Raw genomic sequence first — 72089 nt, forward strand, 5'->3', positions numbered from 1 at the left:
GGTGGCTATAGATCTAAACTATAAATAAAACACTGAATATATTGGGGGCCATCTGTTTAAACTTTCACATTTTGTCCCTGACTCCCAATAGATTTAAAACCATCACACATTGTATTTAATTGTAAAGGTTTTGACAGTCTTTACCAACTTAAGATTGTTTCAAAGTCTTCTTTGAGATTTAAGATTGTCTTTTAGCTATGAAGTCTGTAAAATCAAACAAGTTAAATACTTTTAACATGCAAAGGCACAGAGTAAACATTGTAAATTGGCATAAGGCATCACAAGGGGAGACTAGAAAAATGTAAACTCAACAACCATTAAACAAGCATCAAACTTTTATAGTTTAAATCAGTGACTGTGAGTCTCTGAATTTTTTTTTTAAATTTTACCCCTCCAGCTGGGCAGAGTATCCAGAAAACATTTTTATTTTAGAGCAATAGTGTGCTCTATGGAGGCTTTGTACAGTCTTTGTATGTCTAAAGCATCTTTGGGTCTCCACGTAAACTACTTTCTATCTTTTAAGGGTTCTTTCAGTCTATTTATGAGGGTCATCATGCCCTCTTTATATGTTGTATCTCAGAAGCAGCTCCTGAAACCATGTGTGTTTTATTACCCTTCTACAACATTATTATGTTTTTGAAACCAATATCCAGTGTGTAGGACACAGCCATATTTTTAATCTAGAGATGAAATAAATATTAACCTTGAAAAGCAGGGTTTTTTTTCCCAGTCAAATCTTTCCAAAAGAGTTTGTACTTTTATTATATCATATTCTTTTTTTAGGCATCCCTTTTATTGTTTTAATGTAAAGAAGGTGAGTCATATTCCTTAAGATCATCAATGTGTTTGACAATAACAGCTTAAGTAACCTAAAACCAGTCTCAGTGCCAGTAATTTTAAACTCGTTTGAGGTTCTCTAAAACTTAAAATCATAAATCTCTAATCCAGTGTCCATAGCCAAGCACATCAGCCTATTACAACTTTAACATTGATCAATCTCTGGGTCAGGGCAGCAGAATGCAGTCAGCCCTTATGCCAGTAGTCCAGCTCCAACAAGGCTTTGTGTAGTCTTACCTTCCCTTGGAAAGTTCATAAGCAAAGCCTCCAAGTTCATAAGTTGAGCCCCTCAATTCAATTTTTGTTGTACTCAGCATTCTCAAACTCTTGTCATAACCATCTATGAAATTTGGCTTACCTCTCTAGAAGGCGTCTTCATTTGTAAGTACCAAGTCCATGTCTGTTTCTCTAAAATAAAAGCTCCAAAAGACCAAAACTTACATGGTCAGATTAATCTTACCCCACATTGTGGTACCAATTTCTGTAGTATACAGCTTTAGGCTTGTTGAAATGAGCAACCAGACTAGGCACAGTAATGGAAGAAGGGATATTTATTGAAGTTTATAGATCTAGGGAAAGTTTTATAATGGCAGAAGAAGCTGGCTTGTTTTACAGGACCAAACACAGAGAGAAAAGCCACAGAGCACACTTTAGAACTTCAGAAGGAGCTGAGGCACTTTTCATATCTTTAAGTTGGAATCTCAAATACACCACCACACCTTAGGGCTGGACCCATAGATCCATCTTCTCCATCCAGGTGGCTATAGATCCAAACTACAAATAAAACACTGAATATATTATATCCCTGTCAGGTACTGCCAGGCACAGGCTGGAGCTTTCAGGAAAGGGTCCTGAACTGCCGGACACTACCAAGGACCCCCCAGGCTACAGGAGGTCACTCCCTTTCCAAGCCCCACACACCTTTGCCCAGTTCCCTAGGGAACTCTTTATCAGCCAGGACCTTCACACAGCCCATCACCCTGAGACCCTAGATCACTTGACCCCCCTGCCATTGCCTATGTGCTAGAAAGAATGTCCCTAGGCACAGGCTAGCAACATTTAAACCCACCAGTCCCCTTAGGCCCCCCCCCACCATCCTCAGATGTTTATAAACCCATTTCCCTGACAATAAACCAAGAGAGCTGAGTAATTCTTTGTTTTGCTCACCCACCCCAGCTGCCTCGGCACCTTTGGGGAAACTACAGCTTGCCCTGGAGCAAGAACCCAGGAACCCACAGGGGCCATCTATTTAAACTACCACAGCTACTTAATATAGTTCTGGACAATCTTGTGATACTGTGATTTACCAGCCTTCACTTCACATATGATTTTATAGCATGAACTTTTGAGGAGCACGTTTCTGAAAAATTTCTCTTTCTTCATATATTTTATCCTCTTTTGAATCATTTGATAGTCAAACAAATCTCTCTGAAAATGCCTATCATGTAATTATTCTTGCTATTTTTGTCTAATTCAATCTGTAGAATCTTATATTGTATAATTTAATGTGGTTGCACTTGTAAATTATTAGTTGAAATTACATTAAGAAACCTGGTAGACATGAGTATATGAAGAATTTCAATGCTATGTGACATCATTTTCATTCATAAGTTTAAGATAAAATGCTGATGAAAATATTCTTACAACAATAAAGAGGTTCTTTTATATTACCTATTTTTTTTCTTCCTTCTTTTTCTTGGTAGTAGCCTGTAATTCCCTGTACCAGCATGCAGTTAACATCCACAATGAGCTGTTGAGCAGAGAGACCTACAAGGTTTCCCAAAAGAAGGCAGATTTCTATGAGAGTACTTGATGACCCGCCAAAGGTTAGTGGTAACATCCTACTGAAAAAGACACCATACATGGTCAGTATGGAACAGGGAGTGACCTGGCTGGAATGTGTAAAAGAGTCAATCCCCAGACAGTATGTGTAGTGCCAGAAGGTACTACATAACAGACTGGGGAAAAATGACCAACATCTGTCCAAGCAACTCATGGACTAAACTACTCAGCAGTAAACAACCTGATGTCACTCTCACACAAATGCAATAGTGGGACACAGTCATGAAGGCTAATCAAGCACTCTTGATTTGGCTAACTGATCCACTCATTGGAATGGAACTCATAGCTGGAGCTGGGAAACAAGTCAGAACCATATCCAAAAAATAAGCCCACTCTCCATTATCAAGCTCCCTCCATGGGCTACAAGAGGGCCTACATATATTAAATTATCTCTAAAATAATGATTGTTATCCCATTTATCTGGTGATGACTTCACTCTCCATTTGAGATCTTGCTTCTTTTTTTCAGATGGATACAGATCCTAAGGAGAATTGGCACATCGCACCTCACCAGGGCCGAAACTGAAACCAAGAGTAACTGGGGAAATAAGCCAGAGTGCTCTTTCTTGCTGAACCTGGTTCCAGCTCAAGGGTGAAGGAGATAGACACAGAGAACACTCAACTCCTACCAAACCAGAGATCCATAGACACAGAGGCTTCCATGACCTCATCACAGAAGTAGACCCAAAATGAACCCATCATGACTCAGGGAAACTTGTGGAAGAGGGGGTGGAAAGATTGCTAGAGCCACATGTTGAAACATTTTGCACAGAGACATTGCCTCCTACCCATAACTGATGGCTATCTCCACAATGCCAGATCTACATTTCCCAATGAGGAGTGCCCCAAAGAGTGGGTTGGACAGGAAGGAGGCTAATGATCGTGCCACTGTGGCTGTAAACGCACTGTGTACATAGCTAATAAAAATAAAAATGAAAATGAAAAATGAAGAGACTGGAAGTCTAAGATATTTTTGAACTTTAGCCAGTAGAGTCCAAAGTCTCAGTAAGAGTTTCAGATAGGTATGCTACTGTCCTGGCAGTTGTCAAGTTTATATAGCTGCACTTTGTTTTTGCATAGAGTAAAGGACAAGAATTGAGAATGTCAATGTGTGCTTACAAAGTCTTGGGCATGTCTTTTTAACCATAAACCCTGGAAAGATTAATTACATGGATGATAAAACACATATTTATAGTAAACGTTGTTTTGAATTGTGAGCAGCAGATACTAATTCTTATAAAGTCTGTAATCTACCAATATTATTTAATATTTTCCAAGAGAATTTTACCTGTCTTTTTCCTCAACGCATATAAATAAATAGTAATTCCAAAAGACAGATTCAAACAGAATGTGACATTTAAATTCTTTGACAAAATATTCCTTTCTCATCCGTATTTATTCATGGTTTAAATGATTCAAATAAATCTAAAACATCATTGTACTTCATTACATTCATCATCCTTAACAAGATTTTCAGTTTCACTTTGCATTTATGAGTTATGACTATATCTATGTTAGTGTAAATTCTATTTGAAAGGACTCAGTAATATGAAATTATATTAAGGGCAAGGTTAATGTAATTTTCACGTTAAGAGAAATGCTTAGCAATGATCATTGGTGATGGGTTTCAATTCCCTAAGCAGAAGGTTATGTTAGGGCCTTTCATAATGAAAATCAATAATACAGTTGATTCTAGATGTATTTTTGCTCTATAATCTTATTCATTGATTTGTATATCAGCCAATATACTATATACAGCATTCTGTGTCCTGTTTTTTGTTGACTCGTAATATAGTTTTAATCTAGAATTGAAAGCCTCACTTTATTTTAAAACCTGTTCCCCTACTATCTCCAAGGCATCATTAACTGAAGTTCTCAAGTCAGTTCTGATGAAATTTTCCTTTGAAATTTCACTGAATTTCTAGTCCAACTTGAGAAGAACTGGCATAGCTACAAATTTGAGTCTTCATGTCAAGAGCAGCCCATTGTCAAGAGAACATGGAAAGACAATTAGAAATAGATTATTTGTTTATAGATTTCAACTTGTTACCCTGAAAACAAATGAGTCAATGTAATGTAGCGGGAACTGATAGCATGTAATTTTTACAAGTGTTGCAAACACAAGCTGGACTAAAATCAAAGTCTGGCTTATTAAAATATAACTGTGATTTTGGACAAATTACTTAATGTCAGTCAGCCTCAGTTTTTCCTTCTACAAAATAGGGTTAATAATAGCATACACTTTATATGGTATCCATGATAGTCCATGTCATGATTGAAATAACTAGTATGTAATATACTTGGGATGGAAGTGCTGCATAAGTATCTTTTAAATATAAGTTGGTATTATTGTTTTCCTTCTTAAAGTGAACCAATTGTTAGGACTGTATTTTGTTATTTTGTGTTCAGTGTTTAGGAGTCTGTGTGTGTGTGTGCACATATGTATGTATATGTATTTGCCTACATACATATATGTGTGTGGAAGCCAAAAGAACCCCTGGGGCTTCATGCCTCAGCATCTCCATTCATATTTCTTGGGACAGAGTCTCTCATTGGCCTGGAGCTCGCCAAGACTTGCTCCCACTCAAGACCTAGGTTTCTGCCATCTATGCCTCTCCAGTGCTAGGATTATAAGCATCTCTTCTGCTGAAATAAAAATAAAATTAAATCATGGCTTCTAAGAGTGTAACTTAGACTGTCATGCAATACAATAAACACTTCCCCTACTGAGCTACCTCCTTAACCCTCTATTTTGGTTTATGGGGTTTGGGAAGCATTTTTCAATCATTATGTATCACAAGGCTAAATGTGAGCTTTATTGCTTGATCAACACACCAAAAAGCTAAAAGCAGTGTGACAAAGATCCAAATAAACTTTCTAGAAATTGTGAAGTCAGTTCTGCAAACTCATTCACATTTTTCATAAGTGAAGAAAAATAACTGGGTTGAGGAAGTCAAAAAGGAGAATTCCTTTGGGACACAGTTGAGGAATTTGTTTTTCCCACTCCAACACACACAAAAAAGTAACCATCCAGGGGGAATATGAGGTAGAACTTCCAATGATATAATCAAAATAATCAAGAGTTTGGTCACAAATAATGCTGTCTAGGGAGTTATACCTGTCTGTGAATATCAACCATGTCTGGTGCTGTGAGAATAAGCACAAATTCACTAAGAGAGCCAAGTTCAGATATTTTCAAAAGTAGAGCATCAAAGATAACCACTTGGAAAGGCTTACCAGGCTTCTGGTAGAGGGTAGACAGCAAGTCTTAGAATTGGATATTATAGTTGAGATCAGCAGTGGTTGGGTCTGGAGAGATGGCTTAGTGGTAAAGGCAGTTGACTGAATTAGTAGCAGTACAAAGAAACCATGGCCTCACCTAGAGAGCAGTACTCAATGTTTCCCAATGGCAAGAGCTCCAAAGAAAGGCATGGAAGTATACATACTCTAGAGAAACCCATAAATGCATACATACTCCAGAGATACCCACACAAACATACTGAAAGCAAGCACAGACTCAAATTGTATCACTGAGGTAAGACTTTCATGCTCCTTATTCCTCTTGCATTTCTTTATTAAACTCTCAGAACAGGACTGGAGACATAGCTTAATGGATAAGGCACTTGCCTACAAAGCCCAAGGACTCATGGTCAATCTCTCTCCAGAACTCACATAATCGAGATGCACAAAAGTAATTTAAGCACAGTGTTGCACATGCCCACTAGGTGGCACAGGCATCTGGAGTTCGATTTCAGGACCTGGTGCACAAATTCTCTCTCTCTCTGTCTCTCACTTGCTCTCACTCTCTCTGAAAAAGAAAAAAAAAAAAAGAAAAAAAAAACAGAACTATCAGGTGAAATTTAGAGTGAAAAACAGGAGAAAAAGGTAAGTGGATAATATTTGAATCTAGAACATATCCTAGCTATCAGGTGGGTTAAACTTCTGGTCTAGGTGGATGGGGGCGGGGTCTGGATTAGGTAAGCGGCCTACAGAAGCTGAACAATAAACTGTTAGCTCAGCATGGGGTCCACCCGTGGCTTGGTCTTATAAGATATATGACTCAAGACAGGGCACAGTGAAACTGGGCACATCTGTGTCAAAGCCTGATAAGAATATGGCTTTGCATTTTTAGTTTACACTATGAGGGTTTGTAAGAGCTGCTCAGCACAGAATGGCAAAAAGGGCTTGAATTTGATTCAAATCTCCATCACAGCAAAGTTAGAACATCTTTATGGGGTACAGTCTTCATGAGCAACATATCCATTTATCAGCAAAACTCCTCTTTCATATGCATAAAACTGACATACACACATTAACTCTTGTAGATTAATTTTCATTGCAATATGATTTGAATACAAAATAAGAGGAATCATCACAAATTCCAAATGTAAAACACTAATAAAAATATTTAATGAACTATTATATAAATAAATACTGGAGAAACTCTATACATATGAGTAAGCAAATAAGAATTTAATATAAAATAATGAATAATATAAGGAAAAATACAGAGTTACATGTATATATACATGAATATTCAGTATTGTTTGAAGTTGCAGAATATAACAGTTGTCTCTGCTGGGATTTGAGTGGCTCAGAACAAGGGAAAGAATCCATTCTTCTGTATATATATTTTAAAATGTTGCATGTGTTGCACTTATCACCTATTCATATCACAATAATACGAAAAGCCAGGAAAACATATTGGCCTAATGGGAAAAAAAGCAAACCTGAGAAATTTCTATTATATAAAGTAAAAAAAAAAAAACATCAGTTATAATATAATTAAGATTTATGTGACCCAGTCACATTAATAAGTATAAGTGACTCAAAACTATAAACCATCCTATTGTGGAGGAAAATATGGGTGCCAAAAATGGCAAAACAAATGTAGACATAAAATTGTATCCAATCAACTCAAAGCCATGGCATATTTGGAGGCAGCATCTGGAGTTTCCAACTGGTTACCTTTGGTATCTCTGGACCTAGGTATATATAACTATGGTTATGGTCTGGTTTTATGTTTATTATTAATATTATTATTATTATTATTATTATTATTATTATTATTATTAAACAAGATGATTTTTATGGGTACATCATGTGTTGGTACTCCTGCCACCATTCTGTTGGGGACACTCCTCAGTAGTGTTGCATGTATTCCCCATGGGGTTGTGGTTTATGCATTGTGGGAGCAGCAGTCAGTTACATTTGTGGGGAGTGAGTACCTTTGGGCATGATATCTTGACCTGTGGCTCTTACAATCTTTCTGCTCCCTCTTCCACAATATTCTCTGAGCCATGGTAGTTGAGTTTTAAATCTACTTGGGTGATGGGTTTTTAGGAGCCTTTAGATTTCTACTTTGTTAGGAGTTGTGTATCCTCAGGGTCTATCTCCTACACCCTGGTGCTGATTATCAGGAACAGCATGGAAGCAGCACTCTTGCTCATTTCCCAGTTCCTCTATGTTTGAGCCCTGAGTTGCCTATCAGGTATGACAGTAACTTGAGCAGGACCAGGTTAGGAACTGCAGATAAGTGACACCATGTGGAGCTTGTCTTTCTGTGATTGTGTGAGTTCACTGAATATGATCTATTCCAAGTCTATACATTTTTCTACAAATTTCATTGCATCATTTTTTACTACCGAGTAGAATTACATTGTATAAATGTACTACAACTTCATTATCCATTTAATAGGGATCTAGGTTAGTTCCAGTTCTTAGCTATAATGAATTGAGCAACTATAAACATGGTTAAGCAAATGTCTCTGAATTGATGCATGGAATAGTTAAGATAAATGCTCAGTAAGAGAACAACTGGGTCTGTTGGTAGCTCTATGTTCACCCTTTTCAGGAATCTCCAAATTGATTTCCACAGTGGTTGTACAAGTTTATATTCCCACCAACAGTGGATGAGGGTTCTGCTTTTCCCACATCCTCACCAACATTTGTCATTGTTAGACTTTTTAATGATTGCCATCCTTACTGGCGTAAGGTGAAATCTCATGGTTGTTTTAATTTGCATTTCCCTAATTGTTAGGGATGTTGAATATTTTCCTAAGTGTGGGTTAGCCATTTGTAATTCTTCCTCTGAGAATTCCCTATTCATTTCTCTGCCCCACTTTTAGAGTAGGCTGTTTGATTTTTTTGTTTAATTTTTTTTTAGTTCCTTGTAGATTCCACATGCTAGGTTTCTGTGAGTGGTATAGTTGGCATAGATTTTCTCCCATTCAGTGGGTAACCAATTTGCTCTGCTTATGGTGTGTTTGTCTATGCAAAATCTTTTTAGTTTCATGAGATCCCATTGGTTGAGTGATTGTTTAATTTCCTGGACTATTGGGGTTTTTTTACAGGAAATATTTCCCCACTCCTATATCATGGAGTGTGCCTCCTATTTTTTTCTTCCATTAGGAGAAGAGTTTCAGATATTATATTGAGGTCTTTCATCCATTTGGCCATGATTTTTGTGTGTAGAGAAATGAGTGGGTCTAGTTTCATTTTTCTGCTTATTGTCATCCAATTCGTCTAACACCATATATTGAAGATGCTTTCTTTTCTTCAGTCTACAGTATTGGCACCTTTGTCAAAGATCAAGTAGCTGTACTCACTTTACTTAAAGTCTGAGTCTTCAATTCTTTTCCATTGCTCTATGTTTCTGTTCTTATGCCAGCACCATGCTGTTCTTGGTACTATGGGTTTATAATATATCTTTAGATGGGGTATGGTGATACCTCCAGAGGTGTGTTTTTCTTTTCCCTGAGGATATATTTGGATATCCAAGGCCTGATGCCATTCCATATGAATTTTAAGGTCTTTTTTTTTCTATCTTTGTGAAGAATGATGCTGGTATTTTTTATGGTATTGCATTAAGCATGTATGTTGCTTTTTGTAGAATTGACATTTTCACAATATTCTACCTATCCAGGAGTAGGAGAAGTCTTTCCATCTTCTCAAGTCCTCCTCTCTCTTGAGGTTGTTTTTTTTTCATTATATAGGCCTTTGATATCCTTGATTAGTGTTATTATAAGCTATTCAATTTTTTTGTTGTTGCTATTGAAAATGGGAAATTTTTCAATACTCCATTGAAAAGCTAATAGGATAGCTCATTTCTGAAACCCCAGAGCAGGTAAGAAAATAAATAAATAAGCACGCACACTTCTTTAAGAAAGAAACACCTAATTGCAGGGAGGGAACCATGGTCTTCACATTCCAGAGCAGGCTGGAGACTATCTAACTGGAGTCCATCACAGACATTCAGGAGTCAACAGGCCAAGAATTTTAAATGAAGCAACAAACCAGACATTCTTTAATGAGGAAAAAGGACAAAGGTGAAGAAATAAAGATGAGGGGGAAAATAAATTTTAAAAAAAGATAAACACACTGAAAATATTCACAGAACTAAAGATAATGATTAATAATTGATGAAAATGTCAACATTTTAAAATAATTTAAATAGTCTAGATTTTATAGAATTTATGTAATCCCTGGCTGCTAAATGTTTCATTTGTCTATAGCAAAACAGTAATCAAATACAGAATTTCTTCCCCTATTTCTTGCTATGCAGTAATCTCTTGAACATTCACTTTTTGTCACATTTCACAAAGTTCCACTTCTGTCAAGATTGGAAAAAATATTTGCTAGTCTAATTTACATTGCCTTCTATAATGAAGCCCTATGTTAAGATTCAAGATCCTTTGAAATGTTTCTTATGCTATTAGAAGATTTAAAAAGTGTTAATTACAGAAAATTGAAAGCACTTATCTAAAGGCGCCATGATAGTAGGCAAGATGAAAATCTTTTACTCTTGAGAATAACAAAAGTAAAATTATAAACAACAATCAGTTATTAAGCATGTTAGCTTGAGAATGACCTGTAAGGAGCCACACCCCCGATGACCTCCAAGTGGGTCCAGCAGCCCACTGCCTCACTAGCACCCTCCCACTGACATTCTACCCTCTAACATTCTCCAAGTGTAGGTTCAAGTACCTTCTAAAGATCAATAAGCTCATTTTCACTGAAACTCTTCTCTTTTCATCCATAGATTATTGATGTGCTTTATATTTTACTACTTTTTTATGTCAAGGAAGTTTGGCAAATTCAGTACCATTTTCAAATAACTATCAAACATAAAAGTTACTCTTCTCTCTGACATTTTTAAAGGGCTCTGTTTCAGTTCCAATATATGGAGTATTTCATGTTGATATTTAAAATAATTTGTGACACAAAATAGAGTTTTCAACCTGGCTAGTTTGAACACGGAAGAAGTTAGATGAATTATGAAAACTGATAATGAAATATATAATAAGCAAACATAGATGGTCCAAGATTAAAATTTACACATAAGCTCAAAGGGAAAAAAAAATTGGAAGGTGTATCTTATTACATAGATGTCAAGACTGTACAAAGTTGCCACAAATGAAAACAGGACAAGTAAACAACTGAAAGAGAATTAGAGTCTAGATTCTACAAGGGGCCACAGAGACATGCTTACCTGATTCATCATATATGTGCCAGGTCATGACAGTAAGAAGGAGGATTGACTAATAAATTCTGTTTAGAGTATCAGGTATCCATATTGGGAGAATGAATTTTTGTGCCCTTTTGCTTTTGATAATGAAAGAAAAAGAAAAACTCTTGGCAAATAATAGTGAAGGAAATTTCTTGACTAATTTCTTAACTAATAAACGAGATAGACAAAACAGATTCGAAAAGACACTAACTATCAAGACAAATAGGAATAAACTGATATAATTTAAGTTAAGGATTGTTTGTCTACAAACATCAACCATATATTAAAAGCCAAAACTACATGGGTACTTTCACTTCATATGTAGAATGAGGATTCATCTCCATAGTATATTTTTCTACAAATCCATAAATAAAGAGACAGTACAGTTGAACAAAAAATCAGAGAAGTACATCAAAAAAGAATGCATGTATGCACCTGTCATTCATTAACTTTTGACAAAATATCCTAGATCCTGGAATAGAGATAGGACATTGTTTTCAATAAGAGGAGCTCTAATTTCAACTTCTACGCTGCATGAGATAAAGAAATTAACTCCCAAATGAATATCAGACTTAATCAAAATTTAAAGTGATTAAAAAGAGATTTTTGATGTGGGGCTGAAGAGATGGCTTAGCAGCTAAAGTGCTAGCTTGGAAGCCTAAGGACCCAGGTTCAATTCCCCAGGACTCACTTCAACCAGATGCATATGGTAGCATGTATGTCTGAAGTTTGTTTGCAGTGGCTAGAGATCCTGACATGCTTATTTTCTCTCTCTCTCTCTCTCTCTCTCTCTCTCTCTCTCTCTCTCATAAATAAAAATAAAACAGTTTTTTAAAAATTTTGGAAAAAAGTGAAAAAAAACACTCAATCTGCAATAAGGCAAAAATACTTTAAATCAGTCCCCAAACTCATGAATCTTTAAACTAATAAATCGGACTTCAAACATTTTTTAAATTTCCTGAAAAACAACTAATTATACAAGGGTATTGTACTGGTTGAAGCTAAGAAGGTTGGCTACTGAGATTCAGTACTGTTAAAAATGTGGGGCTGGAAGCCGGGCGTGGTGGCGCAGGTCTTTAATCCCAGCACTCGGGAGGCAGAGGTAGGAAGATCGCTGTGAGTTCGAGGCCACCCTGAGACTACATAGTGAATTCCAGGTCAGCTTGAGCCAGAGTGAGACCCTACCTCAAAAAACCAAAAAAAAAAAAAAAAAAATGTGGGGCTGGAGCTGGAGGAATGGCTTGGTGGTTAAGGCATTTGCCTGCAAAACCAAAGGACCCAGGTTCATTTCCCCAGGACCCACATTAAAAAGATGCATAAGAAGGCGCACACATTTGGAGTTCATTTCCAGTGGCTGGAGGCCCTGGTGCGTGCATTCTCTCTCACTGAATCTTTCTCTGTCAAATAAATAAAAAAATAAAAATAAAGAAAATGAGGGGTTGCAGAGATGGCTTAGAGATAAAAGCACTTGCCTGCAAAGCCAAAAGATCCAGGTTCCATTCCTCAGGTCCCATGTAAGCCAGATGTACAAGGTGGCACATGCATCTGAGTTCTCTTGCAGTGGCTGGAGACACTGAATGGCCATTCTCTCTCTCTCTCTCTCAATCTTTCCGTCTCTCTGTCTCTCAAATTAATAAATAAAAATAAAATATCAAAAAATATTTAAAATAACATGTGAAAATATAAGCCACAAAATGTATAAAATGGTAGTAAGTGCTCATAAAATATCTAATTATACATCCAGGCTAAGTAATGTGTACATGTGCATATTGGATAAATGTGACCTAGGTTATAAAAAATATCTAATAGGCCACTGATAGGAATACAAAAAAAAATTAGAAAAGTGGTCAGATTATTTTTTTTAATTTTGGTTTCGAGGTAGGGTCTCACTCTAGCCCAGGCTGACCTGAAATTCACTATGGAGTCTCAGGGTGGCCTCGAACTCACAGCAATCCTCCTACCTCTGCCTCCCAAGTGCTGGAATTAAAGGCATGGGCCACCACGCCCAGCAGAATTTTTGATAAAAGAATATTTATGAACAAAAATAGACACATGCAAAGTTATTTAACATCATGGCAACTGAGAAAATGCAATTTAAAGTCTCCAGATCCATTAGAGTGACTAAAATTTACTATTGCTGGAAGAATTATGCACTGTTAAGTCCACTTAGAAAACATTTACCAGTGTGCATGAAAATGGGATTTACATACACTGCATAATTTATCAAATGCACTTATGTATGCATATCTAATGTGTCATAGCACTTACAGGCTTCCTTGTAGTAAAAAACAGCCTGCTCTTTAAAAAACACTGTAATTGCTTGCTGGTCATGTGTCTTACAATTTAAAGACATAAAAATGGATGAACACTTTTACTATAAGCTGTTATTTACTGAGCTGTCCTAAGCTGAGACAGAAATCCATGATTAGGAGCCTCCCCGTGCACATGGCACTGTGTTGCTCACAGTGGTGGTCCACAGAGAGGCGGACGAGGGAAGAGGGAAGGAGGAACTATTCAATACAATAACTGGTAACTTAAAGTATGGATTGTATGTCAGAAATAACTACATTCCTGTGTGATGATGAAAAATTTAAGTTTGGAAAAAGTATTTGTTTCTACTTTCTTGAGACACCTTATTTCTTGGCAATTCATCCCTTTTCCACTAAAAATATTTAAAATATCTACCTCATGCCATGAAATAAGGTACAAGTACAATGGGAAATTTAATGAATTCAAAAATATATAGCAATAGCCTTCTGTTCACCGTGACAAAACACCCAGCCAGAAGCAACTTCTGGGAGGAAAGTGTTTATTTGATGGGAATTTTCATTAAGGCAGAGAAAATATGGCAACCGACTCACATTTTTGTCACACCAGCAATAGTACTAAAGTCATCTGAGGTGAGCCAGTGGCTGGACTAATCAACCCTAATGTCCAACCTCAGTGACACTTCTTCTCCAGCAGCCTTCACCTCTCTACAGATCACACGTGAAGCTATGAGGAACATCTTACATCCAAACCAACAGAAGTATTAAGTAAAGAAAACCTCAACAATGTTTACTTTTGTGAATTAACAAGGTGAATTACTCAAAAATATAAGTCATTTGAGATATGAACTAATAATCTCATTAAATTATTTTGAGCAAATTAAATGACTTGAAAGAGGTAGAGAGATGGCTCAGCAGTTAAAGGTACTTGCTTGCAAAACCTGACGGCAGGGGTTTGATTGCCCAGTATCCCATAAAGCCAGATGTACAAAGTGGCACATGCATTTGGAATTCGTTTGTAGTGGCAAGAGGCCCTGGGCTGCACCTTCATTCTCATTCTCATTCTCTCTCTCCCTCTTTATTTCTCTTCTTAGAATACATAAATAAAAAATATATTTTATAAAGAAGAGACTGGAGAGTTATAAAGCTCCTGTTCTTCAAAGGAATAAGCACTATAGCAAATTTTCTACAAGATGATATTTTGTTCAAAAGCACTATTATGCCTCTGCCCAGAGGTCATTAAATAAAGACTGATATTGACACCATAATATATGGACCCAGCATCATTTTATAATTGAATGAGCATGTTATTCACTTACAGGAGATATTTTTTGCCTCATTTAAAAGAGAAAAGTAAAACTTGTTTCAAATAAAGAACTGTAATATCAGGTAAAACTAAGACATCTTTAAAAGCCAGTGAAAATTATTCATAAAATAACTACATCTGCTTTTATCGTGTGTGTGTGTGTGTGTGTGTGTGTGTGTGTGTGTGTGTGTAGCATTCAGTGGACAAATTTCCTGTTGGTTCGCATCTGTCTACCTTATTTGAGTCAGGATTGTTTGCTGCACTCATCCCCGTTTCTTTACTTGGGATCTAGGAGTTGAACTCAGGTACCCCAGTTTAAGCAGCAAACTCTAATTGTACTGAGCCATTTCCTCGGGCCTGACTTTTCTATTCTTAAAGGATAGGTCATCTTTGAGCTGTGTCCAATATCTTATTTTACAGCATAGGAAATATGGTTTGCTTATAATTATTCAGCCTTGAATATAAACCTGGAATCTAGATTCTCTGATTTCTGACCCACTCTACCAGTGTTCCTTTCAATCCCAAAATACACTGACTTGGGTGTTTTGAATGCACCATTTCCTTCATGGCCTCATGCATTTGTGATTAAGCCTTATATTTAATCCCCAACTGTTGGAGACTTGAATGGATGATGCCTGGCTGGAAGAAGAATATCACTGGCAGTGGATCTTGCAGTTTGGTAGTCCAGCCCAACTGTGTATCCATAGCAGTTCATTCTCCCTTTCCTCCCTGCTGCTTAAGAGACAGTGCCTGACTATCTGTTCCTACTATGCTTTCCCTGCCATGATGAGAATTCCCCTGGAAACCGGAAGCCAAAATAGACCCTGCTTCTGATCAGCTCGTTAGTTCCAGAAACAAGAAGATAACTGCTACACCAACTAAGCTAAACTGAAAACAAAACATGTGCTTTTGCATAAATGATGTCAATGTGGGAATGCTAAATAAAATAGTCTATCAGTTTCTATAGACCATGTGAGCATACTGGCAACACAAAGCCACTTTTTTTTAATCAAAAAGAAAAAATTTACCTCTACATTCACTGTTACTCTTTCAAAGGTATTAGAGAGTATTCCTAATACTATACAGCCCATACATGGAATAACAGCTGGGGGATGGCCTGACTGCTGATGTATTGTTGGCAATGTAGAATAAAAATTACCTAAGATTCACTACTTTAAAAATATTAAGGAGGGTGCTGGAGAGATGGCTCAGTGGTTAAAAATTGCGTGCAAGGCCTAATGACCCAGGTTTAATTCTCCAGTACTTATGTTAAACCAGTAGCACTAAGTGGCACATACATGTGCAGTTTGCTTGTAGCGGCAAGAAGCCCTGACACATCCATCCCCCAGCTCATTCTCTCCTCCCTCTCTCTCTCTCTCTCTCTCTCTCTCTCTCTCTCTCTCTCTCTCCTTGTAAATAAATTTAAAAAAAAATTAAGTATATATATTAAAGAAATTTTCAAAAATATTTTATTTAATAAAATACTAAAATAAAATAGCAGTAAACAAATTCATTGTACTTCAACAGGTTTTAGAACATAAATTTATACAAGAATATTATTTTACAAGTAAGGCACATTCAGCTATTGAATGCACTGTCATATATACCTTCAACCCTTGCAATTATTTTATTTTACTTTGAGAATGACTGAACTCATTATGTAAGTGCATCTTATTGTTTACAGAGACACATAAGAAAATTTGAACATAGCAGCTGTTTTTGGCAAGAGCTGGATCTGAGTCCCACACACATCATTAAATAACTAGTGAAGCAGTAAACAAATTGTTGTATTTCATCATGAAAAGTCTGGTTTCTTCATTCCTGTTGCTGAAAAAAAAATAGGTTAGAGCTTTATGGGATTTTTTTTAACTTTAAAATTTGTGGAAAAATGTAATCATCCCAATTAAATATCTACTATCTTAGTAAAATGATTAATTTATGTTTTTATATTGTCTATGAAGAGAAGAGTTTTAGTCAATGTGGTTCTTGACAGTATTTTAGCAAAAGAGTCAAGTTTAGCACCAATACAGGGAAGAGTCACAAATTGCCATACTACCACATTGTTGAAAACCCTCTGCCATGTCTTTAAGACAAGAACAATGAATAAGTAAAACACACAAAGAAACAAAGGGCATCATTGAAACACTGTGGAATACCTAGAGTATATTTAATATAACACTGAACTCAAAGAACTTGACTAGTGCTTCATTTTCTACATCTTGTATTTGTCCAGACACCACATTTATATGATAGTTTTAAGCCTGTGGCTGAGCTCTTGAATGGCTCTATGAAATAAACAGAATAAAGGCTATTGAAGTCAGTTTCGCATTGCTGGCAGATATCACCAGACCAAGAGCAGCTTGTGGGAAAAAAAGGTTTATTTTGGCTTACAGAGTCAAGGGGAAGCTCTGTCATGGCAGGGGAAAATGAGCAGAAGGTGGACATCAACCCCTGGCCAACATCAGGTGGACGATAGCAACAGGAAAGTGTGCCAAACATTGGCAAGGGGACACTGGCTATAACACCCATAACCCGCCCCCAACAATACTCTCCCTCCAGAGGCATTAATTCCCAAAGCTCCATTATCTGGGAGCCTAGCATTCAGGACACCTAAGTTTATGGGGGACACTTGCATTAAAATACCACATCCCGCCCCTGGCCCCCATAACTGACAACCATCCATGTTGTAAAATTTCATACATTCCGTCCAACTTTAAAAGTCCCCATATTTGGGCTAGAGAGATAGCTTAGTGGTTAAAGTATTTGCCTGCAAAGCGAAAGGATACTGGTTCAACTCTCCAGGACCCATGTAAGCCAGATGCACAAGGGGTTACATGTATCTGGAGTTCGTTTGTGGTGGCTAGAGGCCCTGGCACACCCATTCTCTCGCTCTCTCTCTCTCTCTCTCTGTACCTCTTTATCTCAAATAAATAAATAAATTTTTTAAAGTACCCATTTTTTTTTTAATCAATCCTAATGATGTCAAGACATCCCCATACTCCAAGGTCTTTTAAGTGAGCCATAGTACCAAAAAAATCCCCCCTCCCCAGTCCATAATGGCACAGAATAAACATTCACACTGCAAAAGATGACACTGGGCATAGCAAAGAAATATTCAACCAATACAAGATTTAAACAGGGCAGATATCAAACTCTGTAGCTCCAAGTTCAAATTCTAGTCAGTGACAAATCTCTAAGTCCGATAATTCTGACCAGCAACAAGTCTCTAGAGTTCCAATTCCACCCTCCAGCTAGGCTACTCACGGTCCTGGAAAACTTCATCAGGGCCAGCAGCTCTCCTTGGCAGCTACCTCATGGTTCTGGCACCTTCACAGGGACTCCACTGCAACCTCATGGCTCCATTAGGTCTCCATGCAGGCACCCAGCAAGCCTGCTTCACACTGCCCATGGCCATTTCCAAAACACAAGACTGTGTTGAACTCAATGACCCTCTCTCCTGCCAATTTGTTAATGAGGGAGGAGGGGCGTGTGGGGGGGGGCGGATAAAGCAGACTTTGAGCACTGAGGCCCCTTCAAAACAGTCCAAATCCTTCCTGTTGCTTGTTGCTTTCTTCAATCCTCCTCCCTTCACCATTGGGGCATTGACAATATCCCATTTTAGCTGGAACCAAAGTGTAATTTCCATCGCAGTCACAACCCAATTGAGTCCACGTGACCTAACCCAACCATAAAGAACACCAAGTCCTTTCAAGACTGTACTCCAAGCCACACAAAACAAATACACGTGAACTCAAAGAAACATGACACACTATTCCAACTACTCACCTACCACAGGGGTGCCAGAAAGACTGGACCAACGCACTGTCATCAGATGGGTAACACAAAGAAGGTAAAACAATGTGTTTTCCCCAAGAAATACCAACCCAATAGCAGAGAGCCCCCATAAAAGCTATGTAAGGGAAAACTCTAGATCATGCGCTCAAACGAATGACTGTAAATATGTACAAAGAACTCAGGACACTAATAAACACCTGAATGAAATCGTGGATAAATTCAAAGGTGCAAATAAATGTCTAAATGAATTCCACAAGAATTTAAATAGGTAGATGAAGGAGTAAATAATGTGTTCCATTATATGTCAATAATATATATCAATATATATGTATGTATGAATCTCACAGATACTTGAATAGTATTTTGAACAATGAAGGCAGTCACAAAATACCCAGCGTGTGTGATTCCAGTTATGGAGATTTTTGTTTTTTGTTTTTTCCAGGTAGGGTTTCACTGTCGCTCAGGTTGACCTGGAATTCACTATGTAGTCTCAAAGTGACCTTGAACTCATGGCAATCCTCTTACCTCTGCCTCCTTAGTGTTGGGATTAAAGGCTTGCACCACCAAGCCTAGCTCAGTTATGGGGATTTTTCAAAAGCCAGCAAACTTTTCTTTGGTAAATGAAGCTGAAAATTTTACTGCAAGCAGAATACTGGTGCATACTAACACTAAAGGATGGGTCCTTGACACTGTACCAGGTAGCAGAGAATTCAAGAGATAGTTGGTTAGGAAAGGATGATGAAAAGCTTCCAAAAAATTGAGGGAAAGACTATATGATATGTATAAAGGCAGGGTGGCTCTTAACAATACTCTGGACTGATATAATATGGGGTGCAGAAAGCAGTTGCTGTTAAGTGTGGAGCTAGGCACACATTTAATCTGAGTTTAGCAAAGGCTTGTTATGCCAGCTTGGGTCAAACTGTGAGGCCCCCTCCCAAGCAGGGTTGTTGCATGTAGTGGTGGAGAGGGATTCACTGAAAAAGCATGTCGAAGGAAACACTGTGTACCTTTATAGAATTGACTCTACTGGTTACACACTTGTTGAACTTGTATACTTATTGTCAGTACCTTTTGTTCTAGATAAATTGTACATTGGTTTTAAAAACTGAAAAGGATGACAAAATTTTATTAAGAAATACATCTCAAAAACTGTTAAAATTATTTCCTGATGCATAGTTCGGGTATGTGTTATATCTAAAAACTTGTGAAAAATATAGAGTGTGTTTGGTTCTTACCATATGTTTCAGCTTTCAAATAGCAGAAAGAATTCTACACCTCTAATTTATAAAGACTAAAGTGGGAGTTGGTTTCCATTGATCTGAGAACTTTGACACTGACATCTTTGGTTACATATGTTTTTCTACCTTTTTTTGAATATTGCAATATTAGGAAAGCTTATGTGTATGTAATAATCATAAGTGAGTCATGTTAATCAAACTGTCACAAATAATTTCTCTGTCAAAATGTCTTTCTTTTCTTATTTCAACAGAGATTTTGCATAGAATTGTAGTTTTTATAGCACCAAGGAAGCCAAGACAGCTAGAAATATCACAAAAGGCACCGGAGAGTTGGCTTAGTGATTAAGCACTGGCCTGTGAAGCCTAAGGACCCTGGTTTGAGGCTCGATTCCCCAGGACCCACGTTAGCCAGATGCACAAGGTGGTGCACACATTTGGAGTTCGTTTGCGATGGCTGGAGGCCCTGGCATGCCCATTTTCTCTCTCTGTCTGTATCTGCGTCTTTCTCTCTCTGTCTGTTGTTCTCAAATAAATAAATAAAAATAAACAAAAAATTTAAAAAAGAAATATCAGAGAAGTGTTCATGTGTTAGAGTATGGTGGATTGATAGGCAATAGTCTAGATTAGGTAGGGAAGTTAAGGCAATTAGAAACACCACATTAGATTCTGAAATACTTTGATGTAGATTTCAGTGAGCACACATGGTTTTCAAACTTGCCTGCATGTAAGAATAATCTGTCAGTTTTAAAAGTAGTAATAACTAACATAATAATCTCCAGTATAAAATTGCCACATTGTATCCACTTATATATATAAATAGGGTACATAAAAATAAAAGGAAATATAGAATATGTTTTCTACAGATTCTAACTTAATTAGCTTAATTCACTGGAAATGCAACCTTGGCTTGGGGATTTTCAGAAATCTTCCTCCCCTTAAGTATCATGCCCATAGTTCTGGACAGGATTGTTGAAATGGTAGTCTCAGAAGAGCCTGGGTACTGATTTTTTTTTTAAATTAATCTGGTGAATCCATTCCAAATGAATATTCCAGTTAATCCAATAAGCATTAATTCCCATTCACAACACATCAAGGTAATATAAAGCTGTAACATTTATACTCTGACTTTTTGTGATATACTAGGCACCTATAATGCACCCAAATCCACACCTATGCATATATACATGTAAATATATGTGTGTGTGTGTGTGTGTGTGTGTGTGTGTGTAGACTTACTTATAGGTTCATTAAGTAATTAGGGCACATGAACTTTTAGTTCTATGATTTCACATCTTTGAGTGTTTCCAAGTATGCTCAAGTCAGCAGAGGCTGTATGTGAAACTGGGTTATGTCCTCAATCCCAGCTGTGTGACAGACACAATTATTCCAGGAAGGAACACATGCACCATCGTGAAGGCACAAAGCATAATTGCTTCTATGATGGTAATTTAGTTTCCAAGAGTAAAGACTCCAACCAGCATCCCCCCTAAGTCTAACAACAATTACATAGTTTTCCTTTTCATCCATTTATTTTCAGCTTTTTTTCCTCCCTGAAGCTTTCTAAAGGGTATTTGAGTGATCTAACATTAACCACCCACACACTGTATTTACCACTATTATTAGCACAGCAGATGATCTTTACAACTTAGTAAAGCTCCAAGAAGCATTATTGCTGATTTTATTTCAGAGTGCCTCTAAATCACTTGCCATTTCTCCTGACTTATATCCCAAGAGGAATTATTATCAAGTGGCCTTCAGTTACTTCTCTTACCTTAAGCTTAAAATGGCTACAATTAGTGATATGATGTAAGTGCATCACAAACTTTGAAGTTTTACCACTTCATTCTACACAAATTCAGAATGATCAGAAGACAAAAAATAAGAAGGTAAAATCTAACAGAGGAGCAAGGTCCTAATTTTAGGTCATCTAAGCATCTACAGAATTATCTGAAAGGAATTACATGGAGAAAACAGAGACTGCAATATAATCATTAATAAGGAATTGTGTTACTTTTTAGTTGCATGAAAGATATGTAATTGAACATATATAACCACTATGAATGTGAATTCAATTTTAGTCTCTATTAATAGACTGTTCAGAATTGAGCAATCATGCTTAATATTCATCCACTAGTTATAAAATCAAATTTATAGTATCCTGTTGAGTACTGAAAATGTTTCATTGTGTTAGTAAACACTCCACTGTATTATACAATAGTTACCAAACAAAATGTAGCCAGCAGGAAGTATCCAAGGTACCACATATGGAAAAGTTGGAAGAAAACTTGAAAGAAAATATGTTTGTGATCAAATGCTACAAAAGAGACCTGCATGTGATTATCAGAAGGCATACTGTGAGTGCAGGGAACTGTCTGGGATTCTGCATTTGAGAATTTGCTGGCAGCCTGAGTGCTGAAGCTTACTTATATTAAACCTGAAAAGTATTTCATAAAAGATCTGTAGAGGAGAAATATGACATATATGGTTGTATTAAATGCTGAAATAGTAAGTACAAAATGAAATTAATGAGTTATATGAAACATCATATATTATCCTACTATTGAGTTTTTAGAGTCAAACCATCCAATCCTAAAAATATAAAATCTTAACTTTATAATATTAATACATTTACTCTCAGCTATTTTGGGTAATGTTTTTAAAATTATTATTGACTAAATGATTTTTGTTTTGGTAAAAGCATAATTTTAGTTCCATATTTTCCATGATCATTAAATGCAAATTGTTGTTTGAGTAATGCACTCTTAGCTGCAAATAAATAAACCTCATTTTAAAAGCAGTACATTTTTCTTCCTAAACTTCAAACAATCCATATTGGTATGTATAAAACCATGCTGATAATGGAGAACTATTAAATTTTCCAGATTTCAGCCATTTTAATGCCTAATATTATACTTAAATTGCCTAAGATTAGATTCTGTTCCTATTTTCTCCAGACTTCTAAATGTGGAAAGAAAACTAAAACTATATATATTAGTAAAAGAAGATTCAGTCCCAAGTTGTGTTCCTATTGTTCACGCTGGAAACTCATGACATTAACAATGGTCTCTGGTTCCCCATGTACAATTACAGTTGCTGTTTGTGATTTTTTCTTCCTGAGCAGATATTTGACAGAAGCCATTCCTTGGATAAAATCTCACCATGTTAGTCTCTGTGTCTGGAGGAAAGACCAGAAAAAAAAAAAAAATTGAAACAGCCTGTTCTCATCGTGCCTTCCTCAAAAACCAATTTTTTCACTGGGGTTTCTTGACATTTTAGACATATTGGATAAAAAAAAAAGTTATTGGGAAAAGTTTCCTGTTACGAGCTAAGCCTAGGTAGATTAGGGGAAAATGTAGAGACACAAAAGAGAAAAAAATAATCCTCACTCTAAGTCACTCCAGTATTTAAAAGATTTAAATGGTATTTTACAAACTATAGTTAAGTGTACATTCATGTGCATATATATGTTGCTAAATGGAGTACATTGTCCATACAAATTTTCAAATACGTAAATCAATAATTAATGCTAGGAAGGTACATTCATTCAATTTAAAGGAAAGGCTGGAGAGATGGTTTGATGGTTAAGGCATTTATCTGCAAAGCCTAGCAACCCCGGTTTGATTCCCAGTACCCTTGTAAAGCCAGATGCACAAAGAGGCCCATGCATCTGAAGTTTGTTTTCAGTGGCTAGAGGCCCTAGCATGCCCATTCTCTCTGCTCTCTTCTCTCTATCTCTCTTCATTTGTAAATAAATAAAAATCTTTCTAAAAATTTGAAGATGATATAATATAGGATCTCAAAGAGAAATACCATAATACTATATCAGAAAAGAACCCTTATATACAATATAACTTAGAAATAGATAAGCTACTGTCCCAATATACACTCACTGTATATATAGGTGATGTTTCAAGGGAAGCCTCATCTGAGTGTTTACTACTTGAAAGTTAGGATATCCATGACAACCTTAGAATGGAACAGACCTTCTATAAGCTATTTCTAAGAGCAATCAATTTCTTGCAATTTACAAGTATGTGACCATTTGCTTCAAAGTGCCCAACTGCCTGTATCCCTATGGTATCCTTGTCATTCCCTCCAAGTCAATGTTATACCTCATACCTTCCTTTTCCTACTTAGAGAATCAGGCTGCCATGAGTCTAAATTTAACTTGGAGAGAAGGAGAAGAGGGGCAGAGAGGCAGTTGCACAAAAGGAATCATATGCCTTTGTCACTGTCACCGTCCTCCATTTCCATCAGGCATCACTACTCTCTTCAACTTGCAGCCTTGCCAAAGAACACAGAACATTCAAGCTGATCGCTCTCTGAAGTGCTGGTCACAATATCTTTTGCTAGGAAATCTTTTCTTCCAAGGCCTAAGATGGCTTAAAGATCTCCACTTTTCCTCATTTCTAGCTCTGAATGTTATATACCAAAACAGTTAACCTCCTACTGTGTATTTAAAAGCACTTTTTATAGCTCCAGTAACTTACATTATATCACAGCACTGTCTTAATTTCAACTGGTGTTCCAATTTTCTATTCTCTCCCTACACCTCCCTCACTCTCAAACCCTTCCCTCAACATTATCTCTTAGGGCTTTTTGATGCCTATGGGTTAGTTCAATGCCTGTTACATATTAGTTATTTGCTGAGTGTAAGAGTAAATTTACAATTGATTTTGATGCCAATAAAACCACAATGACTCAGTAGAATTTCTACATTCCATTAAAACTAGTATTCATAAAATGTTAGCATCAGAAAGTCATAGAGATTATTTTAGTTAATTCTCGTGTCTGACTTAAAGATTGGCAAATTTCAATTGATTAATTCCAGAAGTATGCATCTTATGCCCCATTGTAGATGACAAAGAGATGTGATTTAGGGTAAAATTTTTTAAATTAGTTTTATTTATGTAGCTTACATTCTGGAAGAGAAGATGACTATAAACAAACACACAAATAAGAAGTATGTGAGTTTATAGTGATGAAGAGTGAAACAAGATTACTAATTGGCTCAAGCTCACCAGCAGACAATGCTGAGCTAGAATGGTGGCCATCTATGCCCTAGCCCTATTCCCATGAGCCTTAGTAGACTGTTGGGTAGTTGAAAAGCATGCTCTCTTTCCCTACCAAGTACAATCAGTGCAAAACTAAATTGGAGTTTTCATTCAAGATAACAACTGGATAAAAACTGTACAGGAAAAGGTTTCCAAACAAAGATGCTGCCAAAGAGTAAAGATTTCATTGAGAGAGAAATTATTGACTTATTGATTGATGTTTAACAAATTATCTTAAAATCAAAGCTGTGAGTGAAGTTCTGTTATTCAGAAACACAGGTTCCTGCATATTATCACTCCTGCCGGAGTAGTCAGTCTTCTATGATGTTGACTGGGTCATGCACCTTCCCTTAAGCCCACAGAGAGCCGCAAGAAAAGTTGAAGCTCAATATTTTGAGGCCAAGAACTGGAAACACTACCATCCTTCTATTCACTTTCCATCTATTCAAAGATAAGGGCAGCCCAAGAGAGGCCGAGCATACAATGTGACATTGAACGGTTAACTGTGAAGACTGCATGCCTAACAGCACATGGATATTTCTAATAGTTCAGAATGATGACAATTCTGATACAAGAGAAAAAATTAGTCACCTCTGCATAAATGATTTACCATTACTTTTCTTTGGTTGGTCATAGTAAAGAAATCAGAAACATAAATAAATAGTAACGTCAGCCTTATAATTGGAAGGATAGTTACAGAAAGCAATGAGGCATTTGATGTGAAAAATCTGATGACATTATTTTGGTTAGCAGTGACCTAGTTTCTATTGCTTGGGAAACTCAGTACTAAGTTTCAAGTATAACTTTTGCTTAATTCTCACCTAAAGAAAAATTTTAAAAAGAAGAGTGATAATAAAAACATACATCATACCTGACCTTTGTTTGTGCTGTCAGACCGAGGTAGATGAGTAGTAAATCCCACTTTAATGAAGTATAACTGAAATTTAAACTGGCCACTGTGAGCAGCATTCTAATGTCCTTGACAGACACAGAATATTGTTTGCAGTAATTGTGATTACACATTACTGGGAAGTCAGTAGGAGTAAGCAGCAGCATAAGTCTGGTAATTTAGCCCTCCTTTAGCAAGTCACACCACACTGCTCAATCATAGAGGCAGTTGCCTGGGGTTCTGGGGGCAGCTTCAATGTTCATTGTCAGAAGACCTTGTGTTTAGTACTTAAAACAAATTCTTTACATTATAAAGAATACCCTGAGCAGCATTTGGCCTTTTTATCACATCTTCACATTGAAGAAGGCATTTTTACTACAGTCATGTTGTTTCACTTATGTAAGGATGGATGGATGGATGGATGGATGGATGGATGGATGGATGGATGGATAGAAGAGAAGGAAGGGAGGGAGGAAGGAAGGGAAGAAATTTTTAGCATTTCAGGGTTAAGGAACACATTTTAAGAGTGCAAGGAAAACAAATGAAATGGCATGTTCAAATAGCTACTTTACGTAGAAGCTATTCAAAAAGTGAAGAAGGGTAATAACCAATAAACAACATTTACAGTTATATATGTAGAGTCAGGGAGTACAACTGAAAAAGTCTAATATAAGGAACAATCTAATTTGAGGAAAGGTTCTTAAATCTTATAGATAACGATGAATTTTGGAGTCAAAGAGGCATACCATTATTTGTTTACATTGCATTTATCAGGTACTTACTATATGCCTATATATATAAGTACTATATAGTAAGTACATTGTCATGCTCTTACTATAACGTCTTACCAAACCAAGTATGAGACAGTGTTTGTATACCCCACCTTACCAGATGTTTTATTTCTATTAGACATTTCTCCTACAATGCAATGCACTTAATATCTTTGTTTATTGGCTTCTTTGAGTTATATTGAAATTCAGCTCCTTTGAGTGTGAAATTTAAGGGACCCTAAGTATGAAAATAGAAGCAATAAAAATATCTCAGATTTAATCCCAGCACTCGGGAGGCAGAGGTATGAGGATCGCTGTGACTTCAAGGCCATGAGACTACATAGTGAATGCCAGGCCAGCTTGGGTTAGAGGGAGACCCTACCTGGAAGAAAAAAAAAAAAAAAGAATGCCTAAGATGTAGTGCACTAATAATAGAAGTAAAGAGATAAGAAAGGCAGGTCACTGATCTGAGATCATTGCAAGCTATTCTAATCCAGGTAGACTTTAAGCATATTCATTGATACCTTTACACTGATATTTAAAATGATGTCTGCCACATAGACATGTCTTCAGAAGAAAAAGCAAAATAAATAAACAATGCAAAACACAAATGCTTCTCAAGTGCATAATTCTAACTCCTGATCTTCTAATACCTTAACCCTCACACAAACTTTCTGTGGTATATTCTGTGACTGTTTCTACTCACAGGCAAGGAACATATATAAGGAGTAACAGAAGTAGGTATAAAGCCTCGTTGTTATACCAAGAGGTTTTTATGGTGACAGTTAACAGAGAGTTCACATGCAAGCAGCAAACTCGAGTTCAAGCAGAGAATTTATTTTGTGAATATACTATGTATGTATGCTCCTCTACTTGCACAAATGGAATTGGTAGCACCATCCTCCAGGAGAGACACTGGAATAAAACCGTGCATTACAATGATCTGCACTTTCAGGTGATGAAGGCTAGTAAGAGTTGCTTTTAGAATTGAAGATATGCTAATTTTATTAAATTAAAATACTTTTAACACTTGCTGGCAGCACATTTCTCAATAAAATATCTATTTTTTGGGAGGGGTGAGGGGTGTTAGGGACCAAACCCAGGGCCTTGCACTTGCTAGGCAAACACTCATCCACTGTGCTAAATTCCTAACCCCAAAATACCTACTTTAACTTGCAAAAAAAGTGTCCCCGAGATGCTATACTAAGTAATGTATATGAATATTCCATGAATGTCTTTTATACACTTAAGAGAGAATTATATGCACTTCCATGGAAAATAAGAACTCCACAATGTTTCTGTGGTTTACTAATAATGACAGTTGTTTCGTCACAACAATATTCAGCTTTATTTAATTACATAATATTGCTAGAGGAGATAATTAAACCCTGTAAGTGAAAACTTGTTCAGGAGTAAAACCAAATTTACCTTGAAGCAAAGCAGCATCTCCTCTGAAAAACAGTCTTTAAAAAAAAATTCATGTCAAACTTCTTTCTTTAAGACCGAAAAGGAGGCAAAAGATCTCAGTCAATAATGCGCATCACAGATCATAACTCATTTGAACAAATATTTAGACAAAGATTTATTTTCCCTTTCATTATTGATTACTTAATCTGTGCACTAGTGGTATTAATTTCCTCTTACTGTGATCACAACTTGACGCATATTCAGCAGCTTAAAATAATACCTATTAATAATCAGAAATCCAGGCCCAGTGTCATTCTTCTTTGTCCTTTATAGAGTACCACAATACCAGGATGAAGGACAGGCAAGGATGCATTCCTTCCTGGAGGATGTGGGGTCACATTCATTTCCACACTCTTTCAGGCTGCAACCTAGGTTCCGTTCTTTATGAGTATTGATGGATACCTGGTTCTCTTGGATAATAGTGTGAATTTTGGGAGGCATCCCTTATTCCTAGAGTTGTCCCACATTTCATGTGCTGTCCAGGTAGTTATGGCTCAGAAATGCTACCTGGAGTCCGGCAAGTCTTCAGTTCACTGAATTCTCCTACCATGGTTTGGCAGCAGAGAAAGAAGCTCTGCTGAACAGGCCCATGTGATTAGATTGAGGCCATCCGAATAAGCCAGAATAGTCTTACAGTTGTATAGTCTAAAGTTCAATTGCATCTGCAAAGTCCTTTCTGCCATAGAAAGTAAGATCCTCATATGTACCAGAGATAGGGTGGGAACCCCTCATGGAGTACATGACAGACTGCATACATGTCAGGAATACATTTGCACTGGCTACCCAGGGAAATACAACAGCTTCAGTGTCTCCTCTTTTATTCATTTATTTTTATGTATAAGAAACTTTTCCTAGTACTCTTTTCTTCAAGCAGGAAGGGACCTCCTTTTTATATTATAAGAATGCTCATAATTGGGGTGATAAAACATTTCCATGTCTTAGCCTAACAGATTTTATAATAATCATCTGAAGTTCAAAATTATGATGAATGTTTATTTTACTTTATATTCAGTACTTTTGATGGTTTTAAATTACATTTGACTTATGTTGTAAAAATAACTAAGATAAACAATAAAAATTCTCATCCTCCTCATTTTTTAAGAAATAACAAGGATGCTCTCTGTTTAATAAGTGGAGTTCATTTTCTTGAAGAAGCCATTTTCATCAAGAAAAAAGAAATAAAAATCAAACATTTTTCTTGGTTCCCAAAATGCAGAATTTTTGTGTTACAAGATTAATATCATAATAAGCTGTTTGCTACCTTCTTGTTTTGTTTTGGAAGTGTTTTTTTTTTTCTTTGACTTTATTTTATTTGTTTTCTCGAGATAGGATCTGGCTCTAGATCTAGCCCAGGCTGACCTGGAATGCACTATGTAGGCTCAGGGTAGCCTCAAACTCACAGTGATCCTCCTGCCTCTGCCTCCCAAGTGCTGGAATTAAAGGCATGCATCACCACATCTGGTTTGGAAGAGGTTTTTAATGATTGGTTTTTCTGCCTGTTTATTATACAACCTTAATTTACTGCATGTAGTGCATTCAATTTATTCAGGAAAAAACTACAGTCCATCATTTGGTTTGCTTACACAGCCACAGAGAAGACTTGAGAGATCATTGTCATTTCTCTCTTTCATCTATACCTCCTATGAAGTTTATTCAATTGCTTTAGCTGACAATTTTTTTTCCAAATCCAATGTTTCTAATATTCTCATCCTAGTTCAGGTGAGCATCATTCCCCATGGTGACAACTTCAATAACTGTCTGATTGCTCTGCCTGCTTTAGCTGTTGTTCCCCTAAAGCTGTTCTCCACAGAGTATCCACACAGCACTTTCTGAAATGCTAACCAGGTCATATAACTTCCTTGCTTAAAGCCTGCCAAAGATTTCCAAATTGCAAAATGAAGCCCAAGTTTCTCATTGTAGTCTCCTAAATAATGTATATTTCTGCCTGTGTGTCACTACCTACCTTGCATAACTCCCATACTGTGTCTTTTTGGCTGCAGCTTGGATGACCAGCTCATCAACATCTCACACCCTGGAATCATGGTTCCCTCTCCTGACCTTTAACTCAAGCTTCACTTTCTAACACAGGCTTCACCACTTCAGTTTCTTTCTGCTTCTTACACAAATTTATGTTCTTTAATAATTTGAGTCATCTTTGAGTTTTTGTTCATGTTCACTTTGTTCTTTTGTTATTTAATTACTTGTTGGTTCTCATTACATACTCAACATCTTCACATCCACCAAGCTATAGACTCATTGGAGATAGGCAACCCAGCTGGCCTCTTGTCACCTAATCTCAGGCCACCCGTAACAGTGTCTGACCCATAGTGAATACTTATAGGCTCTTCTTACTTTGGGCTGATTCATTTATTCAGCTTAGCATTACTAAAAATTACCAGTAATTAATTGAATGGTAACTCGATGTAAGCCACTGGGCTAACTAGTGAATTCATTGCCTCATTTAATTAAAACAAATGCATTTGATATTATGTAGCTATTCTCTTCTTAGAGAAAATTTAACTGTCAGAAGGTTGAGTAAGGTTGAAGGACACGTAAATCACCAAGATTTGGTTGTTTCTCCCTTAAAGAAATGCATGCTTTTTCATGTCAGTCTACAGTCATCTATTAGTAATTTTAGTTTTTATGTATCTGTATTTGAAATAAAACATGACTGTGTTTTTTTTAGTTCAATATTTCAAGCAAACAAATTGTTAGCATGTACTTGAGCTATTCTATGTTGCTAATTCCTTTTAGATTCATTTATTCTAGCTCATATTGTGGAATTTCATTACAATACCTCTAATGCCCCAGACATCACAGTCCATCTGTTAGCCTTGGATACTTTTTTTTCTCAGGATCCTTTGTTGGGAAAGTTTTCTACTGGCAGTTCATATAAACTATGGGCTCTGGGAAGCTGGATCACTGCAGTGACATCACCACACACAATGCTGTACCATGTCAATACTTGGAGTTAAGGCCTCCAGTGACTCTTCCTGGGCACAGAGGACCAACTGCCTCCAATGGAACCACTTCCTTAAGCAAGAATAAGCATTCAAGTTTTGCCACACCATGTCTATAATGGTTTTTAAGTTGTCCAGTCAATGCCCAAAGAAGATAAAATTTCTCATTCCATCTATATAATATCAAGTTTTAGGTCTTTTTTTCTTTTTTTAATCTTCACAACTCTTTCTCTTTAAGGTGATGCCAAATCCATAGCAACAATTTGGGTCATGACCCTGACCTGCTGTGGAAAAGAATTTTAATAAATAAAAGAAGACTTACTTCTAAAGTATCACAACCTTTTGTATATAAAGAAAATAGAGCCGGGCGTTGTGGCACATGCCTTTAATCCCAGCATTTAGGAGGTAGAGGTAGGAGGATTGCCGTGAGTTCGAGGCCACCCTGAGACTCCATAGTGAATTCCAGGTCAGACTTGGCTAGAGTGAGATGCAACCTCCAAAAACAAAGAAAAGAAAATGGTATAAAAAAACAAGATGTAGATCTCTTTGACCAATTGAAATCTGAAGCAGTCAAAATTAAAATGTAAAGAAATAATACCTATTTGTATGCTGACAAAATATATGTTGGGTTTGAGACAGAGAGAGAAAAATGAAACTCAGTAAAATGTATCAACAGGGAACTGCTGATTAGGACAGCATAGGACAATATACAAAATTGTAGGAAACAATATTTGAGGCATCTATGTTTTTCTTGATGTTTAAATATTAACAATTAAAAGTTAATTGATCTCAACTTCTAAGAAATCTCTCTATAAACCTGACTTTATAAACTGATATTTTATGCCATTCATAAGTTTTTAATATCAATAGTGATTTATAGCATCATGAATGTCAATGTGATGTCAAGATGGACTTTTGATGTTTGCTGACAGCATTAACAATGTTCACTGTTGATGCTGATTCTTCCGTGTTCTGGGGAGATGACACCAGAGTCTACATGGAACATGAACACGAGCATCAGTGAATTTCATGTGCTGAAATGGTGTTTCTAGGGGCTAATATGCAATGTGTGCTGCTGCTCTCCCTTCCTGGGTCAGGAGGCAGCCTTGTTACCTCCTGCTCTATAACTATTAATCATCTGGAAGATGGATGATTCATGATTCAGGGAATCAAATCCCTTTGAAATATAAGCACATTGGACATCTGTTTGTAAGGATCTGCACTTATTTATGGCTACTCAACCCTCCATGATCTTCCAAAGTTAGTCCTCTTACTAGCTTTCAGCTCTCCATGATTGGAAAGACCTAGCTATATAAAGAAGAAAAAAGAACAAGAGAGAGAGGTTAAAATATCTATTTCCTGGCAATAGTTTGTCAAGATACTTTAAAAAAGCATGAGTCTATTTATGGATCAAATAATGAGGAATGAAAGTATATAAATCAAAGCCAATTAAATATTCAAGAAGAAATTACAAGTAAATAATTGTGATTATTCCCCACAAGTTGAATATTCATACTACATTAGCTGATGATAAAACAATTGTTAAAACTTGAATTCATAAAAGGATTTCATTTTTCCCCATTGGAAGTTGAAGAATAAAGAAGACATTCATAAGCAATTTGCAGTTAACAATTATATTATGAATTATATTTGGTTCCTCAAAACTTAAATGTTGATATTCTGATCCTACATTCATCAAAATGAGGTTATTTAGAAATAGAGTCATTGTAGTTATAATTAGTTAAGCTAAGTTGTAGTAATACTGGAGTAGAGTAGACTCTAATAAATGTCATTGAAGTCTTTTGAAAAAGGAAACTGGAGGGCTGGAGAGATGGCTTAGCGGTTAAGCGCTTGCCTGTGAAGCCTAAGGACCCCGGTTCGAGGCCCGGTTCTCCAGGTCCCATGTTAGCCAGATGCACAAGGGGGCGCACGCATCTGGAGTTCGTTTGCAGTGGCTGGAAGCCCTGGCGCCCCCATTCTCTCTCTCCCTCTATCTGTCTTTCTCTCTGTGTCTGTCACTCTCAAATAAATAAATAAATAAAATTAAAAAAAAGAAAAGAAAAGAAAAAGGAAATTGGAGCCAAGACACTAAATGACTTATTTATTTTTTTAAAAATTATATTGATTTATTTGAGACAGTGAAAGAGAAAAAGAGACAGGCAGACAGGGATAGTAAAAGAGAGAGAGAGAGAGAGTCATGCCAGGGCCTCATGCCACTGTAAATGTAATCCAGATGCACATGCCACTTTGTACATCTGGCTTTATGTGGTACTGGGGACTCAAACCTGGGCCACCAGAGTTTGGAGGCAAGCTTCCTTCACTGCTGAGCCATCTCCCCAGTTCTCCTTTATGTTATCTATAGTACACTGTTGTCAGAGGCAAGAAAACTTATCTGGGGAAAGTTGAGTGAAATCTGAAGAGAAAGTAAATTAAGTAACAACACAGTGAAATCATTTGAATCCATGGAGAGGAACATAATGGAGTACTGCCTTATGGCCCTGATGAGGAATCAACACTATCAACATTTGCAGTGTACACGTATAGGTCCCTGGACTCTGAGGAGTGACCTCCATTGTTTACACCACCTAGTCAGTGGCAATTGGCTATGCCAGTTTTGCAGATGAATAACAGGGTGTATCAGTCAACAATCTGGGAACTCACTATAGTTCCTTGTCAAGGCAATGCAGCCATAGCCAAACTAAGAATAGAATGGTTGCCTAGCATATGTTTATAGAAAGAGAAGAATTTTCTAATTGATACATTCATTTAATATTAGAGGTATACTAGACTTTACTTATGTTGAGAAAAAAATAAAATATATAAAATATAAATATATAGTATGTAATGAAAAAACTGTTTAAAAGTCACTGTTAAAGAATTTTTGCAGCCAGGCGTGGTGGTGCACGCCTTTAATCCCAGCACTTGGGAGGCAGAGGTAGGAGGATTGCCATGAGTTCGAGGCCACCCTGAGACTCCATAGTGAATTCCAGGTCAGCCTGGACTAGAGTGAGACCCTACCTCAAAAAACCAAAAAAAAAAAAAAAAAAAAAAAGAATTTTTGCAAACAAAAATTAATTCAATTGCAGTTTTAAAGGTAAATTATTTTCAGGGCTGGAGAGATTGCTTAGTGGTTATGGCATTTGTCTGTGAAGCCAAAGGACCCAGGTTCAATTCCCCAGGACCCACATGTGCCAAATGCACAAGGGACATATGCATCTAGAGTTCATTTACAGTGGCTGGAGACCCCAGCATGCCCATTCTGTCTGTTTGTCTCTTTTCTCTTTATCTCTCTCTGCTAATAAATAAATAAACAAATAAATAACTTTTTTTAAAAAGTAAACATTTGGTATCTTTGAAACAGGACTACCGGTTAAGATGGGGGCATAGGTACCACACCAGAGCAGCCTAGAGGGGAAAAAGACCAAAAAAAACTCAGCAAAATACATACTTTTACTAAAAAGTGAGGTATATAGGAAATTGAAATGGCAGGGGAGAAGTAGAAGTGATCCAGAGAATCCAGGTCCACACAGGCTGGCAAAAGCAGCCCCAGCAGCTCCACCAACTGCAGCAGTGGCGGCGGAGCACCAGAAAGCCACCAGGCTTGGCTCGAGCCACAGGAAAAGCCAGGTGCGGGGATTTTCCCCTCACACCAGTGCTCTCTGCAGCTCAGGAAACGTGAAGGGAGAGCGGCAGTAAATAATGGAGGAGCAGACCACAAGGTAGAAGAACAAGAGGAACAGCGAGAGAACTAGAGCAGCTGTGGCTCCCTTCCCTCCCCAACCACCTCAGCCCAGCTCAGCGAACAAAGCAGTGGTCCAGGGACCCGGCCACGCCAACTTGAGCTGACAGCAGGACCCAAGCAGGAGCAGAGTCCGGCAGCAACATCAGCGGCTCCAGAACCAGCAATAGCAGCCCCAGCAGTGGCGGATCCAGCAGCGGCAGCTTCAGAGGCAGCAGCAGCAGGTCCAGCAGCGGTAGCTTCAGAGGCAACAGTGGTGGAACCAGCAGTGGCAGCTACAGCAGCAGCAGCATCAGCTTCAGCAGTGGCAGTAACAGTTCCAGCAGCAGGGGTGCCAATCTGCAGGGCCACAGTTTCCAGGGTTGGTTTGCCCCACAAGAAAAGTCAGTGCCCAGCTCCAGAAATCAGGACAGCAGCCCAATAACCCAGCCAGCAACTTGACTGAGACCAAAATCATCCAAAAAGGTAACTGGGATTGATTGCACCAGGGAAGGGTCTCACTTGGTCACAAGCTGACTTGGATCCCTCAACAGACCAGAAATCTTAACCTCTTTGTTGACAGAGGATCTGGTTGTAATAATAACTACTCTTGCATAAATATTCGGTGCTGATTTTGATTGGATGTGTACAGTGTTTAGTTAAATTTTAGAATCTACCTGTATTTTATTCCACTCAGCCTACTTGAATACTCCCATAGCAGGGAAACTCAACCCCTAGGAACACCTTTGTAGATACTCTGAGAGCCTTAAGAGCCACACCTAACACCTTAAGCTCCTATCCTGAAGATATATATCATCAAATCAATTGATACAGCTAAGAATAACTAGCTAGCTAGAAAATCCAAGCATTAACTTAATCCAAGATGCAAAAATATATACATTATAACACAAGAAACACTAAAAAGCAAGACGATATAAATCCACCTAAAAGTATTAATGCATCTTAGAAATGACCTCCAGTGAGAACAAGTTAGAGGAAATGCCTGAGAAAGATTTCAAAAGAATGATTGTAAATATGTTCAAAGAAGTCAGAGAACAAATCAAAGGAGTCAAAGAGGAACTCATAGAGGAAATCAAAGGAATCAAAGAAGACGCAGGACACCAATTTCATGAAATAAAGGCAATACAAGACATAAATAAGGAAATAGAAATAATAAAGAAAAACCAGTCAGAATTACTAGCAATAAAGAACACAGTTAATGAAATAAAAAAAAAACTGTAAAAAATCTCATCAGTAGAATGGATGAAGGAGAGGACAGAATATCTAAGCTAGAAGAGCAGGTGGCAGATCTAATATAGGCCAACAAAGAGAAAGACAAACTTATAGAAAAGTATGAGTGGATCTTTGAAACAATGTCTAGTATGCCCAAAATTTGCAAAATCTGACCAACTAAAAAGACTAGAAAAGAAAAGAGATACTTAGGTACAAAGAGGTAAGTGTTGGACAATAAAATGTAAAGTTGTAATTCAAAGATATTATTTCTATTAAAATAAAAATTGAGGGTTGGAGAGATGGCTTAGGAGTTAAGGTGCTTGCCTGTTGCCTAAGGACCCATATTCAATTCCCCAGATCCCATGTAATTCAGATGCACAGGTGGCACATTTTCAAGGTTGCACATGCACACAAGGTGATGTACGTGTCTGGAGTTCAGCTACAGAAGCTGGAGGCCACCAATTTTCTCTCTCCCCCTCTCACTGTCTTTCATTTTAAAAAAGACAAATCTGTTGGGCTTGCCTCAAAATGAATAAATAAATATTGACAAAACTAATTCAGGGATAGAAATATGAGGAATCCGATAACTATAAGACTAGTATATCTATTAAACAATAAATAGTAAGTTAATTTTATTGATGGATAGCATCATGTCTCTGATAACAGAAATATTGATGTTTTCTGAATACTTTTCAGAGAATTATAAAATGGCAAAAAGACTTCCTGCCTACCTGAAGATGGATTATAAATTGGATTCCCAAATGACATGGAAAGAAAAGTCACAACAATTAGTCCAACAATCCTTTGCTAGCTCTGACCCTCAAAAATGGAGGAAAGCCTAGGAAACAACTAATAGTTCTATTTTTGCACTTAAGCAGAGGTGCAAATTCTATATCTTACTGAAATCTGAGGCTAGACAGAAAAATATTGATAACTGTTTTAATTTGTCTAAATATTTTGAGATATATTATAGTAATCTACAGATAGATAAATAGAGACATAAATATACATATACAGACATATATAACTAGTATGTGTGTGGGAGTATATATATATATATATATATATATATATATATACTACATATATATATACATATATATACATACATATATATATATACTACATATATATATATACATATATATATATATATGAATATATTGCCTCTGGAAATTAAATGATATTTTTCTAAACTATCTGTGGTTTTCTGTGTTGAGTGTGCCCTCAAAATGTCTATAATGACAGCATAACTTCAACTCATGAAAATTTGAAAATTATATATATATATATATATATATATATATATATATATATATATATATATCTCCACACTATTATATAAACTGTATCATGTAGGTCTGAAAGCATAGAAGTCCCATGATCAGCTGTCTGCAAATTGAAGAAGCCAAGATAGAGAGCAATGTAATATCATTCAGTCCAAGTTCAATGACCTGAGAATCAGGAAATCCATGGTTTAACTTCCAGACTGTAGATTAGGAGTGATAATGGGCAGTGGCAGGAAAATATGAATGTCACAACTCTAGCATAGAAACACAACATGCCTTTCTTTTGACTTTATGTTCTATTCAGGCATTTGATGAGTTGGATGTTGCCTACTTTCAGGGATGAGGGAATATGCTTCTTACTCAGTTAAAATGCTAATCTTTTCCTGAAACATTCACAGAAATAATATATGATTAATTATGCTGGTATTCCTTAACCCAGTCATGCTGACACACAGAGTTAACCATCACAATGAGATGATAAGCATCCTTTCTTGGCGATGTTGTCGGGAGAGTAGGCACACAAATGTTATAAGCAGTATTCTGTACTCCAGGAGAACTGAGCCTAATGTGATATCAGTTAGATTGACCTGCCATATGTGAAACCAACAAGAAATGACAAACTATATACAAACCATGGAAAATTCCAGATCAAATTCATACAGAATACTTACTTGGTATCAAGTCCATAATGTCTCTGTAAACAGGAAACTCAATGGAACCAAAACCAAGGTTGTAACTCCTACTTAATCTATGAACCTACATCTTACAGACACTTCAAACTCTATTGATCAATTAGAAAACATTACATATACATTGAACATATCATGTATCTTAAATTAGCATATACAAATGTATAAATGCATATGTCTGAATACACGTACATCTGTGTTTGAAAGCATATATAAAGATGTCTGTGGAATAAATTATGGAAGAAGAGGCCTTTGATTTAGATCTTCAAAAAGAAAAAAATAACTCTGAGAAAAATACACAAAAATAGTGATTATATCCATTTTATATGACAATATCTTCATTATTTAGCAAAAGTAAATCTGTATTTTGTAAGCCTAGCATAGAATGTGGCCTCGAGAACCTAGATATACTGGCATAGAAAATTGCCAAAGAAACCTGTATATTGGTGTTAGAAAGTTGAAAACAGGGCTGGAGGGATGACTTAGCAGTTAAGGCATCTGCCTGCAAAGTCTAAGGACCCAGGTTCGATTCCTCAGGACCCACGTTAGCCAGATGCACGAGGGGGCGCATGCATCTGGAATTCGTTTGCAGTGGCTGGAAGCCCTGGAGTACCCATTCTCTCTCTCTCTCTTTCTCTGTCAAACAAATAAATAATAAAATATTTTTTTTAAAAAGTTGAAAACAAGTAAACCCTGATGTCTGCCCTGAGTGGAGAAAGACAGAGTTTAACATGTCACCTTTACATTCAAGGTCTGCTGGCCAGGGCTCATGAAATAGTCATGTTAAGGAAATTTTGTTGCTGCAAAGTAGATACTTAGTCAAGATCATTGCATCCCACTGGTCCTGGAGAGCAGAGAAAAAGTATATCAAGTTCCCTGCTCACAGATTGGAATAGACTATATACACTAGCTACAAATCATATGAATAACAGCTAACCATCACTTAAGTAACCTTTAGAGAAATGCAAATTAAAACGACTTTGAGGTGCTATCTCACTCCAGTCAGAACAGCTATCATGCATAAAACTGAAAACAAGTGCTAGCAAGGGTGTGAGGAAAGAGGGATTTTATGGAAGTACAGCCACTATGGAAGGTAACATGGCAGTGTTTTAAAAAGTAGAAAGAGAACGCCTATGTGACCCAGCTATACTACTCCTGGGCGTATGCCCGAAGGACTCCACCCTCTACTCTAAAGATATTTGCATGTCTGCATTTATTGCTTCTCTATTGGCAATGGCTAAAACCTGGAATCAGCCTAGATGCCCATCAACAGATGAATGGATAATAATAAAGAGTGGCACATTATATATATATATAAATTCTCTTTAGCAGAACATAAAAGTGAAATTATGAAACTTACAGGAAAATGGATGGATCTGGAAAGAATTGACTTAGTTAAGTTACCCAAGCTCAAAAAGACCAAAGCTATATATTCTTTCTGATGTGCGGCTACTAGCTTGTAATATCTACTAGTAGGAATATCTGGGAAATCAATGGGCAAAATCTCTAAAGTTAGAATGGTAACCAAGAGCAAACACAAAGAGATGAAGTAGGAGAGGTGTGACCATGCCATGTAGACAACAGGGAGCCACACTGGAGAAAAGAAGGGTATTTGCGAAAAGGTGATTGTGAACAAGGGGGCAAAAATTAACTAAAACAAATTGCATTTGAAAATAATGAGTTAATGATATTTAAATCTCTTTAGACTAAGAAAATATAATAAAAACTTAAAAAAAATGTTCATTTTTATTTCTTTATTTGAGAGTAACGCAGAGAGAAAGAGGCAAATAAATAGAGAGAGAGAGAATGGGCGCGCCAGGGCTTCCAGCCAGTGCAAACGAACTCCAGACACATGCACCCCCTGTGCATCTGGCTAACGTGGGTCCTAGATAAGTGAGCCTCGAACTGGGGCCCTTAGGCTTCACAGGCAAGCACTTAACTGCTAAGCCATCTGTCCAGCCCCCATAAAATAAAAATTTTAAAGATGACAAAACATTCATTTCTTCATCTTACAAATTATATTTTAATTAGTGAGGAAAAAAGCATATCTTTCATTGTTGAATAAATATAAAAAATAAGCACCTAGGAAAGATGTCTCTTCCTATAAAAACAAAATGGAAGGAATAAACTCTCCTGTAAAAGTGAATGGACAGTAAAACGTGGCTCCCAAGAGCTCCCTTACTTTTCCTTCCTTCTGTAGAGGTCTCATTACATAACCGCGGCATAGCTTAATGAAGGTGTCTGGGCATGGAAGAGCACTCTTGATTAAATTTACTTGCATCCTTAACTTAAAGGTCTTTTAAAAGCCTTTGGGTAAATTATGATAAGTGTTTCTTTCCTAAAACTAAATCCAACTTTTCAAAGGACATTGGAAAACCATGAGAGAGTATAAAACAGTGGCATACCCTTATGCCTAGAAGTGAATAGTGATTTTTAAAGACTAGGCATTATTAAAGTCCAAGGACAAAAGTTATTAAATGGAAAATTAAATAAATAGCAACTGAATTTCAGAAGAACCGAAAAGAGGAAGAAATAACTAATAAATTTTTCTATTTTACTTACTCAAGATGTATAATAAAAGAAAAATGCCTATAATATTCTTTTATTTGCCTTAGACTCCTAAATTAGTACATTGTAGGGCCCCATAAAGGGACTCATCATGGCAGGTTAGTGTCTCAGTCAGAGGACCATCATTTGCATGTGTTGTGTGTCCTCACGTGGCATTCTAAATTCTTCTATTCTGCATTTTAATGATAGAGCTATGCATATTTCATGGTATGATCTTACTTACTAAGCATGAGTCACCAGGAGATAGCTTTCAAAATTAACTCAGACTATGACCCGAGGATATTAATCCATATGGAAAATGCCATAAAACTGGAAAACACACACATGCACATACACACACACACAAACATATATTCACACACACACACATACCCCAGACACTTCTCCAGGACAAGATTAGGCAGGAAAATAAAATGACAAATATAATCAGAAATTACTTAGAAAGTCTTACTGACAAGCCCTCTTATAGAAATGAGAGAAGGAAAAGGATATTGACTGTTCCAACCCTAATTACATGGGTAGAAAATGGGAGAATTATGAATGAGCTAACAGACTCTAGAATAGTCACAATGTGATATTTCAATGTATGAATATGAGAATAGATTTTTTTTCCAATAAGTTTGTCATAGCACTATCCATGTTATATACAGTTCTACATAGGTTTAATGTAAAGAATTAAATAAAAGTATCAACTGCTACAGCCAATATAAAATAGACATAAGTAGACCTTCAACATTTGGTAAAATCACTTCTTGCAATTATATCACTGACTTACATTTGTTCTTGAATGGGGAGAGAAATAAAAATAAGTGCAAGAACTGTAAGCTGTCAGTTTAGGGATGGATATTCAATCAGGCTGGGCATCTAAAATCTCACGAGCTGATAGGACTAGGGAAGAGGATTTGCTTATAGAGCTATAGCCACAAAGGCCTCACAATCTTAGGTGAGATGCAACCATGTGGTTTTCTCCAGCTGAACCCTCCTTAGTGACATCCTCCAGATGAACATAGTTTATAACACTTGGTGTAGAGCAGAGGTATTATCCTGGAAGACCATACGCTTGTGAATGATTTCACTCACCTTAGAAGTCAGTTTCTCACTGTTAGCTGGCTTCAGTAGTATAAAGACCACTTGAGAGTTTGTTTGACATCGAATTCTTGGACTACTCTGGAAGGACTGAATCAGAATCTACATTTTAACAAGCTCCAAAGTGATTTAAACACACTAAGAAACTTGGTCTAGGGCTGGAAAGATTGCCTAGTGGTTAAGTGCTTGCCTATGAAACCTAAGAACTCCAGATGGAGGCTTGATTTCCTCAGGTCCCAGTAAGCAAGATGCACAAGGGGACACATGCATCTGGAGTTTGTTCGCAGTGGCTGGAGGCCCTAGCCTGCCCATTCTCTATCTATCTGCCTCTTTTTCTGTCTGTCACTCTCAAATAAATAAAGAAAAATAAACAAAAAAAGAAAGTCCCTTTCTAAATTTATTTTAAAAAATGTGTTAGTTATTCATGGCTTGCCTCTTAGAACCCACTGGAAACAATATTGTTAGTGGAAGAAAGATTTAATAAATTAATTGGTGGGTTCTCATAATTTTCACTTTCATAATTCTAAGGATATATAAATTTTTAAGTTGAAATCTTTCCATGGTTATTATAATATAGTACAGTTGAGAATTAATAACCACATGACAAACACATTGAAGTTTAAATAGTAATACATGAGTTACAGTTTCTGACAATAGCAAAAAGAGAGTCTTTATTTTTCTTTTTGGTTTTTTCAAAGTAGGGTCTCATTTTAGCTCAGGCTGACCTGGAATTCTCTATGTAATCTCAGGGTAGCCTCAAACTAACAGCCATCCTCCTACTTCTGACTCCCGAGTGCTGGGATTAAAGGCATGCACCACCATGCCCGGCTAAGAGAACATTTTAAATAGACAATAAGATGTATAGCTGGAGACTAAGAAAAAACATCATTTATAGTCTCATGACTAGAATAATTACAGGAGGCACTGATATTTACCATAAGTGCAGAAAATACTTTCCAACAGAAGAGCATAGACACTAAGATCCAGTGGTTGATGGTAGTAATAGCACACTACTATGAGTGCATATTATGTACTTGGAGCTATTATGAGTTTTTCACATCTATTAAGTCAATGATCACATCTTACTATGGGAAAATTAATAAAAAATTTCACTTTCAAAACTGAGTCAGCAAGTGCTCTATTTATTAAATGTGTCTGGTGTCTTACACTTGCAAATCAGAAATGACTCAAATTATTCTCTCTACTCTCATTTCAGTATTCCCTCACAATAGTAGCATATTCCAGATGGAGTTTGGGAACCTAGCCTCTGCAGGAGGGGCAGGAAGGTGAGTTGAGTTGCAGATCCACTGAGCTAGAAGGTCCATACAGTGGATCTGTATGGGCCTACTCTGAGCATCACACTGTGATTTTGAATATGCATATAAAATCAGGATTCCAAATTCAGTAAATGGGACAAAATCAGGTAACATGATTGAAGGCTAGATGGTAAAAGCCGATTCCTATTCATGTTAACTTGAGTCACGGCTTGCTGAGCGGCTACTTGTAGGATCTCAAACATTCATGCACCACTGAATCTCTCTTCAAAACCCTGAAATAATTGCTTGGATGTACTCAGTAGCTTAGAGCTGCTTTATCAGCATTACCTTAATAGGCAGAACTTTAATAACACAAGTAACAAAATTAGAATGGATTCAATCATTTCACTGTGTATGATAAAAATGACTCAACCTAAACAACAAAAACAAAACATGGGCATTGTTTTAAGGAGATCAAATCTGATGATGTCAAAATTTTGCATGTATCTCTCTTTCTGTTCTCATGGAAGGGAATTTTTTAGCTGGGCTTCTGCTTTTAATTGCTTGACTGTGAACCAATGTTGGTAAAAAGCAAGCCCTTTGCAGGAGCCAGAATTACACTAAATGATTCCTTCTGTTCACATGGCTCCCTGTGCTGCGGTATGTGTGTTAAAATACAATAAGCGTGGGCTAATTGTAAGTCATGTAAACGACATTGGAAGACTATGGTTGTGACATTCTAAAGACAGTGTTTTCAAGGCATTTTCCTATAAAGTCAATGTGAGTTAAATATAGCACTCTAGCTTGGTTCCACATAAATTATGGAGTTGGTCAGTCATGGAGTCAAAATTGCATTTAGAGCTCCCTCTGGCATTATAAAAAGTGAAACTGAAAAAGTCATTCTCACGCTGAAGAACAGGTGCCCCAGATCCTTAATGCTGTTTTCTGTATGGAATCCAACTCATGTGTTTTAAAATGAACCTTAGAAACCTGAGAGAATTATGGCAGTTGGCTACTTAGTTTCCTAGTTTCTAATCTGGAACATCATGGCTTGACAATCTGGCTAATTAAGAAATCATTATATTTCCTGGCATCTAATTTGAGTTCTAAACTCATGGCTGCATTTGGTTTTAATATTTTCCTGACCTTCACTGAAGTCATCCATCCATGGCTGTGAAGTGAAGCTTACATCATAGCTTGGCATTTCGTTTAATTTCCTCCTAAGATATAAATACCTCCAGCCATAAATCATGCACATATTGGAAATAATACACCTTTCACTAATAATATTTTAAAGTTTATTCTTGCTATGTTCAGACCATCCACAAATTATTATTTAAGAAATTAACGGGTTATTCAATTATCAGTGAAAATATTGACTCAGTCCCTGACTTACAACAGTTAGGTCAGTTGTTCTTATGATTGAAACAAATTACATCATAATTACAGTGATGCCTTTATTCCCATACCCAAGAGCCAGAAAAGTAATCAACTTTAAATAAGGAGTCCAGCAGAATCATGATATTAGAGACTTCAGCTTGTCTAAACAAAAGGAAAAATCTGTTGTAGACCATTTCAGTTCTTAATAGCTCTCCTTAGCAAATAAATTGCATAAAAATAGGCAATTGTGGAGAACATTTTTGGTTACCTCTTTTAGCATATTTTTCAGATCCATCTATTTTCCTATGAATTCCATGATTACATTTTTCTTTACAACTGAATAAAACTCCACTGTATATATAGGCCACATCTTCATTACCCATTCATCAGTTGATGGACATTTAAGCAAATTCCACTTCCTACTTTATTGTGAATAGAGCAGTAATAAGCATGGCTGAGCATGTATCTCTGTAGCAGAGTGTAAAGTCCTCAGGGTATATAGCCAAGAGTGGAAGAGCTTGCTCACATTGTAGATCTATGTTTATTTTATTTTTTTGAGAAACATCTGCAATCATTTCCACAATGATTTACCACCTTTCATTCCCACTAACTGTGAATAAGAACCCCTCTTCTCCAGATCTTCTCCTAGAATTGGTGCTGTCATTTGTTGTTTTTTATGATAACCATTCTAATTGGTACAAGATGAAATCACAAAGTGGTTTTAATTTGCATTTTCCTGATTTCTAAGATGTTGAAATCTATAAAAATATTTATCGGTCATTTGTACTTCTTCGTTTGAAAACTTTCTGTTCAGCTTCATAGCACATTTTTGATTAGGTTGCTTTCTTTTTTAATTGCTTAGTATTTTGAGTTCTTTGTATATTCTAGATATTAATCCATGAAGCAGTTGGGGTGGGACTTAAGGAAAAAGTACAATAGGTATGTAAAAGGAAGGACATGGAATGCTAGGGATAGAAAGAGGGGTTAAAGAAAGGAGGAGGAGGAGTGAGGGGAGAGCTAACCAAAACTAAAGATATTACAAAAAACCCATATACAAATTGATTTCTTTGTTAATTAGTTAAAACATAAGTCCAAGGGCTGGAGAGATGGCTTAGCAGTTAAGCGCTTGCCTGTGAAGCCTAAGGACTCTGGTTTGAGGCTCGATTCCCCAGGTCCCACGTTAGCCAGATGCACAAGGGGGCGCACGCGTCTGCAGTTCGTTTGCAGTGGCTGGAAGCCCTGGCGCGCCCATTCTCTCTCTTTCTGCCCCTGTCTCTCTCTCCTGTCTGTCGCTCTCAAATAAGTAAATAAAAATAAACAAAAAAATAAAAAATATATATAAATTCAAAAACAGAACGCTAGTTAGGGCAATAATTTCTTATGCAGGTGGACAATGCTGCTCACAGAAGCCATAGATTATTGCAGGAAAACTCAATGCCATGGGTGAGAAGCCACCCAGTAAGTTGTTGGCCACAGAGTCCCCTGAGGCTTCTAAGGAAACACAGGCTATTACTAAGTCTCTTGATTGCCCATCAGAACTATTGAAGTCAGTTTCGCATTGCTGTGATGAACATCCAAACCAGAAATATCTTATGGGAGGAAAGGATTTATTTCAATCTTACAGATACAGGGAAGTTCATCAAATGGAGACAAAAGCTGACTCCCATTCATAAATCCAAGCAAAGAGACACCACCAAACAGCCAGCGCCAGAAGCAAGCACAAACCTTTCAGCCTATAATTTAGATTCTCCTCCAGTACCACCTTTCAGCTGTAACCTAGGACCTAACCCCTCAGTGACACCTCCTCTAGCCAGGCAGCTGGAGACAAGTTTAATTAAATACCTGAGTCTGTGGAGGAACATACCCTAAATCTACCATAAGAACTATATGGTTAGACCTAATTATTAAAAACACCACAAGTGTTGGTTGCAAGACACTGAGAAATCAAGGTAAAATTAAGCTGGGAGCCTCCTCCCTCATTCTGGCAAGATTTCTGGGAAAGAAAAGTTATTCGACTTTGAATATACTCTGCATGCTACACAACTGAATAGCCAGGCATAAGGTGTACCCACCAGTACAATAATGGTGTGACTGTTAACCAACTGCAATCTAATGTAATCTGAGACTCTTCCTGTGGGAGGAAATTCATCCCTGGTACTGAAAAACTATTCTAACGCCCAAGGCTAGGAAGGTCATGAATCCTATGTGTGTTGCGCCAGGGACAGGGAGGAATACTTGCACGTACTATCTTCCTGCTTCATGACTATTCCTTCATGACCTCAAATCAGCTGTCTTTACCTCCATAAGATTTCCATAACACCAAGTTCTTCAACATTTTGATATGGATCTTAGAGGCAAGCAAAAGTCATCAAAATAGAACAGGGTGTAATTGGAAAGAAGGAGTTCAGTAAAAGGAAGAAAGGGGTGAGAAAAAAGGTACCAGGATAGGATTATGGTCAAATAACATTATGCTCATGCATTAAAGATGTCAATCAAGAAAAATAATGATTAGACAAAAAAAAAAAAAGCAAGTCAGGTAGAAGGGCATGGTGGTGCCTCTGTGGAATTGTAGCACCTGGGAAGCTGAGGCAGAAGGATCCCTACACTGGGGATAGCCTTGGCTACATAGCAAACTACTACCTCAATAAAGCATGTTACAGAGTTTCAGTGAGTAAAACTTGTTTTTTATTTTATTCTGATTAAGTCAGTGTTATTGGATTTTATAATGAACATGCAGCACTGATATAGCAGCAGTAATTATCCAGTACATTCCAGGTTCTCTATCATTATTATCATGTTCTATTCTCTTTCACCTCGCTGGTTCTGTTGTTGTACAGGAAGACCAGAGCTGGTTCATTGTCCCTCCCCATTTCCTTTCTGTAATATTTTTCAACTCCTGATAAATAAAAGGCAAGAAATACTATAGGCAATCCCTTTTAATTGATCATGGTTTGGAAGCCAACAGAATTACTCTGAAAGACTTTTTTTTTTTTTCCCCTACTTGGCCTTAGCAAGGTGGTAAAAGACAAAACTAACAAACAAGCAAACAAAACATGCTTAAACCACTTGCCATACATAGCATTTAACAATGGATATCGAGCCAAAATATTCCAATACAAATCACACAGGTCTGGCCCTCTATATCCCACTTATATATCTCCATCTGGAGTTCTACAAAAGCATTTCTTAGGATTCAGGAAGTGTAACACAATGGAGTAGGATTGCATTCTTATTTCAAAATACTACTACCTTTCTTAGCCTCAAATGCATTGATGAATGACTGAAACGTGAGCAAATAATACAGGGCACATCCTTCCAAACAGAAGCTTTAAATAGAACTTCATGATTCAGCTTAACCTCTTTATTATGCCTGCCTTCCTCCTCCATGGGAGACAATAACCCAAATAGGAGTTGTAGCTTCTGCTTAGGTTGCTGAATAAGAAGACAAGGGGGACTGACTGCAAGCCAGCAAAATATAAATGATATGTAAGACAGCAAGAAAGACATGTTTGTTCTTGTAAGCCATTGAGATTTTGGAATTGGTTTGCTGTCATAGCAAAAATTAAAAAAAAAAATGTAATTGGAACTTAACACTGAAGTTTTGCAATTAATCATGCTGGGACTGGTTTGTAGGTAATATTTAGGCTCTAAAATTAGCAACAATAATAATACAATATTATAAGGTGACTTGGAACATTAACATTCATGCCATGAACTTATGACTTTAGGCAAAATAGTTAGAAACAGAATATTACTAACATAAATTGATTGTTTCCACATATGATAAACTCAGAAAGATTCATTCTGGAGAAAGAATCAAAAACTTCCAGACATGCTGAGAATACTAAAGTTCAAAAATAGGACTGCTTCTCATCCAGTATCAGAAAGAAAAACTATAAAACAAACAGAAATATTCTGAGCCATTACAGCTGATTAAGACTTATGCTTTTTAAGACTAGTGCTCAGACAAAAAAGGTCCTACTATAAAAGACTGATTATTTTAAGGTATATCTGAAGGTATACTATGTATATTTCATAAATATAGGGAGATGTGCAAATGCAATTATTGGCATATGGTCTCTAATTACATCAGAATTCTCTTCCAAATTTGTTTTAGAAATTTGCTTAATCAGAGACCATATGCCAATAATTGCATTCAGAATTCACACAGTCTCTTTGCCCCATCACCTCAAGGACAGAGACTGAGAATTCTGAATAATCATTGGATTCCCAGTCTTCTAGGACAGAGCTCAGGCTGGTAAATCTGATTAGGCTTTCCTAGGAAGTTCTCTTTTTCCAAGGTCTATATTGGATGGAATGAAAGGATGGGGAAAAAAAGAAGAAAGAGGAAAAAAAAAAACTACCATCAGCAGCAATAACCAACAACAGGAGTCCTCAGAGTAGATCTAAGAACTATGGGTAATAGTGAGCTGGAGAGTTGTTCTCGGGGAGAAGACTGGCAGAGTCAACTAAGATTCACTTACATCAGGCTGCCTTTACACTACTGTGGAAGAACCACTCTTCCTCCTTTCTTTTATTTCCAATTTTAATTAATTAAATAAATTTTTATTAGATATGGACATATTTTCTATGTAAACATAACATGTTGGTACCATCCTGTCCCTCCTCCCCAACCCTTTTCTGAAGAGGCCTTCCTTGTTGGGGATGCAGGTCAATCCCATTGGGGATTGTGGGTCATGCATTATGGGGCAGCAGTCAGTAAGCTGGGAGAGGCAATGTCTCTGTGCAAAATGTCCCAACTTGTGGCTCTAACAATCTTTCCACCCTTCTTCCACAACATTCCCTGAACCATGCTGGGAGCATTTTAAGTCTACTTCAGTGATGGGCACTTAGTAGCCTCTAGATGTGTGGTTTGGTAGGTGTTGAGTGTCCTTAGTATCTTTCTCCATCACCTTTGTGCTGATATCAGCTTAACTAAGAGAGCAACAGTTCTGTTCATCTTCCCAATTCTTCTGTGGCTGGGGCCGGTGTGGAGTGCGCTGGGTCGCTTATCTCCTCAGGTCCAGATCCCATCTGAAAAAGAGAAGCAGATTTCCAGACTTTCGTGCCTGCCCCCCATTCTTCCTCCTTTCAATGGAATAGCTTATTGTGGATATTTTGCTTGGCATGGTAACATTAAATGATGGTATTAAATGATGGTTTTGTTTATTGACCGTATAGGCCAGGAGAGGTTGTCTTCTTCCAAAACTTTTGGAAGATATTTCCATACCTGAGATAAACTTCAAGATCTTGATTTCTCTCTCTCTCTCTCCCCCCCCCTCTCTCTCTCTCTCTCTCTCTCTCTCTCTCTCTCTGTGTGTGTGTGTGTGTGTGTGTCTAGAAGGAAGATGAATATATAAATAAGAGAGTAAACTTCATATATTCTTTTCTCCCACTTACAAGAATTTTTGGCTTACTCATGACTTATTTGAGGCAGGATAAGAGAAGACAAATTGTGTGCATTCAATCAATCAGGCACAAGCACTGGTTTGTCTCAGGCTCTTAATTTGTTTTAACTTTCTGCCAAGAGACTAACATGTCCAGGAAATGGGTTAGCTCTTCAACCTGAGGTCAGGAATAGGGGAACATTTGGGATTCATGGCTGCATTTGATTCATCACCTTCATGTAAAATAAGCAATACATTTCTGTTTACTTTGGTCTGGAAACTGTTAATGCAACAAGTACTGACTACTCTGTAAGTAACAGTGAAGATGAATGGTGTTTACTTAACCAGCAGTGTCTAACTGAAAAGTAGATATATAAACATTATTTTTCAAATAAGGCCTTAGGTCCACTAAGTGACCTCAAATTTGGAAAATTCAGTAAAAATATTCTAACACTTAACATTTCATAGATTTAGGGAATCTAACTGTAAATTTTGTATTAATGACTAAGAGTTGTCATGTTCTGAGCTTGGCATAAATATTTTAACTAATTAGAAATCATTTTTATATTACTAAGTGATTTTCATTTATAATGTTCTCATGCTAAATTATGTTCATTTGAAAGATGATATCATATTTAAGAGAAACACTTAAATTATATAGCCCCAACATTTTTTCCTCAATATTTGTAGAGCTTCCCATCTGTTATTAGAATTTCAGTTAGCTATGAGAAATTGCAGAACACATTAAATTTATATAAAAATCTTTTTCATAAACAAAGCTTTCTTCATATGTTCTATGTATTCCCTTAATTTATTTGCCTGCTATAGATTTTTTAATCCAAAATGAAGCAAAAACTCTCCTGAGTTATTTGCTTAAGAGTTTACTGTTTTGGTAAAAGTCTTCCTTAAGTGATATGGCAATTATACTTAGATACTTATATAGATACTTTACCAAAAGTAACAAACACTTATTGGAGCAATATACTTATTTGGATTAGTTTCTTTCTGGATATACAACTTTAGATATGTTCTTATAAAACATCAAATTTTACTTTATTTTACCCATTTTATAAATAAATTTTAAATATCTTCATAATTATATTTAATTAACTGTAATTTTTTTCTTTTTTTTTGAGATAAGGTTTCACTGTAGCCCAAGCTGACCTGGAATTCACTCTGTAGTCTCAGATAGCCCTGATTTCATGGTGATCCTCCTACCTCTGCCTCCTAAGTGCTGGATTTAAAGGTGTGCACCACCACACCCGGCCTATAATATTTCTTTCAAAATCTTACTTTCTAATACTGATGTATATGATTAATAAAGAAAATTACATGTGCTAATTTAAAATTTTAATATAAAATTTATAATCATTACTTAAATTAATTAGTATTGGATGTTAACAAAATATCTAAAATATCACAAAATTATATGAAATTAAATATTTTTTAATTTGGGCAGAAGCAGGTACTGGACAATTATAGACCATTGGAAAGGATATCATGAGCCTACCAAACTAGGATCCAGACAAGAAAATGTTAACTGAAATCTGTGTAAGTTCTGTTCTCTAGTTCCAGGAGGTTAAAAGGCTTAATGTTATAGACACTGCATAACATCATTAAACAAAACTTGTCACTGGGGTTAGATCCCAGTTAACCCAGTTACAAAAGGTTGTTCCTTAGAAATTTTATAATCACAAATAAATACATATGGTCTATACCTATGTCTATTGTATAACCAGTATAAAATAGACAGCATACAATGAAATGCACATAAATTGTTTCTTTTCAAGCTACTTCTCTTATGACACCATTTTACAGATAGCATTAACTTTATAATTCTTAAGTATTTTTTAAATTTTTTTTATATTCATTTATTTATTTATTTATTTGAGACAGATAAACAGAGAGAGAGAGAGAGAAAAAATGGGCACACCAAGGCCTCTAGTCACTACAAATGAACTCCAGGTACATGTGCAACCATGTGCATCTGGCTAATGTGGGACCTGGAGAATTGAACCTGGGTCCTTAGGCTTTGCAGGCAAGCACCTTAACTACTAAGCCATCTCCCCAGCCCCCCAATTTTTAAGTGTTTTAATGAAGGCCCCCTACATGGGTAAATAAAGCTGCTCACAAAAGCCATAGGGTATTAATTAAAAATTATAGTACCAGAGATGACATACATTCCAATGAGTTGTTGGTTAGGGAGACCAAAGATGCCCCTAAAACAATATTGGCTACTGGTATTGCTCTTGACTCATTACCAAAACTAGACGGGTAAGTCCATGTTGCTGGAAATACCACAAGCTTTGGTTGCAGAGAGTAAAAATAAATAAATAAAACTAAGCTGGAACTAAACTGGAGGTTTCCTGCCTACAGGCTAGCTTTCTTCATGACAGAACGTGCTATGTGAGCTAAAGAAGGTGTCATGCAAGTTTCAACAACCTTATCTAGCCGTGGAACTGGTGTTATTCACAATTAACCTATGAGTCAAAATGGATCATCAGATGCATTAGTGGCATAAAGGTTCTGTGAGGTCTCCCGGCGGTGCGTGTCCCCGAGAGGCCGTTAGGGATGAGCACCATGAGGCTGCTGGCTGCGCGGTGCGGGCCCCGCTCCTGGCGTCCAAGTCGCTGCTGACCAGATGCGCCGTGGAGGGCGAGAGCTGACCCCGCAGTACATCTACAACGTGGGCGCCAGTGCCGCACTGGACGTGGAGCTGTCTGACGACGCCTTTCCTCCGGAAGACTTTGGCATGGTCTCTGGGATGCTCGGTGTCACATGGGATGGCATTGCCCCTGCCAGCAATGTCTCCCACGCGGTCGTCCTGCGCCCTCTCAGGGCTGGGCACTTCAACTTCACGTCGGCGGCGATTACTTCCCTGGACCAGGAGGATGGGCCTGTTGTGGTTGGTTCCACCAGCGCTCCAGGACACGGAGGAATCCTGGCTCAGCGGGAGTTTGACAGGAGATTCTCCCCTCACTTTTTGGGCTGGGCTGCCTTTGGGGTGATGACCCTGCCCTCGACTGGCATCCCTCTGCTCTTGCGGCACTCCAGCAAGAGGAAGTACGACTCTCCCAAGCCCAGGAAGAACTGAGCGGTGGCCACAGCCCTTCCCCCAAGAAACCAGGTGCTTTCCAGACCCCAGAGGATGTCTCAAATACTATCTACCACTTTGCCCTTGGCCCATGGCCTCTTGGTCCTGCATCCTGCCCGGCTCTTGGCTGGAGTTGGGGTGCAAGCCTGGGAGAGTCTCCCGGGCTCCTCATGATGCCATACAGGTGGGAACGCCTCCAGCCTCGACCTTGGGGCCAGAGTGCCTCAGCAAGGTACTGTTGGTGTGCTGCTGGCAAAATGAACTCTTGGGGTTCCAGCAGGGGCCCTTTGGAACACTGCCTGATGCCAACTCCAACCCGTGACCTCTCCTTCTCTGAAGAGGGTGGAAGATTAAATGAAAGCTGTGGGACTCTTGGAGGCTATACAGGCTCTGCCCTGGGTTACTAAATGGGTTTTATAATAAAAACAAATGCCACACACACAAAAAAAAAAAGTTCTGTGAGTAACCAATTGCTCTGACTGGATTTGATCAGCCCCTGCCCCGCCCCTCCACAGGAAGATCATGTCAGACATTTAAATCTGGTCAAAAGACCTTGGCTAGGTACTTAGGCCCTATGGGAGAACTCAATACTATGTTTTCACTAATGGAACAGCATGTAAAATTGCCTTCTTAGTATTTGTTCTCAGCCCTGAACACAGAAAATGCCTATGCAGTATGTAGGTAGGTGGAGGGTAATTCAAGGATGCATACCTGGTGTAGTTAGCAACAAGGACAAATCCATCTAAACCGCGCACTCAGGCTCAGGGAATTTCAGAAGGGCAGAAAGAAGGAGGATGGAAGTGGGGCCGTGGAATGCTGTCTTCTGGACAAGTACGCTACATTCATGAACTTACAACAGATGTGGTTTCCTGCACAAGATTATGCTTATTAGTATTTTATCACAGTTTGAGGGAGGGGTCCATGAGTACCTGCACCTCCCACCATACATAGTGGCAAGTGATGATTGCTGGGAAAGGGGGAGCCATCTCCTTTAGTCACGTAGTCAAGAGAGGGTTGTACATTCTCCAAGTAAATAGCCTTCTGTCCATGATTGTGTAAGTTATCCTAATTTAACTCAGGATGTCAATAAGTACCAACAAAAAATGAATGCGTGAAAGTAGGATGAACATCTAATGGAAAGAAGAGGGGTTATTAGTGGGAGAGGAAGGGGGAAAGAGAAGAGAATTGAGAGGAAATTGGATCAAAGTACATTGTATACATATATGAAACTATTAAAAAGGAAAAGGAAAAGAAGATATAGCATAGGCCACCTACAGTCTGTTCTCAAATGTGCCCGAGGTCTCCTGGAAGTTACGTTATAGGACACCGTTTGTTTTTCTTCACTGTTCACTATGGTTCTACGTCATTCCTAGGCAACTTTGCAAGCACACCAACCTTTATTCTATGCAAAAACTTATTCAATTGCAGGAAGTTTTCAAATCTTCTTTTCTTGGGATCTATCTTCCACGTAATTCTCATAGAGTGTGGCTCCTCACACCTTCTCTCCCTTTCAGAAGTCTTTTTCTGGTATACTTCTACTTGTTAATGCCCAAAATGAGGTGACAAAAATTTAAAAGCATCAAGATGAAGTAATGAGCACATGACCTTGAGAAGAAGTGAGTATCCATACAAGAATAAAGTAATAGCCTCATAGAAGAAAAAAAGTGGCAGACTACTAACAAAAAAATTTACTTCAAACTCTAGTTTAATGCTTGGTCATCCAACAACCCACAATATGAATTTGTATTTCCATTTGCTGATCCCCGAATCATGGTCAGAATATAATTCCTTACCTGTTTGTAGCTGAGGTTACCAAAGGCTTTTTTAAAAAGTAAGCTGAAATGAATGTTATTCTCATGGCTATTGTCCAGAAAATTGTTTCTGTGTACTTAGCTTGATTTTCTTTATTTTTGTGTCTTAGGGTATTTTTATAACATGCTTTCTCTGCCTAATGTGAAATTATGAGTTTGAGGAGTTCTTGCTACATGAAAATATGAGTCCTAGAAGAGGAATACTGCAAATCACCCTTATATTCCTATTTAAAAAACAATAGTAAACATTACAGAAGCCATTCGGATTTTATTTCACCCAGGTTTTGTTGATTGTAAACTTTTAATTGTTCATGTATGTATGTTGTTCTCCTGAAAATATTAGTCATTAATTTAATTTTTCCTTCTCGATGTAGTAATAAAGAAGTACAGTTGAGCTATTATGAGATTGAAAGAAACACCTAGTTTACATAATGCTATCATAAGCTGGAGAGATGCACCACGGTTAAGTGTACTCTCTACGCAAGCATGAGGACTTACAGGACCTGAAATTGCCTCAGTTTGAATCTCTAGAACCCACATATACAGCTAGGCGTGGCCACACATAACTGTAACTCCAATGCCTCAGGGCAGCTAAGACTCTAGAGCAGTCACAGCTTAAAAAAAAAAAAAAAAAAAAAAGCAAGCTCCAGGATCATAAGAATAAGGCTCAAAGTAAAAGCAAAAGCAGGCAGAAAAGTGATGATGGAGTGGGATACCAGGCTTTCTGCTCCTGCCACCACAGGCAAGCATATGCCACCCAGGCTAGTTCTTGGTAAACACACACACACACACACACACACACACACACACACACACACAATAAAATAAAACAGTTATCTCTACTAGTTTATAAAATATGTATGTGCCACACCTATCTGTATTTTTTTAGGATATACAAAGATAAAAATCTCATATTAATTCACTCCTAAGTTCAAAAAGTAACTGCTTACTGGGCAGGCAATGATAGGATAAGAGAAAGCCTCTTGGACCAATATTAGAATTTCAATTATTTTTACAAGCCTGTGTTACTGGACAGTCATCATGGACAGTCAAAGCAAGTAGAATTATCTATCATCAAAACCCATAGAAGGGTGAGAGATATGGCTTAGCGGTTAAGGTGCTTGCCTGCAAAGCCAAAGGACCCAGGTTCAATTTCTCAGGACCCACAAAAGCCAGATGCACATGGTAGCACATGCATCAGGAGTTCATTTGCAGTGGCTGGAAGCCCTGGAGTGCCAATTCTCTCTCTGTCTCTCACTTCCTCTCTCTCTCCGTCTTTCTCAAATAAATAATAAAAATAAAATTAAAAAGAACTCACAGAATCTTCTCCTCATCCCTGCTATTTCACTGAGTGAGCAGCAGGGGCATAAAGCTGACTAAGAAATAATCCTTACCCACAAATCTCCAATGGTCCAGTGCTGAAGACATGAACAATCTCAGTTCAATCTGGTCAGTGTACTATATAGAACACAGGATGTCCTGAGAGTAAAGAGGAAGCTTTTCTAATCCACTGCCTGCCTGCTCAGAGTCTAGAAGGTTGGACAGAATTTACTATGGTAAAGAATGTATCTCCCAAAGTACATACAGCAAGGGCTGTGCCCACACCCGTGTACCCAATAGCTCAAGTGGTTAGAAACTACTTTATCTACAGTGTCTGATGCTCATCTGTTGCTCTAGAAAAAGCAAAAAAAAAGTTTCTCCTTGATGATAAACTATTTTTTCATTGATATATATCAATCAGCACAGTAACATTATAGATTATAGTCTCCACATAGCTCTTCATTGGATTGGAAAATAATATAAACATTTCTTAAAAAAATGCAATTGACAACTTTTAGAAACATTACTTTCTGAAACAGAATCTATTCCTAAGTCATTATTACTTCAGCCCCATCCAAGGAGCACTAATAAATTACAAACACAGAACCTGAACTGTGCATGTTCATAGGGTTTTTAGGGACATGACTAATTAGAAATACAGGAATTGTTATACAAAATATAAAAATATAGGAATTGCTTGTACAAAAAAGGCTGAGAGCATTTCAAGAGAGCACTTCAAAGCTCCACCTTCAATTTGCTATTCTTTAACATTTTAATTGAATATTTATGTCTGTTGTTACTATAAATTAGAATGGAAGAGACCAAGTTGAAAATGTATAAAAACTTATCCCTAAAATGTCACAACAAGTCCTGGGTAAACATTCTTCTGTTCTGGACTAAAACAAACAAATTCCCATCAGAAATACTTGCATCTCAGTGTAGGTAACTTGCAGACATAAAGAATCACAAAATCACAGGGAGGCAGAAAAACTCAAGAGGGACAGGGTCTTTCTCTTGATAACTTCCTTATGTTCCATTTCACAGGGGAATTTAGGACACATTTTCCACATGAATTAAGCAAGTGTGATTTTATAAAACTTGCAATTGTTTTCTCTCCTTCTTTTGTGTATGTGAGTACATTTAGTATCTGTGGTGTGCTGTGTGCATGGCGTGTGTGGTGCATGCACATGTGTGTACACATGCACACATTCAGGGGCCAGAGGAGGATTCCAGGTAGCCCTCTTCTATCACTCATTCACCTGCAATTCTGCAGTTCTAGAGTCTTGTGAGTCTTAGCAATTGTCAAGTCCCTGTTCCCCACAGGACTGGTGTTACAAATGTGTATGGTTATGCCCAGCTGTTTATAAGGGTGTTGAGAAATCAAATTCAAATGGTCTCACGCCCTAGTTCTTGCAACAGAAGTACTATGACCTACTTAGCCATCTCTCCACTTTTTGTTTTCTTTTGTGTTAAAGAAAAAAAAATTATTTATGGATTTATTTATTTTAAAGAGAGGCAGATAGAGAGAATGGGCATCAGGGCCTTTAGCCACTGCAAATAAACTCCAAACCTATGAACCACCTTCTGCATCTGGCTTAAGTGGGTACTGGAGAATTAAACCTGGGTCTTTAGGCTTCACAGACAAATTCCTTAATCACTAAGCCGTCTCTCTAGTCCTTGTTTTTGTTTTTTACTAAGCTGACAAATTTCAAGATTTCTCCTTTCCTACCAAAGTTCACTTTTCTTTCTCCCTTATTTTTGCACACAATATATTCACTTTATATATGAAATATATGTGTATTACAAAGTATCAGAAAAAATCTAAAATATTTAACCTTTTAGATAACTTTTCCTTATTATATGTAAAATTCAAGGTTAAAAACATTCATCTAACAGGTTCAGGTATGTGGTGTGCTCTTGGCACTTGTGAAACAATATCTTAACCATCAGGGGTGTGATCACATGTTATATTATACTAATTTAAATGAGCATAATAAATCTCTTTCATTAGTGTATGCATTGCTTTCCATTTACAGCAAAAGTTTTCATATTCATATATATTACACTTGACCACCACCTCCTAGGGAAATGTAAAAACACATCAATGAAATATGACTTTATACTTTATTACATCAAAATTCAGATTTGCTTATTGTCAAGATACTATCTTGAATTTGGAATTGTAGGTATTTGTGGCTGGACAGATGGCTCAGCTGTTAAAGGAATTGTAGGTATTTTATCTATACTTGATCTTAACCAAAAGACAGGAGAAGTGATAGGTGTTTTATCTAAACAATGATCAAAAAATACATCACAAATGCCATGACATTAGTTCCCATCTAACTCTGCCCTAAAAAAATTGTTCTCTGAGTCATTTCCATCCTTTCTGCTTAGATTCCACTTCAACATCTAATTAGGGAAGTCCTAACTATAGGTCACCCCACCCGGAACAATAACATCAGCTTTTAGCCATCTGTACTTAGCCAACTCATTTTTTTCAGCCTTTTAGTGAACCACATTTTCTAAGGAGACAAGCAATTTATGTTGATTTTATGGTCAATGATGAGCTTCCATTTGTATCAAAAGTCATAAGCATATGTGATGAAAAGTGTCTCTTGATTCATGCAATTCTTTTAAGCATCAGGAGCAAAGCTGTCCCCGGATCTCATTGGCACTGCAAAACAAAAGCTCTCAGCTGTGGGTTCTGCTGGGCCAAGTAGTTGTGAAGTGGATGAGGAGTTACTGGTTAGAAGCTGAACCCTGAAAGCTCGGTGTTTATTTGCTTTACTACTTAATAACCAAATCAGCAAACGTATTGCCACTAAGCTGGAAATTCAAAACAAGAGCATGAATCATCATAACCAGTCTCCAGAATCCCATTCCTCTATCCCAGTGACCAGTTTAGTCCTGAGATTTTCCTGATTAAAAGTCTGAATCTTTCAACTTTAATTAAATGATAGTCTTTATTCTACAATTATTACCACTTCACAGAGTTTTATAATTCAGTGTCTAGATCTCACATTTAAAAACATTTTAACATATTAAAAGCACAAGTTAATAAAAATATGGTTGTACAAACAACATTTTCATCCTTTCCTTTCTTGTAACAACTAACAGAATAGAAACATTAACACAAAATCAGACAATTCATCCAGTAATCAAATTTAGTAAATCCATTCTGCTTATCAGTGTACGTCAAAAAGATTTGTTTCTAAAATATACAAAATACTCCATGAGAACACATTGACTATTCAGATAAAGTGACATTTTGAGTGAAAATATGCATAGATACTTAGCAAAATAAAACCTTGTTCTCAGGTAATAATGTTAGCCTATAAGTAACTTTAGTCTGTGAGTAATAAATTCACTGATGGTCTCGAGAAATGGCTCAGTAGTTAAAGATGCTTCCTAGTAACAGGCTCAGCAGCCCAAGTTTGATTCCCCAGTACCCACATGAAACACAAAATGGTACATAAATCTGGAGCTCATTTTCAGTGACAAGTGCTCATGGCCATCTCTTAATGCAAAATATATTCAGTCTAACTTCCAAAGTTCTCATTGCTTTTAGCAGTCCCAACACTTCCTAAGTCCAAAGCCTCCTCTGGATATCTATCACAGTTAGAGAAAGTGGAGCTATAGTACACAATGTAAATCTTTCAATAGGAAAGACGGAATGGAGACAGCTTGGCTGATTCTTCGAGTGACCTTCAATAAAAAAGCAAGTGATCAAATTACCTTGCAGGAACTACACTGAATATTTTTTCTCCACCCAGTCCTATTTCAATCATATAAGATTTATAACAACATATATGTTATGATTCCAAAATGTATATTATCCTAAATGTAAAACTTTGCTTGTCATTTCACTAGTTCTAATCATGAATTTAGAAAGCTGAAAAATGACATATTCCATTATATCATATTTTCTTCTTGTTTTCAGTTCCAGGAATTCCTTACATATTCATATTCCCTAATCTACCTGCACCCCAATCCTATTATTATTCAGAAAAAAAAAATCTGCAGCAACTTGTTACTAGTTTCTGTTTAGTACTAGAAGAAAAGAAGAATTTATGTAAATTGCTTACCTAATGACTTTATTCAGAAGTTTCCTGGTATAACTGTTTAATAAACACAAATCAATAAAGTATAAGTAATCCAAAAATTGTAGCTTTGAATATTTCCTTGCTCAAATATTTTTCTTGACTCTTAATTATAAAGTTACATATACATGAACACATAAAATAAGAAATATAGGTAAAAAGAGCTGCAGAAATGACTTAGCAGTTAAGGCACTTGCCTGTGAAGCCTAGAAACCCAGGTTTGATTCTGCAGAACCCCATGTAAGCTAGATGCACATGGTGGCACAAGTGTCTGTAGTTCGTTTGCAGTAGCTAAAGGACCAAGCATGCCCATTTTCTCTCTCTCTCTCTCTCTCTCTCTCTCTCTCTCTCTCTCTCTCTCTCCCCCTCTCATATGTGTGTATGTATGTATGTGTGTGTGTGTGTGTGTGTATATATATATACATATATATATATATATATATGTATATGTATATGTATATGTATATGTATATGTATATGGTATATACATGCCATCTACACCCACTATTGATTGTGCAGAAAAGTAGAGAGCACACTGGACAAGGAAGCTCCCACTCTGCCAGAGCAGTCATCGACAGAAGGCTGGGCTGCAGCATGACTGTGGGTCATGAGCAACCAGCCGAGAGCTGAGGGTTGGGTACTCGAGTCCTCCAAGGTGCATCTAATGGAACAGCAAGAAGAGTGTCCACCACCAAAGTTGTTGGTTATAAGACAATACACGTCACTCAGAACTTTCCAATTTATATTGAAGAAATTTGGAGATTAGGAATCCACTTCTCTGAAGAACATACTTCCATGTACATTCACAAACTTCATATCTCCAGAAGTGATAGTGGATGCAGAAAGTAAGTGATGCATTTACAAATCAAGACGCATAAGTGCTTGCTGCAGACCACCAAAGGATGGCAAAGAGTCATGGAGTGATCTCTCCCTAGCCCTGCCAATACCAAGATTTTAGACTACAAACCCACAGAACTATGGCATTACATTTCTATCACTTCAGGTCACCCAGTTTATAAATGACTTGTTATACCAGCCCTAGAGAATTCATACATGAACTTAAGAATTAACCTGAAACTCACTGAATGTTATATTAGTCAGAATTCTCTGGAGGAACAGAACCGATAGAATGAATTGTATTAAAAGGGGGATTTATTGGATTAGTTTACAGTAGTCCACCAATAGCAGATTTCTGGCCTGAGAGTCAAGGAATCCAGTATCAGTCCATGAGGCTGGATGCCTCAGCAGTCCCAATCCAGCACGGAAGGCCTGGAGGTATTCTGGAGAGACTCTGCTCTCTGGTCCACACTGGTCTTCAGTCCACACTGTAAAGCAACAAGCATCAAGCAGCACCAGCAGCCAGGTGGGAGGAGGGGATATTTTCTTTCCCAGAGCTTCCTTACATAACCCCCTCCCTCCAAGAGGGGCCACCCACTCTGGGGGAAGAGCTCACCCTGGAGAAAGGATTCCTTCTTTAGTTAATCTTTCCTGGAAGCTACCTCAGAGACCCACTGATGAGGAATGTCTGTGGATTCCTAAACAGATCAAGTTGACACAAACTTAATCATCACAAGTCCACTGCTTGTCAACTTGACCCCAAACCATATCTCCTTATGTCATACTTAATTTCCAAATGAAGACAGTAACAAAGTCATAATTCTACCTAACATGATATAACTATCTTTCCTACAACCAGAAGTACACAATCTCCCCACCCCCATACAAAGCAAGGTTCCATGAGGAATGCTCTGTGTCTAATGTAGTAAGGCAAATATAAATTCAACAGTGTCTAACTAATGTTATGATCTTAATCAGTATTAATTACCTAATTCATAAACTAACAAAAAGCACCTTAATATTGGCATAAGTATGTACAAACACTCTTTACAGAAGCACTCATGTCAATTACAGTCCACTTTTTTGTAACTGGTCATGTGGCCATAGCTGGTATTTGTAATTACCTTCTTCCACCACTCATTCTGTACTCGCTCCACCTTCAGCAAGCACCTCAGCAGGTCTTGGTTATTTACCTAGAGGGGTGACCCATACCTTCATTCCTGAAGGATCTGGGCCATTTATCACACTGCCTTGATTGGGTTGTTGCAGTTGTCCATTGACTTTGATAACAGGGCATGGTAAGACCAAGAGATGCCCTAGAGGATCTCTTGCACTCCAGACATACTCTTTCTTACCTCCACTATGGAGGAGCAGTCTGATTTCCCCCTGACAGTTTGTATCAATCACCTGCTACCACTAATACTCCTTTCTTAGCCTGTTCTCTCAAGGGAATCAGGAGCCCAAAGTGGCCAGGGGCAAGTCTTAACTTCCAATTCAGTGGAATATTCTTTGTGCCTCCTGGCAAAAGCATTCCCCCTACCAGAACTAAAACCTTTAGGCCAGCAGATCATAAGGTTGCAAGAACAGCAAGCAAACATTTAGCTAATGGGTCACTTGGGGTGATGGTAAGTGGGACCATTCCCAGCTCCACCCCTTGAATCCTGGACCCATGAATTTGGGCTATATGAGAAACAGTACCATATATAGGACGCTGATTAAGAGCATATACAGCCTGCTGGAGGATATTCCTCCAGCTCTCCAAGCTATTGCCACTTAGTTGGCCCTGTAGCTGTTTATTTCAAAGGCCATTCCACCATTCTATCAAGCCAGCTGCTTCAGGATGGTGGGGCACATGATAAGACCAGTGAATTCCATGATCATGAGCCGACTGTGTACTTCCTTGGAGGTGAAGTGAGCTCCTTTGTCAGAAGCAATGCTATGTGGAACACCATGATGGTGGATAAGGCATTCTGTAAGTCCACAGATGGGAGTTTTGGCAAAATCTCTATGTGCAGGAAAGGCAAATGCATACCCAGAATAAGTGTCTATTGCAGTCAGGACAAAATGCTGCCCTTTCCATGATGAAAGAGGTCCAATGTAGTCAAATTGCCACCAAGTTGCTGGGTGGTCACCCCGAGGAATGCTACCATGCTCAGAGTAGGTCTCTGCTGCTGGCAGATTTGGCACTCAGCAGCAGCCTTAATCAGGTCAGCCTTAGTTAGTGGAAATCCATGTTGTTGGGCCCATGACTAGCTTCTTCTTCAGATTCTTCAGAATCTGACAGTTCAGGGTCCCCAGATTCTTCAGGGTCTTCCCACGTATCCCCATCCCAAGTCATAGGATCCCACTCTTTTACAATCAGTGCCCTCACTTTAACTTCTGATAGCCTGTGAGGCTGGGAATTGAATTTACATCACAAATTAGCCAATCTTACAATGAGAACTTGGGTTTGGTTTTCTGCAATTTGAGCCCTGTTCTGGCTAGAGAGGAGATTCCCCTTCAGGGCTCCCTTAGAAACCTTTAGATCATGTATGTGAATCTTAAGCTTGGAAATTTCCTTCCTGGGCTTCTGTTTCTCTCTCAATATTTTATCCAGAGATGCTAGAGGTAACCATCCAGCATCATCATTCATCATTCAATCTTTTTTCCACAAATATTCAAAAGTTCTAGATACAGAATCACTAAATTCCTTGCTCTTCACAAAATACAACTCAGGATCATACATCTATCTCATGGAGTTCTTTAGAGTTCACACCATGGATTATTAAGGCCCTTCTTATTACCAGTAAAAGCACTCTCCTTATTACCAGCAGAACTTTTAGTGGCACTGAAGTTGGAGAATCAACTCTGGAGAGCATCAAACCCACTAAGGAAATTCATCCTCACAATTCTGTTTCTCTAGAACCACTCCTGGCACCACATTCTGTATTAGGCAGGGTTCTTTAGAGGAACAGAACCAATATAATAAATTGTGTTAAAAAGAGGATTTATTGGACTAGTTTATGGCAGTCCACCAATAGCAGATTGCAGGTCTGAGAATCAAGGAACCTGGTAGCTGCTCAGTCCATGAGGCTGGATGCCTCAGCAGTTCCAATCCAGCACTGATGCCTAGAGGCATCCTGGAGAGACTCGGCTCTCTGGTTCATGCTGGTCTTCAGTCCACTCTAGAAATCAGTAAGCAGCACCAGCAGCCATGTGGGAGGAGGGGATACTTTCCTTTCCAGATCTACCTTGGATAAAGCCCCCCCCTCTCAAGAGGGGCTGCCCACTCTGGGGGAAGGGCTCATCCCTGGGGAAGGATTCCTCCTTTAGTTAATTCTTCTTGGAAGCAACCACAGAGACCCAATGAAAAGGAATGTCTGTGGATTCCTAAACAGATCAAGTTGACACAAACTTAACCATCACAAATATCAAGGGCAGTGCTGTCATGTGCAGCTCATTAGGTCTTTTCTCTGTGTTATAGGTTTTACAAAGATGACTACAAAAATGAAAGCACATGAAAATGTATTCTGATTTGCCTTAAATTTTAAATCTATTTCTATAATTTGTGCACTTTTGTGTCTGTCTTTCATGAATACTTTAACACAATGCTTTGTGTGGTTTTAGAGAACTCCTGGTCATGAAATCCCCTGTCAGACACCAGTCTCTTAACACTAAAGAAACCATGTCTTTACAACCCTAAGTAATAGTAGCAGCTTTCCATTTTGAGGCTGTTTAAACCAAGTGAGATAATAAGTGTAAATTTGTAATAATATTTTTTTAGCATTGAAATGAGTATGGATCGATTCAAATATAGATCCAGTTTTTCTACTGTTCAGAAAATATTTCACTCTTACTTTGGTTCTAGATATATTGCTTTTATAATATTCAAAATGTTTAGTGCATTAGTTTCCTAATGTGTGTGGCAACAAATTACTAAAATTGTGATTGCATAAAACAATAGAAATTTATTCTATTACCTATTGCAACCCAGAAATCTAAAACTCAGGTACTGTGATGGCTGAGTTTTGTGTCAACCTGACCTGTTTAGGAATCCACAGACATTCCTTATAAGTGGGTTCTCTGAGGTTGCTTCCAGGAAGGATTAACTAAAGGAGCAAGTCCTTCTCCTAGGGTGAGACCTTACCCCAGAGAGGGTGGCCCCTCTTACAGGGAGAGCTTTTTCTAAGGAAGCTCTGGGAAGGAAAATATACAGTCCTACCACCTGGCTGCATGGTACTTTGCAGTGTGGACTGAAGACCAGTGGCTCTCCAGGAAGTCTCCAGGCCTTCAGTATGGGATTGGGACTATTGAGCCATCAAGCCTCATGAACTGACTGGGTTTCTTCACTCTCAGGCCTGCAAATTGCTATTGTTGGACTGCTATGAGTTAATCCAGTAAATTCCCTTTTAATACAATTCATTCTATCAGTGTTGTTCCTCTAGAAAACCCTAATACAGGTACTGTCAGGGTGGAGCTTTCTAAAGGATGTGGGACTCTACCTCTTGTCTCTTTTGCCTCCACTGATAAAATTCTTTGACTCATGTCTAAAACATTCCAGTCTCTATTTGTTTTAATTTTGTGTGTCTTGCATAAGAAAGGAAACACTGTATGGATTTAGGTTTTATCTAGATGATCTAGGATATTCTTATATTGTTGTTGAAAATTTTTCATTTAGTAAAATTGTAAAGACCTCCTTCATGTACATATTCCAGGACTTAGAAAGGAGACATACATAGGGGACTACATTCAGAGAACTAGAAATATATTTTTATTCATGAATTCTTTAGATTATCATTCCAACCTGATAATGGTTTATTCATCTTTCAGATGTAATTTATTAGGTGAAAAGACAGATCATTTGCATTGAACAAGTCAATTGGATGAATAGAAAATGATTTCAGGCTATCCTGTAGTTGTATAAGGGTTCAAACTAAGAACCAAGAGAGGACTGCATGCAATGGGAATAAACACTTGCATATACTGAAAAATCATGGAAATTTTCAGAGATATTATTTAATATAAATGATTGCTTTGAGCAATTATGATTCAACAAGACTGAACATGAAGTAGTGAACATGCCTACCTAAAAATGCCCCAATGTGGTTGTGAGTTTCCTTTATGTTGACCAAAGCCAAATATTTCTACGAAAGCCTTAGTATGATATGCACTCACATTAATGAAGAAGAAAGCTGGGGCAATAGTTCAGCTCACATAAAGCTGAATCAGCATTAGTTTCCAGCAGCAAGAGATCCTGGTGCAGGCACACATGTGCAAATAAATAAATAAATAATTTTTAAAAGAGAAGCGACGCTGGCGTTTAAATCACCACTTCCTGTGTAGTGTCTCCTGGGCCCACGGTGGATGTGGTAGAGATGAATTACCTCTTTTTTTTTTTTTCTTTTTTTGTTTTTTTAAGGTAGGGTCTCACTCTAGCCCAGGATGACCTGGAATTCCCTACGGAGTCTCATTGTGGCCTTGAACTCACGGCAATCCTCCTACCTCTGCCTCCCGAGTGCTGGGATTAAAGGCCTGCGCCAGCACGCCCCGCGAGATGAATCATCTCATAATAGGTGGTTGGCCATGTTTTCTTGTGCTGATAGATCTTGATTCTGCCCCAGTATTTGCTGCCATCTATTAAAAACAATTTTTTTTTAAATTTTTTTAAATTTATTTATTTGAGAGCGACAGACACAGAGAGAAAGACAGATAGAGGGAGAGAGAGAGAATGGGCTCGCCAGGGCTTCCAGCCTCTGCAAACGAACTCCAGATGCGTGCGCCCCCTTGTGCATCTGGCTAACGTGGGACCTGGGGAACCGAGCCTCAAACCGGGGTCCTTAGACTTCACAGGCAAGCGTTTAACCGCTACGCCATCTCTCCAGCCCTAAAAACAAAATTTTTTAAAGCAGATCCTCCAAATGAGAGTAGAGTAGCATGCCTCAATGGGAATAAAAAATCTAGTGCTTTCAAACTTTTTGATGGGCCTGCCCTGTCTTCTAAGAACAATAACCACGGCAGCTTCTCTGTAGTGTCAATGATCTTTGTTGCAGTCAGGTTCACATTGCTGGCAGAAAACGCCCAGCCAAAAGCACCTTGTAGGAAAAAAAAAAAAAAAAAGTTTATTTTGGCTTACAGACTTGAGGGGAAGCTCCATGATGGCAGGGGAATACAATAGCATGAATAGAAGGTGGACATTACCTCCTGGCAACATCAGGTGGAAAATAGCAACAGAGTGTGCCAAACACTGGCAAGAGGAAGCTGGCTGTAATACCCATAAGCCCACCCACAACAATACACCACCTCCAGGAGGCTTTAATTCCCAAATTGCCATCAGCTGGGGACCTAGCATCCAGAACACCTATGTTTATGGGGGCACCTGAATCAAACCACCACAACCTTCTTATCCATAAAATTCTGACTTGGTTCTCAGTGCTAAGTATGAATTCGTGTCCACTGAGTGGTACTCATATCCAATCAGAGAGCAGCTGTTTATATTCATAGCCTGTTACACTATTACACTATTGCACAGGTGTGTGCATCTTACCCAGATGATTTATTTTGTAGCTTTCAGGATCCACTGCTTATTCATGCTGTTGGTTACCATTATCTCCCAGCAGTTCACATAACACGTTCCAACACTGTAATGCTTGCCATCAGGGAGCTGGCTTCCTTTTTATTTCCAGCATGACTTCTCATTGTCCAGCGCTTGAAGCCTATGGTGCTTTCCACAACCATTTGGCTCTGGTTGATAACCACATACTATAGAAATAGCCTGCATTGTTTTAGGGATCACATGGGCCTCCCTGACCAACAGCTCTTCATGGCAGGTAGCCCAGTTCTGGCACTGGGATTTAACAATCCTCCTCCAGAGAGATTGTAGTCGGCACTGAGAAAACTCAAAACTCATCAAAACAAAAATGCAAAGGATGCAGAGAGCTCAACACTGAATGGGGCTTATAACATACCCTCCAAGGCTCAGGGAACATGGCTGAAGAGGGGGAGAAAGATTATAAGAGCCACAGGGTGATAAGGGTGCATCCAGAGACATTGCCCCCACACACTGAGACTGGTGCTTTCATGACTCCACAGAGAATAACAACAACTCCACTAAGGAGTACCATCCTCAGGAGGCAGGAGAAAGGAGACATACGAGTATAACCCCATGGGACTATGACCAATATGCAATAAGTCCATACTGAAAAGTTCATGATAATAAAAATAATCATTTAAAAGAAAGCAGATCTCAGATACATTACTAAAACTTCAAGGTTTTCTCACTTTGTGGCATATGAAACAAATCAATTTTTTCCCTAAACATATATCAGTTCAAGACAAATTTTAGTAAGAGAGAGAAATGCAGATTTTTGTTCAAAATGTAAGGTTCTAATTATCTGAATTGGTCAAATGCTAAGGACATAGAATTGTCCTCTTCCATTATTGAGCTGTAACCTCATTATAGGGGAACGGTCATGGTAAACCCTATGTGCATTGTCAGATACCTAAAACAAATGAATCTTCTGGGAAAGGAGGTAGGAAGGAAGAAGATGGGGATAAGCAAGCTTCTTTCACCTGTTTCTGTATCTTCCAGGGAACACAGACATGACCAAGGGTGCTTGTGAAATTGGTTTCAGAGGGAACTGTATCCACAGAGAGAAGACAGAGGAAAGGATCCGTAAAACACCGTAATCCCAACTGAATCAATAGTCTCAAGCAAATGGACTGAGAAATGCCACCCATGTTTCATATACCCATGCAAACTTAAAGCAGAAAAGGCATTGGAATCTAAAGGTTAAAGCTAGTCTAGCCTGAATAATAATTGTTCCACTAAATCCAGGTTAGAAAAAAGAGAAGAAAACTTTCAATTAAACTATTAACTATATTATGACTTGATGATGTGAAAATACAGAATAAATAAGCTATAATTATGTTCAAAATCCTAAGGAATCTTTTTACTTTTGCTTTCAAAAGGCAACAGATATTTTATTTTTGTTTCTATAAGATATAAATTATTTTACTGGTTATAGTTTTGATCTTTTAAAAACATTGATTTGAGCCTATGTGTGAGTGTGTGTGTGTGTGTGTGTGTGTGTGTGTGTGTGTGCAAGCACACACACAGATTTAGACACAGCAGTGTTTCTTGGTACTGCAACAAATGCCAGATGCTTGTGCCACTTTTTGCATCTGGCTTTATGTGGGTGGCTGAAGAACTGAACCCAAGCTGGCAGGTTTTGCAAGAAAATGCTTTTTACCACTGAGCCATCACTCCACCCCTACTTTTAATTTTAATCAATTCTTGGGGCTGGAGAGATGGCTTAGCAGTTAAGGTGCTTGCCTGACAAGCCATAGGACCCACGTTCAGTTCCCCAGGACTCACAGCAGCCATATGCCCAAAGGAACACATGCATCTGGAGTTCATTTGCAATGGCTGGAGGCCTTGGGGCACTCATTCTCTGTCTCTGTCTCTCTCTTTCTCTGTCTCTGTATATATTTTTCTCTCTCTATAAAATAAATAAATAAAAATAAAACACTTAATTTTAATTCATTCTTACATATAAAATACTAAATAAAAGACATCAGCCTACAGTCTTTCAATGCAAAGGGAAGCATTTTAATTATTTTAAGTGTTTATGAATTATAGTTAATGAGTATATCTATATTTCTAGACCATATGCTTTATTGCTTTCATTGATTTTTTAAGTTTTTGCATTGGTTTTACAGAGAATATCATACCTCTTTATTTAAATAATACACTCCCTCATTATAGAATTTTGAAGTCAGTATATTCCCAGGCCTTCCTCTAAAATGTGAAAAAATTTCTTTTCCTCTTGTCTCTCCTTTCCACCTCTGAACATTTTACTTTTCCAATGCAAACCATAAAACAACTTAATTCTTTCAATTGGTTGATTTTAAAAGTTGATCAGCGAGGGCTGGAGAGATGGGCTAAGTTGGTCAAGCACTTGCTATGCAAGCATGAGGACCTGAGTTGGGATCCACAGACCTCACATAAATGCTGGATTTGCTGGTACACACCTGTGCTGGGGAGTGGAGACAAGAGGAGGATGCCCAGAGCAAGATATCTAGCTAGACTAGCTGAATCAAGTGAGCTTTGAGTTCAGTGAGAGACCATGTCTCAATAAATAAGTTGGAGATTGATCAAGAAAAACACTTGGTATTGATCTCTAACCTTAACATGAACATGCACATCTGTACACACATGTACCCATCACACATACATACACACATACACATACATACATACACATACAAAAATAGTAAGCAGTATTTCCATTGGATGATTTCATATTGTTAAAGTTTTTATTTATTTACTTGAGAGACACAGAGAAAGAAAGAAAGAGGCAGATAGAGAGAAAGAGAGAATGGGCATGTCAGGGCCTCTAGCCAGTGCAAAAGAACTCCAGATACATGCACTACCTTATGAATCTGGCTTATGTGGGTCCTGGGGAATTGAACCGGGGTCCTTTAACTTTTAATTTTTTTTTATTGACAGCTTTCATAATTGTAGACAATAAACCATGGTAACTCTCTCCCTACCCCCCTTTTCCTTTGAAACTCCATTCTCCATCATATCCCCTCCTCCACTCAATCAGACTCTCTTTTAGTTTGATGTCAACATGTTTTCCTCCTATTATACTGGTCTTATGTAAGCAGTGTCAGGCACTGCGAGGTTATGGATATCCAGGCAAACACCTTAAGTGCCAAGCCATTTCCCCAGCCCTTGTTAAAACTTTATTATGTCCCACCTGGCGTGGTGGCACACGTCTTTAATCCCAGCACTTGGGAAACAGAGGTGGGAGGATGGCCGTGAGTTTGAGGCCACCCTGAGACTCCACGGTGAATTCCAGGTCAGCCTGGGTTAGAGTGAGACCCTACCTTGGAAAAAAAAAAAAAAGAAAGAAAGCTTTATTATGTCTTCTCTTTGAAAGTGTGTGATTAAATGGCAGTTCCTTGGATCCTTCTTGCTCAGGTACCTATGACTAGAACTTTCCTTCCTCCGTCCAGTTTGGTATGTCTGCACTCAATAAACTGTGCCTCTCTCATGCCTGACACTTCCATATGGGTCTCAGTATTTCTTAAATCTTTTTTCCTGGTTTCTAGCAACAGACGCCTGCCTAGAGAAGATATTTTAGTAATATTTTTAGTGTGCGTGTTTGAAGAATGTCTTCTTCTGCCCTCACAACTGTTAGGTAGTACCCAGAATTTAAAGCTGAAAGCAAGCCCACTAACAATTCCAAGAGTGCTTCCTCCTGCCTGCGAGAGCGCAGGCTGAAGGATGAACTCCGACCTCTTGCTCCTTTGAAGACGTTTCTGCTGAAAGTGTTGAGAATTTGAGTAGTGGGCATGGCTACTTCTTTATTGGAATTACTTCCTAGAAGAGAAAATAGGATGCTAGTTGCTGTGGCACTTGCCTGAAATCCAAACTACTTTTGAATACAGAGGTAGGAAGATCCTTTGATATCAGAAGTTCAAGGCAATCTTGAACAATATAGTGAGAAATTATAGAAATAAAGAAAAAGAAAGGAAGGAAGGAAAGAGGGAAAGAAAGAAAGAGAGAGAGAGAGAGAGAAAGAAAGAAAGAAAGAAAGAAAGAAAGAAAGAAAGAAAGAAAGAAAGAAAGAAAGAAAGAAAGGAGGGAGGGAAGAAGAAAGAAAGGGAGACACGGAGAAAAGGAAGGAGAGGAATCAAGGATGGAAATGAGAATGAAAGAAGAGAAGAGAAAGAAAGTAGAAATTGAAAAGAAAGAAAAAGAAAACCTGACATTTGTGAGCACAAGTCATAGAGCTGCATGTCTTTGTTTTCTCCAGTCACTTCACCAATGCTCATTGTGCCCCCCTTTTTCTTTTTTTAAATATTTTTTGTCCATTTTTCATTTATTTATTTGAGAGTGACAGACACAGAGAGAAAGACAGATAGAGGGAGAGAGAGAGAATGGGCATGCCAGGGCTTCCGGCCACTGCAAATGAACTCCAGATGCGTGCGCCCCCTTGTGCATCTGGCTAATGTGGGACCTGGGGAATCGAGCCTCGAACCGGGGTCCTTAGGCTTCACAGGCAAGCACTTAACTGCTAAGCCATCTCTCCAGCCCCCCCCCCCTTTTTTTATTAGTTTTCTAGTCAGCAAATACAGGCAGTTTGGTACCATTATTAGGCTCATCCATGACCTACCCCCTCCTCATTGTCCCCTCCTTGTTGAGGTAAATGGGTCATGCGTTGTGGAGTTAGCCCAAAATTATTGGTCCGATAAATGTCTCTGCATATCATGACCCAACATGTGGCTCTGGAAGAATGTCATTGTGCCCTTTTAATTAATAACCTTTTCTCTCTTGGGGAAATGTCCCTAGTTATTACTTCATTAATTCCCTGTGTTCATTTCTGTCTGTAAACCCTCTGA

General features: G+C 37.8%; 1 pseudogene; it reads left to right on the top strand.

Moving 5' to 3' along the window:
• The first annotated feature begins 6818 nt into the window (after positions 1 to 6818).
• LOC123460267 lies at positions 6819 to 52799 on the top strand (annotated as a pseudogene).
• Positions 52800 to 72089: the final 19290 nt, after the last annotated feature.

Source organism: Jaculus jaculus, chromosome 4 (assembly GCF_020740685.1).
Source record: "Jaculus jaculus isolate mJacJac1 chromosome 4, mJacJac1.mat.Y.cur, whole genome shotgun sequence".
Taxonomy (NCBI): domain Eukaryota; kingdom Metazoa; phylum Chordata; class Mammalia; order Rodentia; family Dipodidae; genus Jaculus; species Jaculus jaculus.